Source organism: Miscanthus floridulus, chromosome 15 (assembly GCF_019320115.1).
Source record: "Miscanthus floridulus cultivar M001 chromosome 15, ASM1932011v1, whole genome shotgun sequence".
NCBI classification, from domain to species: Eukaryota; Viridiplantae; Streptophyta; class Magnoliopsida; order Poales; family Poaceae; genus Miscanthus; species Miscanthus floridulus.
Window position 1 is genome coordinate 16,687,456 of NC_089594.1, and position 71,278 is coordinate 16,758,733.

Here is a 71,278-nt window from a genome sequence, read left to right on the forward strand (position 1 = left end):
ACGCCGCAGCCTGGATCCAGTGTGAGCCCCTCCGCATCCAGCATCCCCTTCCTTGCCTCGCAATGTGCAATTGCTCCGTGAATGAAGCAGGGCGCCTGTTCGAGCTTGTATCGCAGTTTAGCGCCACGGAGTGGCGTGAGTCACGGTGCAAAATTCGTGCTTGATTTTTACGGCAACCTGTGTGTGCCATTCTTCGCAGGTTAAGTTCAGCGTGGAGGTGCCTACTTCCATCATTCACGAGTGTTACCAAACCACGCTACAGGAGTACGCCAAGCGTTTTAAGGTATCATTTCTGTGCAAACTGGCTGCAAACACGTAGACGAGTACACCCATATGAAATTTCTAAACACAATGCTTCCTTTCCGACTATGAGGATGATTATGTTGCAAATGTTTCCTGGCACAGCAAGGCATTTTAAGCTTTATTACTTCAAATTTAATGGGTACATGTTTCTGTGATCATGTACCTATGAATGGGTCATGCTCTATGCAGTGCTTAGCACACTGATAGTTTTGTGGGTGTGTGGCCAAGTGTATGTTCAACATTCTCATGAAAATTGGGCCTCATCCTTTTTGTGTATAATAAAGCGCTTTGAAACTGGAGACAATCAGCCGTCCTTGCAAATTCCAGATTCTGTCCACTTCTGCAAAATTCGTATCAATTTATCATAGATACACTAGACATCATTCAAAGAAATCAGAATTCCAAAGTAGGGCAGAGATATACCTATACAATGTTTCTTCAGAGTTCAGAGAAGGATGCTGTCTGTCAGTTGTCACTTACCATGTGATGCTGTATATTCTACAGTCTGTTCTGATGTCCATGCTGTTTCTTCTTGTCAGGTTCCTGGATTTCGGCCTGGAAAGGCCATTCCAGAAAACATTCTTATAAACTATGTAGGACCGCAACATGTACAGGACGCCACAATTGAAGCTATCTTAAAACATACACTTCCTCAAGCACTGTCCTCGGTAATGAACTCTTAGTCCTATTTGGGGAAGCATCTCTGACGTCTATCATGATAACCTGTTGGTTTGAAAGTGCTCATGGAAACCAAAATGTAGTAATGGTAATCTATATTTTTATTATTTCATCAGTCATCGGAGTGATGGTGATGATGATATGATGAATCTGTCAGTTATTATATGATATAGCCATGTCATCATGCTTACTGAACAGACAACTGGCAAGGTGATCTGCAAGCAACACTATCTACTAGCATTTATGTAGAAATTCGATGTGCACCTTTTCTGTACTCCAGATATCTTCAAAATCACTTCAGCAGTCTGAAACTCTGAATATCTTGTTGAACCATGACTTTTCCTCCCTCCCTACCGGCATATATATATATATTTTTGCAAGACTACCGGCATGACATGCACTTACTACTACATCTATCCAGCTAATGTCTTTTTTTTTGGTGTAAGGTAGAGGAGAGGGCATTAGAAGATTCTGTTCGCATTCTGACTCAGTTTGATGATATGAGAAATTCTCTCTCACTCGACGATGTGTTTAGGTAGACAGTTCAGCCATATATATGACCTACTCATTTCATTTAAAAAAAATAAAATTGACAGTTCTCAACAAATAAGTTCAATGCTAATATACTATCATGTCATCTTGAGGTCATATACTTTGTTAATGTCAAATTTTGGTCAGATATGATGTTGCTGTGGATGTTGTCCCTGAAGTCCGATGGTTATCCGAAGACAAATATAAGAACCTCAAAGTTGTTGTTGAAATAGATGAAGCTGTTGATGCAGAAAAGGCGGCAGAAAAAGAGCTTCAGCGACGTCATAAAGCTCTGGGCCTACTTAGAGTTGTGGCTGAGAGAGGCCTCCAGGTAATTCTATAGGTACTCTAGTATGTAACAAACTAATGACACCTTTAGTATCAATTAGTTATTCTTGTAATCTGGCATGTCTATTTTGAAGCAAATCCTGGGCCCACTCATTTTACTTGAAACTAGGCACTTTCAGCAACTATTGCATTATTCCCATATTCTTTGTGTCCCTCTCATAAATTTATATCCCTTATTTCTTATTTTGTCTCTACTCCGTCAAATTGACCTTAAATACTCATAGTACCAACCAGTATAGGCAATACTGTTCAAGACTGGTAGGACCTGTGATTGGCTCACCTTGAAGGGATTGTTGGAATCCTTCTGTCAATCAACTGGGCTCAGGGTTAATTATAAGAAGTCTTGTTTGGTCCTTCTAAATCTCTCCTTTGAGAGAGCCCAACAGCTGGCTGGAGTTTTTGGTTGCAAACTTGAGTCTCTCCCTTTAACCTACCTAGGACTGCCAATGGGTACTACCAAACCCAGGGTTGATCATTTTGGCTTCATCATGAACAAAACAGAAAGAAGGCTTACAGCTACATCAAATCTTCTAACACATGCAGGAAGGATGGAATTGGTTAACTCAGTGCTCTCCTCTCTGCCAACATATGCAATGTGCACACTGCAGGTGCCAATAACAGTTCTTGAGTACATTGATAGAGCTAGAAGGCACTGTTTATGGAGAGGATCAGACAGCAATGCTAAGATGAAGCCTATGGTTGCATGGAAAAAATGTTGTAACCCAAAAGGAAAGGAGGCCTTGGCATCATTAATCTAAGAAGTCAAAACACAGCCCTTCTGCTTAAGCATTTGGATAAATTCTATAACAAGAAGGAGATCCCTTGGGTGAAATTCTATAACACAGCCCTTCATACGTTTATATCCCTTATTTCTTATTTTGTCTCTACTCCGTCGAGTTGACCTTAAATACTCATAGTACCAACCAGTATAGGCAATACTGTTCAAGACTGGTAGAACCTGTGACTGGCTAGCTCTCAGCTGAAGTGATAGGTTGATAGCCCTGGTTGTTCTGCCTCTGAGAAACAGATACTGACCCTTACTGGCAATTTTCGATTGAATTATTTCTATCGACAGTCAAATTTGCTTTGTTACAGTACAGTCCTGATCTGATATTGGCGCCAGTACTTGTTTTATGGCATAAATCCATTTGCTCAACAAATGGTTGTAACATTTATCTGTGCAAGATGCAACTGGAGTCTAGAGTTCTTTGTTCCCTTTCCCCTTCAAATGTTTCCTTGTAATCAACAAGCTTTATTTTTGAAAAGCTACTAGCTTCAATAAAGGTGGAATATTTAATTAAATATATATATATTTTTTGTGAAACTAATTAAATATACTTTGATGGTTACCATCAACCCAATATTGTGTTATCTAACTGCATTCATTTTCTTGGATATATGCAGATTGGTGATCTGGTGGTACTAGATATATTTGCAGAAAGCATTAACAGTGATGGCTCTAAAGGTGAAAAAATTTCATCGGCCGAGAGTACAGGTTTGTCAATTTTTCACGCATCTGACTTACATGTTATTTTCATAACTTCGCCTTTAAAATTTATTATGAGTTATCCCTTATTAGAAAAAAATGGTATTCTAAATTCTAATGCTGTATATAGAAATTATTGTGCCTAAAAGAAATGCTGTCATGCCACACTTGTTATGTTTGATGCATTTATTTCCCTGTAATTTGATGTAGTGATGTGAGCGGCTATTAAATATATTTGTCTGCTGAGTTTTCTTTGTGCACCAGTTAGTATGCTAACTGAGACAACTTCCTTGCATTTCTGTTTTTTTTTTTTTTTGAAATCACAGTGCTATATTATACCTACTATGATTTTCAGGTTTCCACTTGGACACTGAGGAAACTAATAACCTTGTTCCTGGATTTCTTGGTTCATTAATTGGGATTCGTCCTGGTGAAGCTAGATCATTTCCTATTCAGTTCCCTGAGTCGTTTGAGCAAGAAAGTCTACGAGGTGTCCATGCACAATTTACTGTGAGTGTTATTTCTAAAAGAGCACAGTCAAAGATTTGTGTTCATGCTTTTCACTAATCGCTTCACTTTATGCTTTATCACACACACTTTACAAGATCAATTAGTATCAGCAGAAGGTGTACTCCCTTAGTTCTAATTGATAGAGAAAGGCGGAGACGGTCCCGGAGGGCAGCGGCCTGCTGTTCCAGGGCGTCGGCCTGCGCGCGCTCCTTCTCGAGAGCGTCAGCGGCGGCACGAACGCGATCCTGAGCGGCAGCAGCGGACTTGAGGAGATCAGCCTCCGTCTGAAGCTGCTGGCTGCGGTCGGTGTTGGTGGAGTGCAGGGAGGCGGCCTCCTCCTCCAGCTTCTGGGCGGCGGCGAGAGCTTCATCACGAAGCTTGATCGCGGTAGCCACGGTGGAGGCGCCGAAGGTTGAAGTGGCCATGGGCGCGCGGCTGGGCAGCTTCAGGCACGCCGGCGGCAGGGAAAGGTCGCGGGCTGCGGCGGCAAGGAAGGGCGCGCGGGGCGGGAGCAACCCGAGGCGCGCGCGCGCGGGAGAGGAAGGGACGGGCGCGGCACGAGGCGGGCGCCGAAAGGAGCGGAAGCAGAGGAATCTTTAGGCTGATACCATGATAGAGAAAGGCCAAGAGGCTTAGATTACTTGAAGATGAGATTACAAGAGGGTTACATATAGAGAGAGAGAGGCTAAGCTAGAGAGTTAAGAGGGGAGAAGTCCCAGGCAACAAGCTGGGAGTACCTAGGCAGCACACTGGGTAGAAACCCAAGAGGCAGCCGATACAAAGTAATAGCTAGAGGAAATAAATACTCTAACACTAATCACTGCAGCTGGTACTCACAATCCCATTTTCAATGTATTGTGTAGGTTGTGTGTAAAGAGCTCTTCTACAGAGAGTTGCCTGAAATGGGTGACTCACTTGCTGTAAAGCTTCTTCCAGGATGCACTACCATAGACGAGGTTTGTATTCTGTTCCTGTAGTAACGTACTCAATCCCGATAAAAAAAAAGTAACATACTCAACTTTCTTGGACACGTGCCAGTAAACCTGGATTTTTGAAAATTAGTGCCATTTGATCCTAGTGCATCTATTCAAATATTATCTGTGAACTGTGAACAGCATATAGTTGCTGGTTAATTATCTTTTCTGTCTTAGTACTCAGCCCCTCTGACTATTGCAGGTTCGAGAACGTATTTTGGAAAGATGTAAAGAAGTAGAGAAAATGGCCATAGAACAAGCAACCGATAACGCAATCCTTGATCAGCTCGGGAAGGTATTGCTCTTACTTCTGAGACAGCCTATCAATTCTGAAGTCTTGGTGCAGGGTAGATCATTAACATGATATGCTTTCTTCAATTATTCAAATTCTTTTGCACCTTCTCCAAGATCATTTAAATTTTCACTAATCTCTCCTTGGTTTGCTTAGTTGGTTGAGGTTGATGTTCCTCGTGCCTTGTTTCAAGAACAAGGCCAACAACTTTATGGAGCCAAACTTCTGCAGCTTCAGGTACTAAACAGTCTAACAATCAACTAATTTTCAACCGATCCTTTCTGAATAATGTAGATTTATTAATTCCTGCAGGCAGAAAGGAAGCTAGATAAAGACCAGCTAGCATCCTTATCGACCCAGAGGTCAGTTCAGGCGTACCTAGAAGATGAGAAGGAGAATATTACAAGAATCATTAAACAGATGCTGGCTGTTGGTGATGTTTTCAAATCTGAGAATTTACAGGTAACAATAATACCTGGGTTTCGTGTTTTTTTTTTTTTTTGTGTTAGGGTGATGCTAGCAAACCTCCTAGTTTTCGCCTTTAGTTGAAGTATCTTTTATCAGCATTTACTAATAACAACAAATCATCATGCAGTACTCAACTGAACAGCTCATCAAGGAAGTTGAAAACTCCATAGCAGAGTTCAAACAGTACAATCAAGACTATGATGAGGACAACATCAGGCAGCAGGTATTTAATTCCTTGATCTGGGTATTTCTGGTTGTGAGTTCCTTCACTAAACTGCAGCCTGGCTATTTTTTCTGATTTCACTGCAATTTTTCATTTTTTTGATATTATTTTAGTGTCTTTTCATCTCACAGATGTCCACTATCAGTGAATCATAAGTTCTATGCTAAAAGGGATTATCTGCCTAACCTTATCTTTTCCCATGAATGGAAAACCTCACTTGTATTATTTCTATGTGGAATTCAATGGTGCAGGTCCAGGATGTTCTAGAGGCAGCGAAGGTGCTTGAATGGCTCAAGGAGAACTGCACAGTCGAGTATATCAGGCGATGAGTCTCTGATGCTGCTGGGTTAAGGCTCTCTAAACGTGAGAAAGATGGCTGGTGTGGCAGTGGGCACTTTTGTGAGTGACCTTGGTCCTTGCCAACCAACCCATGCAATGAAGAATCTTGGCGCATAGCAGTCCAGTACAGTGATTAAGAATTTGTTTCTTTATAGCATAAGAAAGAAGTATACTATATTTTGTAAGTACAATGCAAGTTCGCAAAAGTTGTACCCAGTTTTTAAGAGGTTGTAATCCACATTGCAACAGATCAGTCTTACAAATATAAAAATCAAGTGAATCAAGAGTTCTACATCGGTTCCGTTGTGCCATCCCCTTTTTGAGTTCTCTAGTTTGGATGTGATGTGTTGGACTATGTGCACGATGGCTTTCTTTTGTCTCCATGAAAATGTGGAATTGGATGCATGCTTGGCAGGTTGCTACTGCTTCCCCGTGGCTTGCAATGTATGCGGATGAGCAGCAACTCAGTTACCATTTTCAGTTACCATTTTATGGTATTTCAGAAGCTATTTTGCATAAAAGTTATATGGCTCAAATATCTATGGGGAAACACACACGCGCATGCGTGGCGTGTGCGCGCACACACAAGCACGCACCCAAGCCACACACCCACGCACGCGCGTATACGCACGCGTGAACACACACAAGAGCCACACACCGACACACACATGCGCGCATGCATATTTAGTTCAACCGGTGTGGTGTGTTTTCACTTGCTAGAATTCAATAGTTAAACAAGGCGAAGATGGGGGAGAAGGGTTGCAAACTAAAGATGGCAATGGGCCCGATCCCCGATTCTTTGTCGAGAATTCCCCTATTAGGGGATAGGGATGGGGCCATTTGATCCCCCATGGGGATCGGACGATGATCAGGGACTCCTCGTAGTGGAACCAGGTCTGTTGCTTCGCGATGAACGCCTCGACCGCTTGTCGGAACGCCTCTCCATCGTCCATTCCCAGCTCGACCGGCGCCACCCCTGCCGCTGCCGCCGACCGTCGTTACCGCCGCCTGCCGTACTCCGACTTGGCTCGCTGCAGGTCCGGCGAAGCCACCCTCGTTGTGCTCGTACGGCCTGCTACGCCGCCGTAGGTCTTCTCCGACATGGTTTGCCGCAGGCGGTTGGGCGTGCACCATCTTCACGTGCACTACCTCCTTGTCCTCGAACACCTCTTCCGGCGGCACCTTCTCCTCCCCGGAGGGCTCAGCCCTGGTCCCCATCCCCAATCCTCGCTTCCCCGCCCACAACAACTCAGTTACCATTTTATGGTACTTTAGAAGCTATTTTGCATAAAAGTTACATGGCTCAAATATCTAATGGGAAACACACGCAGTCGCGCACACACAAGCCACACGCGCAAGCACACACACAAGCCACACACCCACGTACGCGCGCATACGCACACGCACGGCCACACACCGACACACACGCACGCGCACACATCTTTAATTCAACCAGTGTAGTGTGTTTTCACTTGCTAGAATTCAATAGTTAAACAAGGCGAAGATGAGGGAGAAGGGGTGCAAACTAAAGATGGCAATGGGCCCGATCCCCAATTCCCTGCGGGGAATTTCCCTATTAGAGTATGGGACCATTTGATCCCCCATGGGGATCAGGCGATGATCAGGGACTCCTCGCGGTGAAACCAGGTTTGTTGCTTCGCGATGAACGCCTCGATTGCCTGTCGGAATGCCTCTCCATCGTCCATCCCCAGCTCCACTGATGCCGCAACAGTCGCTGCCACTGCCACCGACTGCCATTGCCGCCGCTTGCCGTTTTCCAACTTAGTCGCCGCAGCTCTGGCAACACCGCCCTCATCGTGCTCATATGGCCTGCTGCGCCGCGGCGGGTATTCTCCGACATGGTCCGCCACGGGCGCTGGGCGTACACCGTCTTCACATGCATCGCCTCATTGTCTTCGAACACCTCCTCCGGCAGCGCCACCTCCTCCCCGGAGGGCTCCACCCTGGTCCCCATCCCCAATCCTCGCTTCCTCGCTTTGTAACAATGTAGTTACCATTTTATGATACTTCAGAAGCTATTTTGCATAAAAGTTATATAGCTCAAATATCTATTGGGAAACATACACGCACACGTGTGGCGTGTGCGCGCGTAGGCAAGCACGCCCACAAGCCACACACCCACGCACACACATATGCACATGCACAGGCCACGTGCGCGCACACAAGAGCCACACACTGACACACACGCATGCGCACACGCGCTCGCACACATCTTTAATTCAACCGGTGTAGTGTGTTTTCACTTGCTAGAATTCAATAGTTAAACAAGGCGAAGATGGGGGAGAAGGGGTGCAAACTAAACATGGCAATGGGCCCGATCCCCGATTCCCTGCGGGGAATACCCCTATTAGGGGATAGGGACGGGGCCATTTGATCCCCCATGGGGAGTAGGCGATGATCAGGCACTCCTCGTAGTGGAACCAGGTCTGCTGCTTCGCGATGAAAGCCTCGACCTCCTGCCGGAACGCCTCTCCGTCGTCCATCCCCAGCTCCATTGGCGCCGCCGTTGCTGCTGCCGCAGACCGCCGTTGCCGCCGCCAGCCTTTCTCTGACTTGGCTCGCCGTAGCTTCGGTGAAGCCACCCTCATTGTTCTCGTATGGCCTGTTGTGCCGCCGCAAGTCTTCTCCAACATGGTCCGCCAGGGGGGCTGGGCGGGCACCGTCTTCACGTGCACTACCTCATCCTCGAACTCCTCTTTCGGTGGCGCCGCCTCCTCCCCGGAGGGCTCAGCCCCAATCCCCATCCCCAATCCTGAATTTTTTATTTTTCAGCCCTTTTTTTAAAAAAAAATTCACAAATAGACCCATGGTGGTTTGATTTTCGTTTATGGACCATGACCTCGGCGCCATGGCTTTTGGAGCCGAGGAAACACGTCTCGGCGCCATGGCCAATGGCGCCGAGGTCTTGGCGAGGTGTTGGATGTGGCGGTCACCTGGCGCCGACGTGGACAAGGCATCGGCGCCGTAGATCTTGGCGCCGAGCTGTTACCTTATAGATCTTGGCGTTTGAAATAAAACAAGTATAATTGTTCCTAAGAACATGCAACAACACTGTTGTGGTTCAGCTGGTTAGAACGCATGCGACTTAGCTTAAAGGCCTAGGTTCAGACCCTAGCGCTAAATCTTTTTTTTGCTACATTTTTATAAGCCACGGCAAACAGAAAGATCCGATCACTATACAGGGAGAAGACACAGATCTGACAGAGGATTTAAGCTGTTTAGGAATGGTTCACTTTTTTCATTCGACGCGACTTCGACTTCGATTCAGAGTTGCAGGAGAAAAGCTAACTGCACAAGGCAAAACACATGTACCAAGAACTAGAACAGACTAGGAGAATACTGACATTATTGTTTAACTCTATTAAACGACTAGCGAACGGATATGGTTCTGAAAACCCTGAGCAGGACTCTGTAGGTGTCTCAAACTGTTTAAAAGACGAAAAGCTGGCTGGTTCTGTCGAAAATCAAACCCTGACTGAGACTGGAAACACCAGTTCTTGTAAACTTTCCCTTAGCTACATTGTTCTTTTTCTTTTTTGGCGGTAGGTTGAGCCGTCTTGTTGTCCCAGATCATGGCATCACGCCATGGAACCCAGCGGATTGCAGGAGCACGGACTTGATCTCTTCTGGCAGAAGCCCAGGGCCTTCGTTGCATAGCTGCAGTGAGGAAAACAATAAGGGTCCATGTCAGTTTATTTTCATGTGGCAACAAATAACAAATAACAAATTTCAAGCCGTTAGAACATGACAGCTTGTTCATGATCTTCACCGTCCTTTTGGATAGCTATGTAAGTGTCAGATTCTGACAGTGAGAATGACAAGAAAAATATGTGCAATTGTATTGTACATTACCTCAGCCTTGAAGATGTCCAAGGAAAATCCATTGAAGCAACTGATAACAGCTTGCTGGACATGGAGACCCAGGCCTTCGATCGCCCTCATAGCAGAAAGCAGAAGACCAGGCCTGCGAACGCAGAGCATGTGGATGTTTCGCGTCGAATGAAAAAAGTGAACCATTCCTAAACAGCTTAAATCCTCTGTCAGATCTGTGTCTTCTCCCTGTATGGTGATCGGATCTTTCTGTTTGCCGTGGCTTATAAAAATACTTATAAAAAAGTAGCAAAAAAAGATTCAACACATGGGTTCGAACCCAGGCCTTTGAGCTAAGTCGCGCACGTCCTAACTAGTTGAACTGCAATGGTGTTGTTGCACAATACTCGGAATAATTATACTTGTTTCATTTCAAATGCCAAGATCTATAGGGTAACAGCTCGGCGCCAAGATCTACGGCGCCGAGCTCGACACCAAGATCTACGGCGCCAAGATCTATGGCGCCGAGGCCTTGTCCACGTCGGCGCCAGGTCACCGCCACGTCCGACGCCTCGCCAAGACCTCGGCGCCATTGGCCATGGCGCCGAGATGTGTTTCCTCGGCGCCAAAAGCCATGGCGCCGAGGTCAGGGTCAATAAACGAAAATCAAACCACCAGGGCTCTATTTGTGAATATTTTTCAAAAATAAAATTTGGTCCCCAATCCTCGCTTCCCTGCCCCGCAACAACTCAGTTACTATTTTATGGTACTTCAGAAGCTATTTTGCAAAAAAAAACTTATATGGCTCAAATATCTAATGGGAAACGGCGTGTGTGCGCGCACACAAAAGCCACACGCGCAAGCACACCCACGCGCGCGCATACGCACAAGCACATGACACGCGCCCCCCGCACACACTAGAGCCATACACCGACACTCGCACATGCACATGGGTGCACACACATCTTTAATTCAACCGGTGTGGTGTGTTTTCACTTGCTAGAATTCAATAGTTAATTAAACGATGGGGGAGAAGAGGTGCAAACTAAAGATGGCAATGGGGCCGATCCCCGATTATTCCACGTGGGGAATACCCCTATTAGGGGATGGGGCAATTTGATCCCCCATTTGGATCGGGCGATGATCAGGGACTCCTCGAGGTGGAACCAGGTCTGCTGCTTCGTGATGAATGCCTTAACCGCCTGCCGGAACGCCTCTCTGTCGTCCATCTCCAGCTCCACTAACGCTACTGCTGCCGCTGCCGCTAACCGCCATTGCCGTTCTCCGACTTGAGTCGCCGCAGCTCTGGCGACGCCGCCCTCGTCGTGCTCGTACAACCTGTTGTGCTGCCACAGGTCTTCTCCGACATGGTTCGTCGCGGGGGGCTAGACGTGCACCGTGTTCACGTGCACCGCCTCCTTTTCCTCGAACACGTCCTCTGGCTGCGCCGCCTCCTCCCCGGAGGGCTCCACTCTGGTCCCCATCCCCAATCCTCACTTCCCCGCCCCGTTACGATGTGTACGAGAGTCGAGAGATGAACCAGAGAGCATACCACCAGACGTCCATAGCTCCAGGCCCATCTAAAGGCTTGATCTCGATTGCGGGCACCCTTGCGTTGATGTATTCTTCCTTTGCAGGTCCAGTCGGTTAGGTTTGTGGCGGAGGTCCTCTCCCTAACGCCTTTCTTTCTATTCTGTTGTCATTTATGTTCCTAACCCCTTCCTCTGTGGTTCTGTAACCGACACTATGGGTTGTCCCGTAGCTGCATTGTGTAAGTCATTCTTTCGGCTCTTCTTCTTAATGAAATACGTGTGAAGTCGTGTTCCCTAAAAAAAACACTAGTATCCTAAGTATTGGCAGGCCCCAAGAGGATTCAAGACCAAGTGGGTCATGCACGAATTCTGCCTCGAGAGAAAATGTAGACACAACAACGCCAGCCTATGCTTCAATCCATGGTATGACACTCAGTCTACTTGAGGAACGTTACTTATATAGATATGATATGTATACTTGTGCTGAAAAATATTTTACAATTTAGTTTGTGTCAATAAACTTTAATGTGTGATTTTTTTTGTTTTATATATGTTCTGGATGAATGGTTGTGTGCAAGGTACAGAACAAGCAAGCCTTCGATTAGTAGTTGATCTACTAGAATGCTCGTCATCAGCTCCATCGAGGTCAGTGCAGTCAATGAGTTCCTTGATTATTCCAGCTACTTCAGCTCTGACGGATCAGGGCAATCAGCGAGTCACAGCGTAGTTGGGGTCAAAAAGGGAGGCGTGATTTGTTTGACACAACATGGCTCAGGTGGCGTCAATTGGCGATATGTCTCGGTGCTAGGCTTCTACTATACCTTCTTGAGTTTTGGATTTTTGGGCTATATCCACATGCTAGTACTACATAATATATACCTAGTGAGGGCCTTTCCTTTTGGAGCCTGGAGCAGCCACCCCTTTGCCCCACCCCCAGGACGACGGGTCCTACAAACAACCATAGCAGCTACACCTCCTCGTTGAATATGCTTCGTGAAGACCATCAAGCCCTAGGAAGAAGCTACAAGTTGCACCACTAGGCAATTGTGGCGAATGCCCTAGGAGGGGCCATTTCCTTACATTTGGCCGTAGCCTTCGTGTCATGATCATTGATGAAGAATTTTAAAGCATATATAATAATTCTCAAGCTATTCCGCCACAAAAGCTCTAGTTATTTCGTGACAGTTTTGTTGGTTGCTAACTCATTAATAAGTAGCTCGTATATTGAGAGATCATACAGTGTGTGAAACGGACATTGATTTTATACTGCAAATTAAAAAGGACTGTTATGTGTGATACACACACATGCATGCACACACACTTCTTTTTCACTTAACAAAAAATATAATGGAAGGATACACAACGTATTTCTTACTCCCTCCGTCCAAAAAAACTTATGTTCTAGGATTTTAGGACAGATTATGTTACTACTGTACCTACTACCATAGTCGAGGAGGAACACTCAGGGAGAGGCACAACAGCAGCACAAAGCACATGACTGACTGTAGATAACTAAACACTGACTAAGAATCAATATCACTCACTTGTCACCGGCACTGCTTACCACTCCAAATGCAGGACACCTTGTCTAAAATCTCCTTCACCAATGGAAAGCTTGCAATGAGATGATTGAATCCATCGGTTTCCATGATTGGGCCAAGCATGTTCGGCGAGGCCATGAGCCCAATGCAAGCTCGTCGCAGCTATGAGCAGTTGTGCTGCTCTGCTAATGCTAGCGTCATCACCACTGTTTCCACCTCAATGGCTTCGCTAAGCTTACTTTCACATAACAACCTTAGCCACTCCACTACGTACCTGTCCGCGGCAACCAGCAAGTGTGTGATCGCCAGATTTTGGCCATCACAGCAGCTATCAGGCAGACTATCTATGTAGATGATGTGAAGCAGAGCCTCGAAGATTGCTGGCTCCATGTCATTGATCCTGATGAGATTTTCAGCTTTCTCCTTCATTAGACCAAAGAGCTACGCTCTAAACACCGAAGAGCGGAAAGCCAGGACACATCTATGGGCACGGAACAACTGGCCGTCCACAGTGAATGTGATGTCCGCCCCTTCGCCATCTCTCAGCATCTCCCAAAGTCCTGGTGCAGGCTGGACAGCGGGACGACGACAGAGTTCATCTCGTTCAACATGGTGCGGGACTCGATCACGACCGTCAGCATGCTCCTAATCGTGAGGCAGTCCCTGTCGAGCTACGACAAGCCCTGCTCTTCCATAGCAAAAGCTCTAGTTATTTCATGGCAGTTTTGTTGGTTGCTAACTCAATAAGTAGCTCGTACATTGAGAGACCATACTGTTTGTGTTGTGAAATGGACATTGATTTTATATTTCAAAAGGGACTGTTACGTGTGATACACATACATGCATGCACACACGCACAGTGTGTGCACGCGCGCGCACACTTCTTTTTCACTTAACAAAAACAATAATGGAAGGATACACAACATATTTCTTACTCCCTCTGTCGGTGTTTCGTACAAGCACCGGCAAGTAAATTTATAGTAATGCGCGTTAGGCTCGGATGGTGCGCTAAAGGACACAGGATTTATACTGGTTCGGGCGGAACGTCCCTACGTCTAGTTTGTTGCTGCTTGTGTTATTAGCACCGTAACGATCTGTAGTAAGGGATACAAACTGCCGAGAGAGGGACTGATCCCAAGTCTCTGATCGAAGGATTGAAAGGTGGTCAAGAGCTTCGTAGCTGCTTGAATGTGTGTGAGTGCGTTCTATTGTTCGGTCCTCTTTTTTCCCGTCGTTTTGATGGAGGATGCGCCTCCCCTTTTATAGATGAAGGGGCTGGCTTTACAAGGGTGAGGGCTCCAGGATGCGTACTCTACTTAGCCTTGTGGCTCATGTCTACCTGGTCAGGTCCCCATTCTGATGAGTGCGAAGGAAGATAAGTGCTTACGATGTTGTCGATATCTCTGTAGGATGTCAGATTAGTCACAGCATGCTGCCACCAGGGTATGGGTTGTAGTACAGTGGTTTTGACTTAGGAGCCTCCCCCCAACCTTGCTCCACACGCCTTCTGGTTCCCATGTTTCTTGTTGGGAGAATTCAGGGTCAGGGTCCGGTGTAGCGCCGTGGCCAAGGCTCTCTGACTGGGAGGACCTGAGGGGTCGGGAAGAGGGCCCCCCGCTCCCTCGGGTCCACAGCGCGGTGACGGAGTATCCGTCGTTCGTGGAGATAGCAAATCCGTTCTTGGAGCGTAGCGGTTGTCGTATATCTTCGTTGGGTTCTGTGTCCCAGAGCTGAAGGCGGCGCCTACAACTCTACAGAGTGAGGTGCACGCACCTGTAATACCTTTTGGGCTCTGCGGCGCCCGGAAGGGTCTAAAGCATCAGTCCTGTCGTTCCCTGGCAGTTCTTTTCCTGTTAGGGCGCAGGGTATGGTCGTTGGAGCCATGGTTGACCCGAACGTCTTGTCTCGTCCTGTACCCATCGTTATGAGGGATAGATATCGATCAGGGCGAGGCTCGTTCTGGGCCGTCGGGTGGAGGCCAATCCCTATCTCTTGGGCGAGACTAACCCTATCCCTCCGGGGTCGGGCGAGGCGGAATCTATCCCTTAGCCTTCGGGCGGGACCGAGCCCGCCCTATAGGCGTCGGGCGAGACGGAGATTAGCCTTGAGCCTTTAGGGCGAGGCAGGGTTATCCCACAAAGGCGTCGGGTGAGGCTGATCCCACCCCTCCGGGATCGGGCGAGTCGGAACTCATCCCTCAGCCCTCGGGCGAGACCGAGCCCGTCCTCAAGGCGTCGGGCGAGACGGAGTTTATCCCTCGGCCCTCGGGCGAGACCGAGCCTGTCTCAAAGGTGTTGGGCGAGGCGAAACCGAACCCCTGTCACTCGAACAAGGGATGACATGGCGCCCTTATGCGTCCAGGAGTTTTTTTCCATTTGGTGGTTATCGGTTCCACCTCCTGGGGTACCCTGGTATTAGGTCCCCGACAGTAGCCCCCGAGACTCTAGGTGATTCGGGTAGAACCGCCTGGAGGGTGTTTTTTGATTTCGTTGAAGCTAATTTGCCGGAGGGTGCGCGCGAGCGCACCCGATGGGTGTAGCCCCCGAGCCCCCGGGTGACTCCAGTAGAGTCGCCCGGGGGTTTGTATCGGCCCCTTCGCGGGTAAGGCTGAAGGACTTAGTTTTACATCAACTGGGTGTCTCTGCCCTTGATGGCGGATCGTTCGCGGATTCCTTCTTAGTTGGGCCGGCCGGCGAGTTCCTGGGCCCTAGGTGGGCCAAAGAGAAAAGAATAGGCCTTTGTGGCTTGCGCTTCCCCGGTGGGTAGGGAGTCCGGATTTGTTCGGGGAAGACGAACCGTCCGCCGAGATTTTTGGGGTGAGAGGATAGGGACTGCGGGCGCGTGTCCCGCGATGTGACGCGGTGGCGCGCGTGGCAGGCCTGGAGATCGAGGCGGACGGTTGCCCTTCTCGTGTCCGTCGCCCCCTATAAAACCACGGGGTTCGCCCCCAGGGTTCCATATTTCGCTCCCCTTCCTTTGCATTCTGAGACGTCCGCCGCCAATCTTCCCAGCCCCTCACGCCCGCACCGCCACCGTCGACCGGCCTGCGTTCGTGTTCCAGCCGCCGTTAAGCTCGTGCCTGCCCTTCCTCCCCACTGCTTCAATGGAGTTATGGGGCAGATCAAGCATCTCTTCCCGGCGTCTGGAGGGCCTCGTCCGCCGTGGCCTTCTCCGCCCACAATCCGCCATCCAGGAGTGGTTGCTTCCTGGCGACGAGGGTGAGCTGGTGCCGCCTGAAGGGTATGTCGTCTCTTTTGCCCTCTTCCATGAGCGGGGATTTGGGGTACCCGCGCATAGATTCCTTCGGGGGCTATTAGATTACTATGAGGTAGAGCTGCAGCATCTAACTCCCAATGGGATACAGCATATGGCAGCGTTTGTTGCCCTGTGCGAGGGTTTCCTGGGGATCGATCCCCATTTTGATCTGTGGCGGTATTTCTTTAGCGTTAGTCTGTCGAGGAGGAAGATTGGGGGGAAAGAAGTAGACGCGCCGATGGGGTGTGCCAGCATTCACCTGCGCCATACCCGGTCGAAGGGTTACCCGTACATGCGTCTGGCTACATCCAACAAGGGATGGCATTCGCAGTGGTTTTATGTTAGGGATGATGTGAGTGCCACCCTACCGAAGTACACCGGATGTCTTATTGTGGATGCTCCGGCGTCGTGGGGCTGGGGCGTCCAGACCAAAGACAAGAAGCACATCTCCGACCTTCTCTCCGCCCTCCATGCCCTGAAGGGTCGGGGTGTAAAGGGGTCGGGGATTATCGGCGCCTACCACACGAGGAGGGTGGCGCCACTGATGGCGCGTGTGCTTCCCCTGCATCGGATGATGCTAGGGATATCGTTCGAGGGGACGGTGCTCATTGACGAGGCGCTCCCTTATTCGGAAGTGGCGCAGCGTGTCAAGGAGGCGATGGAGCTGACGAAGGATTCTGCCAGCATGGTCCTCGACATCGTGTATCCGGTGCCCGGGCATCCTCCAATGCGGCCAGAGCCTGGGTTCTTCGAATTCGTAAGCCCTCTTCCCCTGCACTCTTTTCTTTCTCCTGAATCTCCCCTTTTTAATACTGGCTTTTGTGATGTTGGGGCTAGCCGAGGGGGCTAGTCTTCAAGGATAGTCCGGCTCCACTGCCGAAGGACAGGGCTGTGGCGGCGGCGAATCGACTCGCGGCCGAGCGGGACAAGAAGGCAAAGGAGGAGATGAAGAAGGCGAAACGACTGAAGCAGGAGGCACGGGATCGGGGAGAGGACGTGAGCAGTGAGGATGACGATGATGATGATGATGATGACGATGACGACGAGGTAGCCATCGATGTGGATTGGGGCGTCTTGGAGGATGAGGAGACGCTGACAAGTGGCCACCCACCCGTGCAGGGGCCCTTCGCTTTTCACGCGGAGGGAAGTGAATCGATGAGGTCAGTGGAGGCCGGCGAGTCCGCCTCTTCGCACGGCGTGCCGGCCGAGGACCGGTGGATGGGGGAGGGCGAACCTGTCGCCGCCATCCCCGAGGCGACGATGGAGGGGAGCAGCTCCGGTGCTGCACCCCGTGAGACGATGGAGGGGGACGGCTCCGGTGCCGCGCCCGACGAGACGATGGAGAGGAGCGACTCCAGGGCCGCACCCGACGAGATGAACCCCCCTACCCCAGAGCAGGGGATAGGCATGAAACGGTCCCGCCCAGATGAGTCAGGGCAGGGGTCTGGGGATCCATCCCCAAAACGCTTCCGCCGGCCGAGGACGTCAACGTAAGCCGTTGATTCCTCTGTTTTCATCCTTTTTTCATTTTTATTTTGACTTAATGGTTATTACCTTTGTGCAGGTTCTTGCGGACGGGTCACCCCCTGGGGCTGGCGCCCAAGAAGAGTCTCGCCCTTCAAGTGGGACAGACGGCGTCGCCTGGAGCCACCCCTGTTTCGGGCAGGAGTGGTGCCGATGTCGGGGCCGCGTTGGCCGAACCGACGGCGTCCAAGGTGGCTCCCACACCCGCGGAGGTTACTGAGCGAGCGGTCTCTTCCGTGGCGGGCGTGGAACAGCCGGCCGTGGACCGCATACCGCCGGTGACGGTGGTCGTGACTGCGCCAAGCCAGGATCAGCCGGACGCGGTCGTGGTGGCACCCGAGGGCGTGGTGCAATCCGCGTCGCCAGGCGCCCATGTGGATCCTCCCGTGGCGCTCGAAGCGGCCCAAACGGAGGAGGGTCCAGCCGGAGGGTCCTCGAGTGTGGCGGTGGTGCCGCACAGGGTCAGGAAGGAGCCGCCACCGGCCCCTTTGTCGAGAGGAAACCGCTCCCCTGCGCGGGAAGAGCCGCCGCTCCAGTGGATGGATGCTCAGGACCCGACGTCGGCTCTTTTCTCGCTCGATGATCATTCCGAGAGCATGGAGCGGGAGGGTCTTGACATCGGGATCTCGACCATGCTGAACGCCCTGGACCAGGCCAGAGGAGCCCTCCGTGAGATCGTTATCCCTACCGCTCGGGTATTTTCTGGACTTTCTTCTTTCTTCATGTGTTTTTGTGTTCTCGTATTCCTGATATCAGTCTTCTTCCTCCTCAGATTCTTGTTGCTCGTAGCCGGGATAAATCCCAATTCCTCCGCGAACAGAAGGCGGAGAGGGATCGCCTTTCCGAGGAGGCCCGGCTGCGAGCAGACTTGGCCGCCCAGCTTGCTACTGTCCGAGAGCGGGAGGCCCAGGCGCGTCAGGATGCGGAGGAGGCGCACGGAATGTTTGAGGACCTGTCGGCGAGGTCTAGGCTGGATGGAGAGGAGATTGCCAGACTCAAAAAAGAGCGAGACGAGCTGCTGCAGAGGAATGCCGTGGCCAATGAGAAGGCCGGCGAAGTCCTGAAGGAGCTGGAGATGGAGCGGGACCTCCGGCGGAAGGCCGAGAGTAGGGCCACAGCCCTCCAGCAGAAGGTGGACGAGGACGTCGAGGTGGTCCGCTCTCTCCGGGTGGAGCTTGATGACGCGGTGAAAGGAAAGTCGAGTGTTGAGAACGCCGCCACCAAGATGGAGAAAGAGGCTGCCTATACGCGCAGAGCCCTTCAGGCTGAGAGCGATGAGCACGATCTTCTACAAGCTATGGTCGGGGTGGTCCTTAACGCCCTGAATGTGATGGAGCCGGTGGAGACCAGCCCGCTCACGGCTCGTGTCGGAGGTATCACGGCTCGGGTGGGCCAGCTTGAGGAGAGTGCCTTTCACGCCGGGATTACCCAGGCCTTCACCGTCGCCCACGCCCACTATGAGAAGGAAATAAACCTGAAAGTGATGAGCGAAGGCTTTCCGTCCACCTACGAGGATGAAGAGCTGGAGGAAATGGAGCAGATGGTCGCTCCCCTTGCGAAGAACCTGGCAGACAGTCTGAAAGAAATGGTTCTCCCTTCGCGGGAGTAATTAATCGAACAATTTTGAGAACAGCTTATATGTAATATGTGAACAAGTGTCGGTACTTTTCGAGTCTGGACGCCTTTCGTGCTTTTGCGTCTTAATTTCGTTTTGTTTGATTTTTGCGATTTCATTTTTTACGGTCTTACCAATATGTTCCCCTGAATTATGCCGCTGATTATAATGCGAGGAGATTGTTCCGAAAGAAGGAAAGGAGGTGGCCGTACCTTAACAGCCCCCGAGTAAGGTCCGACCCCCGCACCTGCTGGGGTCGGGTGTTACTGGAGACCGGAATCGTGGTTCTGGTGATAATGGATGCCATCGCAATAATCCCCGCCCTGTCTTCCAACAGAAATCCCAACTGGGAACTCTATGGGCTCGGCAAGGTGGGGCCTTTGTCCCTGCATTGTTTGGCCTGAGCCCCCGAGCCTTGTCAGGGTCTGATAGGGGTCGGCCGTTATTTGCGTGTTACCCCGTCCTCGGTTTTCGCAATCGGAGGGGCTGAGTGAACGACACTTGCCTCGACGGCTTGAGTACCGCGCTCAACGAGCTCGCTAACGGGTACGTTCGTGCGGAATCCGGGTCCATCATTTGCTGATGGGGTCGGCAGAGCCCTCTGGTGGCACTCCACAACTTCTTAACCCGCCTCCCGGCAGATGCCTGAGTCGTTCGATAAGCTCAGGGGGCCCGATGGCCTCTCCTCGATGGAGATTCTGTGGGTTTGGCTCGAGGTTAGAATCGAACGAGAGAAGGTCGAGACGTCCCGGTTCGCTTCTGAGCGGGGTCGGGCAGGGCCGCTGGGGCTCGTCTCGGTTATCTCTCCCTGGCTCTGTTCGGCGTGAGGCGGCCTCGAGCCCTTCGCGGGCCGACCTTCGAACCTCAGCCTGTGGTTGCCTATATCGGATAAGGCGACAGTCGTTTCGTGGTGCGACACGAATCATTGGGATGCAATTTTTTGCATATGAAATGTTTTGAATGCAAGATTTAATTGAAAATAAAGGTGGTGACGTTACCTTGGTGGTATGAGTGGCGGAAAAGCTCCTACCAGATGGGTTCGGGTCCTGACGTTTGTGACGAGGTTGGAAAAACCTGCGTAAGAATTGCCATTCTTTGTTTTGTGTCTCGGTGACGATCCGAGCTGTTCGATTAACTTGGGCAACCTGACAGCTGTAGGCGGACCCCTTCGATCCCTTCTTTGAGAAAGGCGGACGTCGAAACTAGAGACGCGAGAGGCGTTTGAGCATGATTTTTCTGGTGAATAGAAACATTGTAGCTATCGGGGCGTAGGGTTTGCTAGTTCGTCCAGTTTTACTCAAAGCTTTGTGCCTGTATGTCGCGCCCTTAGTTTCAAGCGTACGGAGGGGTCGGGTGAAGAGGATGTCTGGATTGGTAGTCATCCTCGACAGCCCCCGAGTGATGTTCGCGTCCCTGCTATTCGACGGGGTCGGAATCTTGCGAACAAATTCTAACGCATAAAATGTGAAAGATGAGAGGCTTATCTTTCTTTGGTCGTTCGTTCGTCGTGTCTTCTGGGCCGAACGGTCGACCCAGGAGAACTGAAGGGTCCCGTCATCGGGTCGTCCGTGGTCCTGCATGGGAAGGCGAAAAATTTGTCTGCCTATGCGGGTGCCTTAATCGCCGCGTCCGGAGCGGGTCAGTGGCGGGCCATACCCAGGCAGTGTTCAGTTTGACCAAAGAGGGACGCTTCGTAGACCGGGGTTCGTCCCGTCACCTTCTGGTGCGTCCCCTCAGATATCAATCAGCATTGATTGCGTATTTAAAAAGGGGAAGGGAGAGGGTTTTTCGTCCGACCTTTCGCCTTTCCTTAGTTACTGCGCCTCCTCTTTAAATAGGGAGGGGGAGAGGAGTTCTCAGCCCACCTCCCCTTCTGCCTCCGAGCCGCTATCTCTCCTTCTTCTTCCTTTCCGCCAAACGCGTCCGTGCGTCGCAGTGGTTCCTGAGTGAGGCAGAGTAATGCCAGAGAGAGATAGAGAACTTACAAACTTGCTCGTGATTCTGGTGCGTGATGTCGAGCCGGAGGTTATCCAACGTAGATGAGATGGTGCGCGCGGCCCTTGCTGAGGAGTCGCTGCTGCCGAAGGAAAGGAGGCATTGGTGGGCGTCGTACGTCGTTGACTGCGCCGTCGTTCGCTGCGCCCCTCCCTTGGCGGGAGGCGTTTCCTGCCCATATGCCATTATCAGGGTTATGGCTGGGGATGATGGCGTAGTCTCCAGACGTCATGGCGGTGGCGTCGCTGCCGGGGTCGCGGCTGACGACGATGGCGTAGTCCCCGGACGTTCCGGCGGAGGCGTCGTTGCCGGGGTCGCGGCTGACGACGATGGCGTAGTCCCCGGACGTTCCGGCGGAGTCGTCGTAGATGGTGGCGCCTTCGAGGATCCAGCGAAGATGTCGCCGATGGAGAGCGTGGCACGGCGACCGTAGTAGACGAGCTGGCCCGTGTACACGCCCCGGATGTCGCCGATGGAGAGCGTGGCACGGTGACCGCAGTAGACGAACTGGCCCGTGTACACGCCCCGGACGTCGCCGATGGAGAGCGTGGCGCGGCGACCGCAGTAACACTTGTGGTAGAGCTGAGCCGAGACTGTAATGAAATAACGTTGTGGGGAAGCCCCCGGGTAAACAGTCCTCGGAGTATATTGTTCCTTTTTTGTAATGACATCGCTTTGTAAGTGGTGAATTTGTGCAAAAAATGAACAAAATTGCATCCTTTGCTTATGGCAAGTCATTTTAACGCTTTCCAACTCTTCTCATGGTCTAAGTCATAGGAAACTAGGAACGTGGGCGAACTAATTCTGATTGAACTGGTGAGCAAAGAGGTTGCAGCCGCTGGGGCGTGGGTGCCTTGCAGTCCTACCAGTTGTATTCAGAATTGGTTCCCAAGATCTTAGCCCTCGAAACTCGTTTACGAGGCGAATGGAAAACTTAGAAAATGTTTGCAAGTATAACAGAGGGATTTTTTACAAGCGTAATACTTGTATTACACATGACATATGTTACGATCACATGCCAGCCCCCGAGTGAGGTCTGACCCCTCGTGATTTGCAGGGGTCGGTAGTCACTAAGGATCGGGGTTCTGTTAAGACAAAAACTGATAAGGAAAAGTGTAAGCTTATTTTAAGGATAGAAACGACGTAGCTGCTCAATGTTCCAGGTGTTGGTGAAGACCTCGCCTTTGATGGTTTTCAACCGGTAGGCGCCTGGGCGAAGTATTTCCGCGACGATGTAGGGCCCTTCCCAGGGCGGGGAGAGTTTGTGGCGATCCTTGTTGCTCTGCACAAGGCGGAGGACGAGGTCTCCGACGTTGAAGGCTCGACCCCGCACCCGTCGGCTGTGGTACCGCCGTAACGCTTGCTGGTACTTGGCTGAACGGAGGAGGGCGATGTCGCGGGCCTCATCCAGCTGGTCCATGGCGTCTTGGTGAGATGCCTCGGCTCCCTGTTCGTCATATGCTCTGATTCTTGGCGCTCCATAGTCGAGGTCCGTCGGGAGAACGGCCTCGGAGCCGTAGATCATGAAAAAGGGTGTGTAGCCGGTGGCCCGGCTAGGAGTCGTCCTTAGGCTCCAGAGCACAGCCGGGAGCTCAGCGAGCCAACGCGCGCCGAACTTGTTCAACCGGTTGAAAATTCTGGGTTTGAGGCCTTGAAGGAGCATGCCGTTTGCGCGCTCGACCTGTCCGTTCGTCCGGGGGTGCGCGACGGCTGCCCAATCGATTCGGATGTGTTGTTCATCACAGAAACGAACGAATTTCCTACCGGTGAACTGCGTGCCGTTGTCTGTGATGATGGAGTTCGGTACTCCAAAGCGATGGATGATGTCGAGAAAGAACAAAACAGCTTGCTCGGATTTGATTGTGGATATTGGCCGAGCTTCAATCCATTTTGTGAACTTGTCTATGGCGACAAGCAGGTGGGTAAAGCCTCCGGGCGCTTTTTTAAGTGGCCCAACCAGGTCAAGCCCCCAGACCGCGAAGGGCCACGTGATGGGGATCATCTGGAGAGCCTGGGCCGGGAGGTGCGTTTGCCGAGCGTAGTATTGGCACCCTTCGCAGGTGCGTACAATTTGCTCGGCATCGGCTACTGCGGTGGGCCAATAGAAACCCTGTCGGAATGCCTTCCCAACCAAGGTTCTTGGTGCGGCATGGTGTCCGCATGCCCCTCCGTGGATGTCGCTCAATAGGAGTTTTCCCTGTTCGTCAGGGATACAAAGTTGCAGAATTCCGATGTGACTTCGTTTGTAGAGTTCGCCCTCTACAAGAACGAAGGATTTGGCGCGTCGCGCGAGCCGTCGGGCTTCTGTCTTGTCGGTTGGTAGTACGTCGTGGAGGAGATAGTCGATGTAAAGTGTTCTCCAGTCATTGGGAGGATCGGACTCCATTGCTGGGTCTTCTTCAAGCTCCATGACCTCGGGGTCGGGAGGAACAGTTGGCGGATCGGCCTTGGGGGTTGGACTAGAAGGGCCATCGTCGGCTTGTTCTGACCCCGCGTAGCGTACCGAGGGTTTGTGTTGGTCACTGGCGAAGACGCCTGTTGGAACTGGCTCTCGGCTGGATGCTGCTTTTGCGAGTGTATCGGCCGCTTCGTTGAGGCGCCTGGGGATATGATTGAGTTCGAGGCCGTCGAATTTGTCCTCTAGGCGTCGGACCTCTTGACAGTATGCCTCCATCTTGGTATCGTGGCAGCCCGACTCTTTCATGACCTAGTTGACGACCAGCTGAGAGTCGCCCCTGACGTCAAGGCGTCGGATGCCCAGCTCGATGGCGATTCGTAGGCCGTTGATGAGCGCTTCGTATTCTGCAGTATTGTTTGATGAGGGAAAATGAAGCCGAACCATGTACCTCATGTGGACCCCGAGGGGGGATACAAAGACTAGTCCTGCTCCGGCGCCCTTCTTCATCAGCGATCCGTCGAAGTACATTATCCAGTACTCTTGATCGACGGCTGCTGGTGGCATCTGGACCTCGGTCCACTCCGCGATGAAGTCAGCCAGTGCCTGAGATTTGATCGCCGTTCGGGGGACATAAGAAATGCCCTGATCCATCAGCTCGAGTGCCCACTTTGCGGTTCTTCCCGTAGCAGTCATGGCTACGAACGACCTCGCCGAGGGGGAACGACGTCACTACTATCACGGGGTGTGACTCGAAGTAGTGGCGTAGCTTCCTTTTGGTGATGAGGACGGTGTAGAGGAGTTTCTGGATCTGGGAGTAGCGGGTTTTGGAGTCGGATAACACCTCGCTGATGAAATATACAGGGCGCTGCACCTTGAAGGCGTGCCCCTCTTCTTCTCACTCTACTATTAAGGCAGAGCTAACCACTTGGGTGGTGGCCGATATATATAGTAGGAGAGATTCTCCATCGCATGGAGGAACTAGGACCGGCGGCTTAGTTAAAAATCGTTTAACCATGTCAAGTGCTTCCTGAGCCTCGGCTGTCCACTCGAAGCGGTCAGTTTTCTTTAGGAGTCGATAAAGGGGGAGTCCTCGTTCGCCGAGGCGTGAAATGAATCGACTGAGAGCGGCAAGGCACCCGGTGATCCGCTGAACCCCCTTTATGTTTTGGATCGGGCCCATCCTCGTGATGGCTGATATCTTCTCTGGGTTGGCTTCGATGCCACGTTCGGAGACGATAAAGCCGAGCAGCATGCCCCTCGGGACCCCGAAAACACATTTTTCGGGATTGAGCTTGATGCCGTTCGCCCGGAGTTTCGCAAAGGTACGTTCAAGGTCGGCGACAAGGTGGTCAGCCCACTTGGATTTGACTACGATGTCGTCGACATAGGCCTCAACGGTTCGCCCGATGAGATCTCCGAAGCAACTAAGCATACAGCGCTGGTACGTTGCCCCAGCGTTCTTCAAACCAAACGGCATTGAAACGTAGCAAAATGATCCGAAGGGCGTGATAAAAGATGTCGCGAGCTGGTCGGACTCTTTCATCGCGATCTGATGGTAGCCTGAGTATGCGTCCAGGAAACAGAGGGTTTCGCACCCCGAGGTGGAATCGACTATTTGGTCTAATTCGTGGCAAAGGAAATGGATCCTTTGGACACGCTTTGTTGAGGCCAGTATAATCAACACACATTCTCCATTTCCCGCTCTTTTTCCGAACAAGAACAGGATTTGCTAACCACTCTGGGTGGTACACTTCCTTAATGAATCCTGCGGCCAGTAGTTTGGCTATCTCCTCGCCGATGGCCCTGCGTTTCTCCTCGTCGAAGCGGCGCAGGCGTTGTTTCACCGGCTTGGAGCCAGGAAGGATTTGGAGAGTATGCTCGACGACCTCCCTCGGGATGCCCGGCATATCCGAGGGTTTCCACGCAAAGATGTCCTTGTTGGCGCGGAGGAAGTCGACGAGCGCGCTTTCCTATGCGGAGGAGAGTGCGGTCCCGATTCGGACTTTTTTGCCCTCGGAGGTACTGGGATCCAAGAGGATGTCCCTAGAACCCTCTGCCGATTCAAACGATCCGGACGACTTCTTTGCGTCGGGTATCCCCTCACTGACCTCCTCCCTGAGGGTGACGAGCTCTTCGGATGCGATGACCGTGGATGCGTGTCCGCAGCATTCGACCTCGCACTCGTAAGCGCGCTGGAAGGAGGTGCCGATGGTGATGATCCCACGGGGGCCCGGCATCTTCAGCTTCAGATATGTGTAATTGGGTACGGCCATGAACTTCGCATAACATGGTCGCCCCAGAATGGCGTGGAAAGTCCCTGGGAACCCCACTACATCGAAGGTGAGGGTCTCGGTCCGGTAATTGGATCGATCCCCAAAAGTGACGGGCAGGTCAATCTGCCCCAGTGGCACGGCTTGCCTTCCTGGTACGACGCCAAGGAAAGGTGCTCGGATGGGGCGGAGGCGCGTTCGGTCGACGCCCATCTCGTCGAGCGTCTTGGCGTACATGATGTTGAGGCCACTGCCCCCATCCATCAGTACCTTGGTGAGCCGCTTTGGACCGACGATCGGGTCGATGACAAGCGGATACCTTCCCGGGTGTGGGATGGCATCTGGATGGTCGGTCCGGTCGAAGGTTATGGCGGATTCCGACCACCGGAGATAGGCTGGCATAGCCGGTCCAGCGGTATAGACCTCTCGACGTGCGACCTTCTGGCGGTGCCTGGAGTCGTAGGCCGTTGATCCTCCGAAGATCATGAGGGCACCGGTTGGAGTTGGGAAGGTGTCGTCCTTCTCCTCCGTGTCGTTAGTGGTGGGAACAGGCTCCTTCCCCTGCTCCTCCTTGTTAAGGCCCCCAGCCAAGTATTTGCGCATAAGGCCGCATTCCTTGTATAGGTGCTTGGCCGGGAAGGCGTGGTTTGGGCATGGCCCCTCGAGCATTTTCTCGAAGTGGTTCGGAGTGCCCTTCGCGGGCTTCCGGCCACCTTTGCGGTCGGCAGCGGCCGCGAGTGAGTTGTCGCGCCGTTGCTTCTTATTTTTCCCTTTGGCGGGACGGTTGGAGGCGCCTTCGCTGGCATCCTCGTCCCGCCTTGTCTTTCCGTCGGAGCGATCAAAGATGGCTCCGACCGCCTCCTCTCCAGAGGCGTGACTGGTGGCGATGTCCAGGAGTTCCTTGGTAGTTCGCGGGCCCCTGCGTCCCAGCTTGTGGACCAGGGATTCGCAGGTCGTCCCGGACAGAAAGGCTCCTATTACGTCAGCGTCGGCGACGTTCGGGAGCTCATTGCACTGTCGGGAAAAGCGCCGGATGTACCTGCGGAGGGTTTCATCGGCCTTCTGACGGCAGTTCTTGAGGTCCCATGGGTTTCCAGGGTGTTTGTACGTGCCCTGAAATTACCCACGAAGATCTCAGTCAGATCCGCCCAGCTCTGAATAGCATTGGACGGTAGGTGCTCCAAGCCATGCTCGTGCCGAGTCGGCCAAGAACAGCGGGAGATTGCGAATAATGAAGTCATCATCACTCGCACCACCGGCCTGACATGCAAGCCGATAGTCTTCGAGCCAAAGCCCGGGATTTGTTTCACCGGAATATTTAGGAATGTTTGTAGGTGGTCGATACCTTAGAGGGAACGCAGCGTTGAGGATGTGCCGGCCAAAGGCCTGAGGGCCTGGCAGGATGGGGCTCGGGCTTCGGTCCTCGTTGCTGTCGTAGCGACCGCCACGTCGGGGATGATAGCCGCGACGCGCTGCTTCTCCCTCGTCGCCGTGGGCACGTCTCCGGGCATTGATGATGCTGCGTACGTCGCGGCCACGACCGAGGCGTTGATGTACGGGGACGACGGAGGGCTGCCCGCTGGCTGGTGGTGTTTGGTGTACGGATGCGTCCTTGGTGGGACGCACTGAGGGTGCGCGCTGGCTGGTGTCGGGTTCGCGTCGTCGAGACAACGAACTTTCCGCCTGCTGCGCGGCTGCACGTTCGAGCAACGTGCGAATCTCCCGATAAGTGCGTCGATCCTCGGACGTCGCGGCCTCCGGGAGGCCATGCAGCAAGGCGGTTGCTGCGGCGATGTTCTGGCTGGCTCGAACAAAGTGAGGAAAGGCCCCATCGTCGGTGAGGATCCTTTGATGTACGGTGCGGGCTGTGGCACGCGCGCGCCCCCCGTCTTTGCGGCGTTCAATCTCGCGATTGATGTCCGCGTATTCCCGTGCGAGCCCTTGCCTGGCCTCATCGATCTCTTGCTGACGAGCCCTTAGCTGCTCCATCCTCAGGCGAGATGGGGCTGTCCCTTCTTCCTCGGATCTGCTGTCAGGATTGTTTGTAGGGGTGGCCTCTTCCTTGGAGACGCTTTCGACGTGACCCTCGGGAGTCTGCGTCACGTAGCATTCCCGGGAAGGGTGGTGGCTCCCCCTGCTGGAATCCGAGCTGGAGAGCGATACAGGCTCCTCGTTGAGGAGCTCGTAGAGGGTCTCCGTATCCCGCTCAATCGCCCCCACGAACTCGATGTCCGTGGGTGGTTGAACCACACGTAGCGCCAGAAGACGGCCAGCGGTTGCCGCAATGTTGCGGAGACCGAACGGAAACGCTGTCGGGGCGCTCCATACGGACCCTTCCGGACACATGGTGGCATTGTGAGAGGCCTCTTTGGGTGACGGGACTCCCCGGGAGTTGCCCGGTGGACCCTCAAGCCTGAGACGGCTGAGGTTGATGGAAGGGGGAGATGGGGCGGCTGAGTGAGTCAGTGCCAGCTCTCCTTCTAGTGTGATGATGAAATCCAGGTCGCCGAAACGCACGTGTGCGCCCGGGGCCCAGGTGATTGCGTGGGTGGTCATCCGAGACCTGATTTGGAACGCGCAAAGCCCCTACCTGGCGCGCCAACTGTCGGTGTTTCGTACAAGCACCGGCAAGTAAATTTATAGTAATGCGCGTTAGGCTCGGATGGTGCGCTAAAGGACACAGGATTTATACTGGTTCGGGCGGAACGTCCCTACGTCCAGTTTGTTGCTGCTTGTGTTATTAGCACCGTAACGATCTGTAGTAAGGGATACAAACTGCCGAGAGAGGGACTGATCCCAAGTCTCTGATCGAAGGATTGAAAGGTGGTCAAGAGCTTCGTAGCTGCTTGAATGTGTGTGAGTGCGTTCTATTGTTCGGTCCTCTTTTTTCCCGTCCGTTTTGATGGAGGATGCGCCTCCCCTTTTATAGATGAAGGGGCTGGCTTTACAAGGGTGAGGGCTCCAGGATGCGTACTCTACTTAGCCTTGTGGCTCATGTCTACCTGGTCAGGTCCCCATTCTGATGAGTGCGAAGGAAGATAAGTGCTTACGATGTTGTCGATATCTCTGTAGGATGTCAGATTAGTCACAGCATGCTGCCACCAGGGTATGGGTTGTAGTACAGTGGTTTTGACTTAGGAGCCTCCCCCCAACCTTGCTCCACACGCCTTCTGGTTCCCATGTTTCTTGTTGGGAGAATTCAGGGTCGGGGTCCGGTGTAGCGCCGTGGCCAAGGCTCTCTGACTGGGAGGACCTGAGGGGTCGGGAAGAGGGCCCCCCGCTCCCTCGGGTCCACAGCGCGGTGACGGAGTATCCGTCATTCGTGGAGATAGCAAATCCGTTCTTGGAGCGTAGCGGTTGTCGTATATCTTCGTTGGGTTCCGTGTCCTAGAGCTGAAGGCGGCGCCTACAACTCTACAGAGTGAGGTGCACGCACCTGTAATACCTTTTGGGCTCTGCGGTGCCCGGAAGGGTCTAAAGCATCAGTCATGTCATTCCCTGGCAGTTCTTTTCCTGTCAGGGCGCAGGGTATGGTCGTTGGAGCCATGGTTGACCCGAACGTCTTGTCTTGTCCTGTACCCATCGTTATGAGGGATAGATATCGATCAGGGCGAGGCTCGTTCTGGGCCATCGGGTGGAGGCCAATCCCTATCTCTTGGGCGAGACTAACCCTATCCCTCCGGGGTCGGGCGAGGCGGAATCTATCCCTTAGCCTTCGAGCGGGACCGAGCCCGCCCTATAGGCGTTGGGCGAGACGGAGATTAGCCTTGAGCCTTTGGGGCGAGGCAGGGTTATCCCACAAAGGCGTCGGGTGAGGCTGATCCCACCCCTCCGGGATCGGGCGAGTCGGAACTCATCCCTCAGCCCTCGGGCGAGACCGAGCCCGTCCTCAAGGCGTCGGGCGAGACGGAGTTTATCCCTCGGCCCTCGGGCGAGACCGAGCCTGTCTCAAAGGTGTTGGGCGAGGCGGAACCGAACCCCTGTCACTCGAACAAGGGATGACATGGCGCCCTTATGCGTCCAGGAGTTTTTTCCATTTGGTGGTTATCGGTTCCACCTTCTGGGGTACCCTGGTATTAGGTCCCCGACACCCTCCGTCCAAAAAAACTTATGTTTTAGGATTTTAAGATAGATTATGTTACTATAGCACCTACTACGATAGCCATATCTCTTCTAGAATGTGATACTAAAAAATCCACATGATAGACAATGTTCAATGTCTACCAATCCTTATAAATAGGTCTCAATGTCCTCTTCGAATACCATCCACCATGGCTCGCAATAGTTACCCAACCAAGGATATGAGATTTAGGCAGAGTGACAATGAAAATTTCCCTTTGCACGAAGCGCTAAGGGGTAAAACAACCATGCCATCTCTTTCTAGCAGTGCACCTAATGACCATGATCACTCCTTCGAGAGCTACGACAGTAATTGTGAAGCAATACCACACCAACTACACTCAGTTTCTACTCCCGTACCACCAAATAGGATCATTTCATCAACAGGGCTAGAGCAAAGCTCAGAGAATGAGCATGGGCTTATGCACATGTTTCTAACAACTCTGGTAAGTGAGGACGCACAAAAGAAGGCTTTGTCCATGGAGCCCCAGTCAATAGAATATTTGCTCCAAGGAGACCCTATGGCTATTCTCCAAGCCCACCTTGACATTGCTGGAGTTTCTGATCGTGGTCCAATCTTCCATGACGAGCCTGCCTTGCATGTTCCCGAGGTTTTGTCCCTATCATTTTCGACCTTTTATCATTGTACTTAAATTATGGAACCCTACAATCTCTCACATCAATCTACATGTAGGAGGGGATGCACAAAACTCTTGGATCTTCATCCTCATCCCATGATGACCTTTATGGGAAAATACCATATGTCATACCAACTTTCTTTAATCAACCCCCATGTCCTCACTTGTCCAAAGAGAGCAGCATGTGCAAAGTGGTTTTCCTAGCGGCAATTCTTATGACGCCATCAAAGAGTTATGTGTCACGACCCGGTCTTGACACACTTGAAATCATCAGCATCATGATCATCATTGCAATTGAAATCCAAATTCTAGAAACTAGACTACACTAGAATCTACATTCAGTCTGCTCACTGTTGATTTGACGGACAGTCCGCCAGCACCACCGGACTATCCGCCACTTCATCTACACTGTCAGTTAAACTTCGACACTACCTATTGGACGGTCCGACAGAATAGCGGACTATCCGGTATACCAAACCATGCAGCAGATGTGAGGTGTCACTTATGTTTTAGGATTTTAGGATAGATTATGTTACTACAACACCTACAACCACAGTCGAGGAGGAACACTCGGGGAAGGCACAACAGCAGCATAAGCACCAAGCGAGCCGCGCAGGCCAAAAACTAAGAATATCCATATAGTTGGCCCAAAATGGGTCTAGACTATGTAATAGAAGCTGATAGCAGGCCTAGAATGAGCTCCTACTCCATCGATCAATCAAACACTAGATCTGATTGGCCTAACACGATCCCATCGGTCAGGTGCCGCCTGGATCTGCGATTCCGTAATTCCCTTCCCGCCTACTCGATTTGTGGAGAGTTCATAAATTCTTAAGCAAATTCAACCCACCCACACTACATCTTCCTGCCACGCTGCTTGGGAGCTAGACATTGATCTTAACACAAAATCATCCATGGGGAGATTCAAAAGTGTTTATCCAAGAATGACCTCAAGTGGGACGCACACTTCCAAGACTTCGAGCACCACCACGGCTCCTGCGTCATCGCACTTGAAGTCGCTGCCAAGGTGTTCGACAAATGGCGCCCCAGATTGAGGCCTCCACTATGCAGTTGCAAAGAAATACTCTCCTCTTTGTTCATATTGTCGTGCTAGAGGACTATGTGACTATTGCTGAGAAATGGTCACATTGGGCACAAATGTTCCACCACTATGCAGTTGCATACCATGGAAGAGGTGTTGGATCTATTCAGTTTGCTCCCTGCAGATTCTGCTATAGAGCACTCAAATGTTCCTATCATTCATAGAGTTTTTTATGCCCAATTCTTCTTGGCTATTTCAAATGGCTCCTTTGCTGCCATTAATGGGTTTCTACCAATGGCCAGTGAGCATCTCATGGTTCAGGTTTGCGCCCTCTCAACTAACATTGTTCTAGAAGCACCTGCCCCGGCCTTGCCTCTAGAAATTTAAGCTATACTTCTGGAGTTTGCTTCTGTATTGGCACCGGTTAGTGGATTGCCATCCATCCATCATTATGATCATGCTATCCCACTGAATTCTGGTCCTTAACCTATCAACATAAGACCTATCGGTACACTCCAGATCTCAAAGATGAAATCAAAATTCAAGTTCATGACATGCTCACCAAGAAGCTTATCTAGTCCACCACCAACCCATTCTCATCACCAATGCTTCTGGTCAAGAAGAAGGATGGTTTTTGGCGGCCGTGTGTCGATTATAGACACCTAAATGCCATCATTGTCCACGACAAGTTCCATCTACCAATTTTGGATAAGCTAATGGATATGAACTGTCATGAGCTAGTTGCTTTTCCTCCTTGGATCTCAACTCCTGATTCCATCAAATCCGCCTCAAGGCTGGTGAAGAATTAAAAACTACTTTTTAAACACACTTTGGTCACTTCGAGTTCAAGGTCATGCCATTTGGCTTGTGTGGCGCTCTAGGGACATTTTAGGGTGCTATGAACTCTACATTACTACCATTTCTTCACAAAGTGTGTTCTTGTATTTTTGGACGACATATTGTTTTATAGCCGCACCTATGATGACCTTGTTGGCCACTTGCACGCTGTTTTTCAGTTGTTGGCTCAGGATCAGTGGCAAGTCAGGCGTAGCAACTGCTCCTTTGCACAACACCAATTGTCCTACTTGGGACACATCATTAGTGTGGTAGGAGTTTCTAGTGACCCTAATAAGATTCATGCCATTACTTTTTGGCCCTAGCCAACAAATGTCAAGGACCTCCGTGGCTTCCTTAGACTTGCTAGCTATTACTGGAGATTCATCCACCAATTTGCAGTCTTAGCTAAATCGTTGACAGAGCTTCTTAATTAAGAATCGCACTCTGTTCATTTGGACCAGCGTCTATGTGTAGGCTTTGGACTCTCTGAAGACAGTGCTCAGTTTCGCCATAGTTCTGGCCATGTCTGACTTCACTAATACTTTCTGTGTTGAAACTAATGCTTGTGATCATGGACTCTGCGCGTCCTATACGGCAGGGTCACCCCCTGGCATACATCATCAAGCAATTGGGTCCTAAGATGGCAGATCTCTCCACTTATAGAAACAAGTATTTGACCACAACCACTCTTTTCTGGTTATCCCCATGATCCTAACACTCAAGCAATCTTGTCCAAGCTTGCTATGTCCCCAGATTTAGTGACCAACTTCTCCCTGTCAGATGGCATCCTATGCTATAAGTCTTAGAATCTGGTTGGGAAACAACACTTCACTGTAGCAGTCCATCTTGGCAGCATTGCATGATGCACCCTGTTGGTGGCCATTCTGGATTCCTATTCACCTATTGCCATGTCAAGGAACTCTTTGCCTAGAAACGGTTGAAAACGTCAAGCCAACAAACACCAAACTAAATGTGTGTTCGATGTGTGTGTGTGTGTGGGGGGGGGGGGGGGGGACTCTGTGTTGCTCAAGATACAGCCTATGTGCAGTTCTCTGTGGCTCCTAGTGCCAATCACAAGCAAACTTTAAAGTTCTTTGGACCTTTCTAGGTGAGCAAGAAAATGGGTCTAGTGGCTTACAAGCTTACAAGCTTGATCTCTCGGCTTCATCGACTGTCCCCCTGGTGTTTCATGTCTCTTGGTTGAAGCATGTTGCTCCGTCATCAGCCTAGGTGTCACCCTCTCCTCCTAATCCTAACAATTTAGTTTCCTAAACACGTGGTAGCCCAGCGCGTCATTCACGGCCTAGGGGATAATTGCGTCGGGGTGTGCGGGCATTCGGCCCTGCGGGCGCACGCCAAAAAAGTAGCATTTGCCATATATAATAGGTTTTGTAGCTAAGTAGAAGCTTAATACTTAGTTATTTACTTGCTGCTTACCCCATTGTATCCAGCTGGATGTAACCTGTTGTCGTAACATTTGTATATCATCTACAACTTGGTATTATTGTCTCATTGACTTTGTTATCCAAATTTCTATCTAGAAAAAATATCTGAACCATGCAATGTGATGGATGTGACTTGGTAAGTGGTGTAGCTTATTGATCCTTTTTGTTTTGCAAAAAATGTTTCTTTTTAATTCTGTAGGCATATATCATGCATGCTAGCTATTAACTAATCGCATTTTAGCATGAACATAAACTTCCTATTTTTATATAGATTTACTCAAACATAGGCGCCTGATATTTTGTTTACCTGTTTGTTGACGCGCCCACGCGCCTGCGCCCCGCCGAACAGGAAGAAGACGGCAGCGAGGATGGAGACGGAGACCTCGCTGGCGTTAGGGTTCCGGCATCTCCCGCTCCCATGCTTTCCCTCTCTTCTTCTCCATCTCCGGCGAGCAAAGAAGGGGATTTGGGGGAGGAAGGCCGTCCAGGAGGTGGGGACAACGGCAGAGCGGTTTAGGGGACCCGACTATGGTGGAAGCGGCCGGGCCAGGTCGGGACGGGGGAGCTCCATGGCCGCAGCTCGCCACGGAAGAAGGAGGGGGGAGGGGAAGAAGACGGCCGCCGCGGGTGCGCTAGGGTTTCGCCGGAGCTCCGCGGACACCCCGACGAAACCCTAGCGTGCCACAGCGGGGTGGTGGGCAGCGGCGGGGGCAAGGATGAGGAGGAGGGCGCGGTTGCCGTTGAGGCAAGCGGGAGTGGGGTGCGAGGATAAGTACGATGAGTAGGCGCGAGGGCGAGGAGGCGGCGGGGGCAAGGAGGAAGGACACCGTTTTTTATAACTTTTCTTGATTTTTTTGGAAGTTTTGTGACATTCCGAGACAGTGGCTGGGGGATGGGAATTTCTACCCAAGGAAATAAATGCCTCTAAAATCCCTCCGGAGCTTCCCTTTCCACTAGGTTTATTACCCACCACCACCACCACCATCCAAACTAGCCCTTTTGCTTTCACTTTCTCCTCCCCTATCTTCCCCTTAGTTTTAATGGACATAAAGATACCGTTGCCCTTCCGCTAGATCTTCCACAAGCAGCATGGGAAGATCGATCTATTTGCATGTTCTACATGAGTATATTCTAGATACGTGTTACATAGATAATAATGCAAATTGTAGCACTGGTAAAGAGGAATTGAGGATCCATTTTGGCCAACAAATAAACCTAAAATGTACACTGAGAGGCCTCTCAATTTAGGCTTAAATTGAAACCCCATTAGAATTGAGAACAAATCATGTTGCTTCATTAGACTAACACACGATCCTGAAACATGTTAATCAGCCGTAAGGACCAAGGATCTCATCAATTAGCCAATGTGTTTCACATCCAGAGGATCAATGTATTGCAGTCTGTCACAGACTGTACATCTTGGCAACAGAGACAGCAACAATTTACAGTTTCAATTGGGACACAAGATGTAAATAGGCGTGAGCACGTGACAGATGTTTAAGTACAGTAACAAGATTTCATTTTGTTGATGCACAGTGTCATGTTATTTGTTACCTGAATTGCAGGTTATTCACAGAAAACACCGGGAGCCATGCTAGATCTGTTACAACACAAGCTTTATGCAAATGCGTGCAAAAGCTCAGCTAGATCTTCGTAGGGGTATGTAATGTAAAATACACAAGGCACTTTGAATAGGAAGATAACTATATTCACAGCACAGACCAACAAATATTGGCATTCAGAATCCTTTTGCCTCATCAAGCTATCAGTCTGATCTGCATTGAAATGAATCAAGATTCCTGTGGAGCTTCAAACCTTGATGGAGTATCAATTCCCATCATACACATGAGTCCTGATATCAAGATGATAAGAAGCACTATTCCCTGAACATAGTAGACAGGTGTGAGACAATATTCCTCGCAAAAAAAAAGGTGTGAGACAATATAGCAAGCATACAAGGTATATTGATTTGTGAAGTATCGATTCATAACCACGAATGAAACAGAGTACAGGTAACAACTTACAACAAAAGTTCCCTCCAGAAGAGTTGATTTGACTAGGCACTCTCCATCACATTTGCCCAGGCCAGCCTTAGTAGTATTGTTCTTCTCTTCAAGATACCTGCCTAATGGCAGGTTGGAAGGGCTTTCCAGTAAACCAGATGGTTGAGAGGCATAAATAATGCTATATTTAGCTCCAGACTTTTTCAGCATGGCAATCAGGTCAGAAAGCAACTCTCCTGCAGTGACATCAGTACGAAATTAACTTTCAGCTGTATAGTTGAAAGTGGAAGAACAATGTAAGAAGTCCTATCCTAACCTTCTGTTTTTGCAGGGTGTAAATCCTTGAAACCACCACTGCAGAAGACAATTAGATCGCTCTGTCCACTTGGGTTGTTTCTCATCCGTGGCGTCACCTAGTCCTTGAATGTAAATGCTGTCAATATACGAAACAGATATAGCATAGAAGAACTGAAAAATTATATAATAACTTACATGGATAGAATCCATGACATGATGTTTATTCAGATCTTGACCAGTTACAGTGTACGTGTCTGTGTAGGAGATACGAGTTCTTTCAAAGCCATTGTTACAATTCTCAGCAAAGCTGGACAGCAATGAATTTTCCAATTTCTCATCATCTGATGTGGAAACATAGCGGTATGCGATGGAAAACTCTGAGCTTTTGAAGGAGACCTGATGGGCACAACGATTATAAGCAATTAGAAATTCGATGCTTCAGTTAAACAATAACTGAGGGAAATAAGAGTTCCAACGGTTAACTTCAGTGTGTCTGCTAAGGCTGGATCAACTTGTGTATCTTTAGATATGTCTGACGAATGCTAAGAGGGAAAAACTGTTGGCCCACAGGATCACCGGCTCAGGTGAGTGAACCACTCACCAGTCTTACCGAGCACCCGCTAGTGTTGCCGAGCACCCACTAGCCGTGCCGACCATGAACAAGCGTTGTCCGTTCCCACACACTATTGTTAGAGCTAGAAGGAGAAGGAAGAACAGAACATGCACACACAGTACAAGACACCAGCGTTGGCCGAAGTGAACTCTCTTTACTAAGTTGTCGTGATAGTTTATTTATACAACTCTATCCATCTATTCCCAGTACAGCTGCCCTGCTGCAACAGTGACTAGATAACATACATGGCTGACTCTGCGTCGGCCTCTGCATGTGCCTACAGTGCTGCAGGTGAGCCGTGCGGCGCCTGCACCTGCAGCGGCTACAGTATCACAGCCGGGGGCCTTTTCGGCGCCGCTTCCCTTACTGTGTTCACACAAGGTAGTAGTAGATTATCTAACAATATTCCCCTAATCCTGCTGCTAACCCTTGTACCCCCTCCATGCCGATCATCTCCTTCAGCTCCGTGAGTCGAAGATGTCCGAGCGGCTTGGTGAGGACGTTCGCGAGTTGCCGACCAGTTTCGACAAACTCGATGACGATCTGCCCTCCATCGACACAGTTCCTGAGGAAGTGGAACTTCACGTCGATGTATTTACTCCGGTTGTGCAGAACCGGATTCTTCGCGAGGGCGATGGCGGGCTGGTTGTCCACCATCAGTGCTGGTGGGTGAGCTTCCACGCCGGTCAGCTCGCCCAGCAGCTGGCATAGCCACACAACTTGGCACGCCGCTATGGCCGCCGCTACGTACTCTGCCTCGCACATAGATAGCGCCACCACCTTCTATTTCAGCGACAACCATGAAATTGGGGCCGACCCGAGGAAGACGAGCACGCCATAGGTGCTCCGTCGTCCGTCGATGTCCCCCGCCATGTCTGCATCGCTGAACACAATGAGCTGCAGCCTACTCCCGTCGGTCTTGGGAAAGATGATCCCCTGATCCACCGTCCCTTTGACGTAGCGTAGTAGCCGCTTTACCGTAGCCCAGTGATCCTCTCTAGGATCCTTCATGAAGCGACTGACGTAGCCCACGGCGAACACAATGTCCGGCCTTGTGTGGACTAGGTAGCGCCGACCGTCGACGATGCTCCGGTAGAGTGTTGCATCCACCTTCGCCGCGGTGCTGCCCTTTGTCAGCTTTAGCCGCTCCTCCATCAGAGTCATGCATGGCTTGCACTCAGCCATGCCGCTCCTCTCCAACAGCTTGGAGGCATACGCGCTCTGACCGAGTGTGAGTTCCTCCTTCCCCTGTCTCACCTCGATGCCGAGGTAATAGGAGAGTGCGCCGAGATCGCTCATTCGAAAACAAGCCGCCATCTCGCGCTTGAAGCTATTGATGTCCTCCGTGCGTGCGCCGGTGACGATTAAGTCATCCACATACACGCCGACGATGAGCTCCTCCTTCCCCCGTCGCCGCGTGTAGAGTGCGTGCTCAGTTGCACACCTCTGAAACCCAAGCTCACCCAGCATGGCGTCAAGCTTGGCGTTCCATGCTTGGGGGGGCCTGCCGCAGCCCGTAGAGCGCCTTGCGCAGTCAGAGCACCCTGTGCTCCTTTCCCTTGACAGCGAAACCTGGAGGTTGCCTGATGAAGACTGTCTCCTCTAGCTCGCTATTGAGGAAGGCTGATTTAACGTCCAAGTGATGGACGCGCCAGTCCTTTGCTGCTGCCAAAGCAAGTAGCAAACGGACCGACTCCATGCGTGCTACTAGCGTAAAGAACTCCTTGAAGTCTATGCCCTCGCGTTGAACAAAGCCTCGGGCGACAAGGCGTGCCTTGTGCTTGACAATGGCGCCGAGCTCATCCTGTTTGACCTTGTACACCCACTTCAGGCTAATCAAACGGCATCCTAGGGGTGGATCGACGAGCTGCCAAGTCTCGTTTTCCTCGATCGCCTTCATTTCCTCCAGCATCGCCCGTCGCCAGTTTTCATTCCGCTCGACCAGCGCAAACGTGGGTGGTTCCTCTGCACTGACCAGTAGCAGCTCTGCGTCATTGAGCAGATGACTAGCCAGTCCTGAGGGTCCTGTGCCACCGACGATGTCGTCCAGCCTACGGAACTGCACCTCCTCACCTTCGTGGTAGGCGTCCACAAACTCAGTGATGCCACTTGGAGGTGAGGTGAACTCGATCGGCATCGATGGAGTTCCCTGTTCCACCGGAATGCTTGGCATAGCACCTTGAGTGCTCGGCACCCTGGTTGCAGTGCTCGGCACTACTTCTGGACTTCTCGTCATAACTCCTACAGTGTTCGGCCACACTGTAGGAGTGCCCAGCCTCAGTCTTGGAGTGGTTGGCACCACTGTAAGACGTCTTGGATCCTCCACGGGAGTGCTCAGCACCTGTTCTGGAGTGGTCGCCACCACTGTAGAACCTCCTGGCACCACTCCTAGCGTGCTCGGCACTCCTCTCGGAGTGCTTGGCATCCCTCCCGAAGTGCTCGGCACTACCCCAGGAGTGCTCGGCTCTACCGCCAGAGTGCTCGGCACCTCTTCCCTAGCGTCACCACCACCATGGATGACCAAGTGCTCGACGACGAAGGTGCTGGTGAAGCCGCCAGCTTCCCCCGTGCTCGGACTGCTCTAGTCCTAAGCTGCCTCCTCGTCAAACACGACGTCGCGCGAGACAAGCACCTTGTCTCCGCGTGGGTCATAGAGCCGATACGCCTTGGTACCCTCCACGTAGCCCAGGAACACCATCGGTGTGCTCCTGTCCTCCAGCTTGGTGAGGTTTAGCTTCGTCTTCTTGAGGTGGCTGATGCAGCCGAATGTCTGGAGGAAGGACACGCTTGGCTTTCGCCCATACCAAGCTTTGAACGGCGTCTTGCCCATCAGGGCCTTCGTCGGAGCATGGTTGAGGATGAACACCGCCATGGTCACCGCCTCTCCCCATAACCTTGCCGGCATGCCTTTGGCCTTCATCATGGATCGGGCCATGCCGACCACCATCTGGTTCCGCCTCTCCACCATGCCATTCTGTTGTGGCGAGTATGACGTGATGTGATGTTGCCCCACACCCTGATCCACGCAGTACGCAGCGAACTCCACCGAAGTGAATTCGCTGCCGCGATCAGTCCTTAGCACACGGAGCTTCTTGCCGCTCTCGGCCTCCGTGCGCATCTTGAACTTCTTGATTGCCGCCGCCGCTTCGTCCTTGCTCATTAGGAGTTGCAGCCACATGTAGCGACTGTAATCATCCATGAGCAGGAGGAAGTACCGCCGACCACCATTTGTAGCAGGCGTGATCGGCCCGCAGAGGTCACCGTGGACAAGCTCAAGAGCGTCCTTCGCATGAAACTTGGCCGCCTTCGGGAAAGGTAGCCTCCTCTGCTTCCCGGCCAGGCAGTTGTCACACAGCTCGCCTCCGTGCTTGATGTGGGGTAGCCCTCAGACCATCTTTTCCAACCGACCAAGAGCGTCGAAGCTGAGATGTCTGAACTGAGCATGCCACATCCATGGTTCCTCGGAGTGCCTTGTCGCTAGGCACACCGGCTGCTCTACCTTCAGGTCGAGCAGGTACAACCGGTTCAGGGACCTCTTCACCTTGGCAAGAAGTCGCTGCTCCCGGTCCTTGATTCTAAGGACTCCGTCCTTGATCAGTACCTCGCTACTATGCTCATCCAGTTGACCAATGCTAATGATGCTGGAACACAGCTGTAGGATGTAATATACATCCGTTAGCGTGCGGTGCTCCCCGTTCTGGCACCTGAAGATGATGGTGTCGCGCCCTTGGATAGCCACCCTTGAGCCGTCACCAAACTTCACCATACCGGTAACATCGTCGTCGAGCTCGGAGAAGGATGCCTTGAAGCCCGTCATGTGGTTGCTAGCACGAGAGTCCAGATACTACTACTGCTCCTGGTCGACGCCCACATGTCCGAGGTGGACTTGGGCGCATGGTTCGTTGAGGTTGACAGTCTTCAAGGCCTTCCCAGGTCCTTCCACTGTCATCGCCTCTTCCCTCTCCTCGGCCTCGACGTTGTGCAGTGCACAGAACATTGCCATTAGGATAGTGGCCTCATCCTCATCATCGGCTTGCGCTAGGTGAGCCTGAGCCTTCTTCTCCTGCTTGCGATTTGGGCACTCCCGTGCCCAATGGCCCATCTTCCCGCAACACCGGCAGGTGTTGGGGTCGACCTGCTTCTTCTCTGAAGAAGCCTTGCCGCGACGCTTGCCATCGCCACCGCGGTTGGAGGAGGCTGCCTTCCTAGAGTTCCTCCGAGCATCCCACTCCTCTTCCATCAACCGGAGTTTCCCGCTGTCCTTCGTTGCTATCGCCTGCTCCAGGCGCTCGTCCACCGCCCGCAGACAGCCTGTCACATCCTCAATGGTGAGGGTGGACAAGTCCAGCATCGTCTCTATGGAGAGAGCGATCTGGATGTACTTTGCCGGCACGGAGTGGAGGTACTTGGAGACCGCCTCCTCTTCATCGACGGTGATGCCATGGCTCTTTAGCTTGCTAATGAGCGTCTACAGGCGGAGGGAGAAGTCCTCCACCGTTTCACCATCCTTGAACTTGAGGTTGGCGTACTCCTGCTTCAGAAGTTGGGCCGTCGCCTTCTTTGCGCGGTCAGAACCGACGCGCATTGTCGCAATAGCCTCCCATGCCTCCTTAGCGGAGCTCTTCACCCCCAACGGCTCCCTGTACTCTGCCGGTACAGCAGCGAGGATAGCCTCCAGCGCTGACATGTCATCCTCCTCATTGTCGGTGCCCTTGTCAACAGCATTCCAGAGCCGTCGGGCTCTGAGCTTGACCTTCATGGTCACCGACCAGTCTCCATAGTGGTGCGAGTCAGCGTCGGCCAACTGGTGTCGCTAACCTCCCGCACCATGTGAACAACGACCTCCGGTCGTGGCTGGGCAGCCACAACAGTGCCACTGCTGTCGCCTATCTCTGAACCACCCGTCATCGCCAGCGGTTAGTCTGGCGACGGCGCTTGTACGGCTCTGATACCACTTGTTGGCCTATAGGATCACCGGCTCAGGTGAGTGAACAACTCACCAGTCTTGTCGAGCACCTATTAGTATTGCCGAGCACCCACTAGCCGTGCCGACCACGAACAAGCGTTGTCCGTCCCCACACACTATGGCTAGAGCTAGAAGAAGAAGGAAGAACAGAGCATGTACACATAGTACAAGACACCAGCGTTGGCCGAAGCCCTGTCTGGGATATGGTAAATCTAAACTCTTTTTACTGAGTTACCGTGGTAGTCTATTTATACAACTATATCAATGTAGTCCTAGTACAGCTGCCCTGCTGCAACAGTGACTAGATAACATACATGACTGACTCTGCACCGGCCTCTGCATGTGCCTACAGTGCTGCAGGTGAGCCGTGCGGCGCCTGCACCTGCAGCGGCTACAGTATCACAGCAGGGTGTCTTTTCGGCGTCGCCTTCCCTTGCTGTGTTCACACAAGGTAGGTGTAGATTATCTAACAAAAACAAGTCAATGGTCAGTGAAAACGGAAGCCATGACTGTCTTATTAAAGGGTGGACAATTTGTTAGTTTTATGGCTTCGTGGAATCAACAGACAATATTTATCAGAAATATCGACTTGAATTTTTTGAATCTATGCACAGGCACTGCTTCAGTTCAAAAAAAAATATTTAATTCAACTTTATTTGCACTAGTTTCAAGTCAGTAAAATATAGATAGGTATAAAATAAGTACCTTTGAGCCAAGAAAAACAATTGCAACATCAACATTCTTCTGAGCATCCTCCCCTGAACACTAATAATAAAATCACGACATCAGGATTCAGGGAACTGATTTAACATGCAGATAATTTAGAAGAAGTTGCGTGAGGGCTTAAGTTTCACCTGTGGGGATAATTACCATCAAGTTTGACCAGCCACCTTCCTCAAGAATAGATTTAGCTAAACCCTTTAACGACACTGTCTGATAGTGGACCAGTTCTTTAGTGTCCTCAGAATGGAATATGGATGATAAAGGTCAATGGAAGGTAAATTCTAGAGTAGTGAGCTAACATGTGCTTGCTATAATAATAATTTGAAGGTACAAGAAATCTTTTTAGATGAGCTAGCAAATTTGGTTCAAGTAGAAGTCAAGTGAACTGATGACACATCAAAGTTGAGCAAGGTAACACGGTATATGCAGTAAGCAAGTAACTAACAGATCATTGAGAAAGGCTGATTATGGACATCACAGTATAAGAACAGTATTGCACCCATCATATGCATTAGAAACTAGGCATGCGTGACATGAACCTAGGCACTGTGTTGACGCAAAATTCTCTGATAAAAGAAACCTGGAACTGCTTAGAACTAAACACTGTTTTGTTAAATTGAACTCATGGCTTCAATCCCCATTGCAAAATAAGGGCACAAAGGTGGCCCATATAAAGAAGTAAGAGCCAAAACTAGCACCAGTTCATGCTTCAGTACCAAAATAAGGGCACAAAGTATTTTTAGGCACAAGATATAGCATCCCCAATGTGTACTGTGCAACATAAAAAAATATAGGCTTGTCAGTTAATCATTCATTTTTTGAAAAAGGACATCGAATCTATGTATTCCCTAGGCATAAAGTCTCAATCTTGACTTTTCAATGATTGTATTTGGTGAACTTAACTTTCCAAAATTATAGGTAAAAATCAGCTAATGCAATGTGATCTTGCACAAATCAATCTGTACTAAACAGTTGCTTGCTCCCAATAAGGTGGACTTTAACAAATGATGAGTTAATTATTCCACTGATTGGAGGCAGTTTTCTACTTAGTAAACAGGAGCGATCATGAACAAAGTTTAGATAAAGAAAGTGTTCCTCGAACGAGAAGGAAAATGTGTGCGTTTCATGAGTCATGGCAATGCTTTGTATACCGATTCATTATAGTTTATACTTTCCGGGTTATAAGCAGAGCAGCCAAAACACCTCAATAGTAATTTCACGAATCTTATCTATAGCTCAAGCTCTCTAAATCAAGATAGTGACACAAAAGATAAGCACAAGTGCGCAACAAACCCACCCATAGTTTTTGGGAGCCCAGAGGAACGCTGGCGCCACCACCGACCGTGGCCGACGCCACCTGCGCCCCTGCCAGCATCACCGTCACGCACGCCCGCGGAAACGCCACACCCGCCCCTCCTTCCTCCTTACCCCCTCCTCTCCTCTCCGTGAGTTTGGACGCCACGCCTCCTCCCCGAACCCGTCGCCGCCCCTGCGCGCTCCTTCCCCTTGAACCCCCTCCTCTGTCCGCATGGGCAGAACCCAGGAGCAGGGATGACGACGACTGGATGAGCGCGCCCCGTCTGCACAACCCTAGGTGCACCGCACACTGACCGCCAGCCCTAGCATGCCCTATCCGCTGGCCCCATCTCGTCGTGCCCCATCCCCCGGCGTCTGGCCGTGACCCATGACTCTCTACCTCTGAAATATGAAACACTTGGATGCACACTTACGTCTGAAGCAGATGAAAATATTTGGAACATACGCTTAAAACATGTGTGTGAAACATATGCAACATCTAAATAAAACACTTGCAACTTGCAACATGAAAACACTTATTGCAACATAAGACTGAAACGGCTGAAACATTTTGAGCATACTCTTGCGACATATATGTGTGAAATATATGCAACGCTTGCAATATACGTCTAAAACAGAAGAAACATTTTGAGCAAACGCTTGCAACATGCCTTTGAAACACTTGCAACATATGCAACATCCTGGTCCACTTTTGCAACATCCGCATAAAATACTTGTAACATACCTCTGAAATATCTAAAACACTTGCAACATACGCTTCCTCCCAATGGAGGATCGTCGACGCGTGGAGTTCAACGGTGTAGAGCTCGCCGCTCCGGTGGAGAAGGCCATGGCAGGTCCATTGGAGAAGGCCACGGAGAGCGAGCTGCGTGGTGGATTGGGAGGAAGATGGGCTGCTGTGCTCTGGCATGGTGGAGGTGCCGCTTGGCGGAGCGGAGGCGCGGTGGAGAGCACGACCACTGCGCCAAGGTGGCGCGGTGGATCGCGGTTGTGGTCTCGCGGAGACCTGTCACGGCGCTGCGGTGAGGTGAGTTTTTTTTTTGAGAATGGTTGGAGGCGAGTGGATGAGCACATAAAGGGGTGGTCCTTGAGCTGGCGTAGGTGGCCGACCATCTAGAGCGTCCAGCGCGGACGGACGCCCTATACGAAGAATTACCGATAATGCATGCATGTATACACTTGTGATTACATCAGATACGAAATTCCGAATACAAATAGCCAAATAGCTCAGGTTAGGGGTTCGGGTCCTCAATTTTGCGCAGCATCTTTTATCAGCATCTAGTAATAACAGCAAATCATGCATTCATGCAGTACTCAACTGAACAGCTCATCAAGGAAGTTGAAAACTCCATAGCAGAGGTCAAACAGTACAATCAAGACTATGATGAGGACAACATCAGGCAGCAGGTGTTCAATTCCTTGATTTGGGTATTTTTGGTTGTGAGTTCCTTCACTAAACTGCAGCCTGGCTATTTTTTTCTGATTTAACTGCAATTTTCATTTTTTTGATATTATTTTTAGTGTCTTTTCTTCTCACAGATGTCAACTATCTATGCTAAAAGGGATTATCTGCCTAACCTTTTCTTTTCCCATGAATGGAAAACCTCATTTGTATGTATTTCTATGTGGAATTCAATGATGCAGGTCCAGGATGTTCTAGAGGCAGCAAAGGTGCTTGAATGGCTCAAGGAGAACTGCACAGTCGAGTATATCGGGCGATGAGTCTAATGCTGCTGGGTCAAGGCTCTCTGAAGGTGAGAAAGATGGCGGGTGTGGCAGTGGGTAATTTTGTGAGTGACCTTGGTCCTTGCCATCCAACCCATCCAATGAAGAATCTTGCGCATAGCAGAATCTGTTTCTATATAGCATAAGAAAGAAGTGTACTATATTTTGTATGTAGAATGCGAGTTTGCAAATGTTGTACCCATTCTTTAAGAGGTTGTAATCCATATTGCAACAGATCAGTCTTATAAATATAAAAATCAGGTGAATCAAGAGTTCTATATAGGCTCTGTTGAGCCGTCCCCCTTTTTCAGTTCTTCAGTTTGGATGTGACATGTTGGACTATGTGCACGATGGCTTTCTTTTGTCAGCATGAAAATGTGGAATTGGATGCATGCTTGGCTGGATTCTACTGCTTCCCCGTGGCTTGCAATGTATGCGGATGAGCAACAACTCAGTTACCATTTTATGGTATTTCAAAAGCTTTACATAAAAGTTATATGGCTCACATATCTATTGGGAAACACACACGAGCACGCGTGTCATGTGCGCGCGCACACACAAGCCACACACCCACGCACGCGTGCATACACACGCACAGGCCACGCACGCGCACACAAGAGCCACACACTGACACATACGCATGCGCGCACGCAGTGCACGCATCTTCAATTCAACCAGTGTGGTGTGTTTTTATGTGCTAGAATTCAATAGTTAAATAAGGCGAAGATGGGGGAGAAGGGGTGCAAACTAAAGATGGCAATGGGCCCAATCTCTGATTCCCTGCGGGGAATTCCCTTATTAGGGGATAGGGATAGGGCCATTTGATCCCCATGGGGATCGGGCGATGATCAGGGACTCCTCGTAGTGGAACCAGGTCTGCTGCTTCACGATGAACGCCTCGACCGCCTGCCAGAACGCCTCTCCGTCGTCCATCCCCAGCTCCACCGGTGCCGACCCTGTCGCTGCCCCGGACCACCATTGTCGCCGCCTACCATTCTCACGATGAACGCCTCGTTGTGCTCGTACGGCCTGCAGCGTTGTCGATGTTTGACCACCGATAGCTTGCCATGGGGGTACCCGGGGCAGTATGTTCGGGCTTCAACGTATGCAGAACTCAATGGTAACGCAAGAGACAGACGATTTATCCTGGTTCGGACCCTCGATCTTTGATCGAGTAATAGCCCTACGTCCAGTCGGCGTTAGCCTTTGCGTTGGATTGATCGTAAAGAGTTGTGTTGTACAATTGTTGTTCTGAACTCCCGACCTAAGGAGCCCTGCCCTCCTTTATATAGTCAGGAGGCCAGAGTCCTAGTCGGTTTACAATGAGAGTTCCTAGTAGGATTACCGAGTAATACTACTACTAAGATTACAGGAGAAGAATCCTAATTAGACTAGGTCTTCTCTCTTCCTTGTGGGGTATCCCATGGGTCCCGCATCGACAAGCCCCCAGCACTTCATGGTTGAGTTCTGGAAGCCTCGTCTTGTTCCTTCAAGTCTCGTCGAGTAGGAACAAGCGTCATCCGAGTGCTTTCTTGAGTGAAACCGTGTAGCGCTTCATGAGATCTTTGCGTGGTGTGTACCTTTTTAAAGAAAAAAGTACTCCCATTTGTATGTAGCCCCGAGCCTCTTGCTGTTTGGCACAAGGAGCTTTGAGGGTCTTTTCTTGAAATCTCTCTGACTCTTCGTCGAAAGGTTCCCGAGCATATACCCGTTTTCTTTGTTGAGAAGAGTTCGGATTTAGCTATGTCCGGGTTCTTTTGTCGAAACGAGCTCGGATATAGCTATGTCCGGGTTCTTTTTATCTTGTGGCCTTGAAGTCGTCTGTCCTGAAGAAGTCTTCTAAGTGACGTGTGTTTTTTTTGAAAAAAGTGCACTCACTGAGTGTAGCCCCCGAGCCTCTTGCTATTTGGAACAAAAAGTTGGAGGGTCTTGAATCTGAGTTGTCCAAAAAAATTGTATACCTTTCCTTTTGCAGCCCCCGAGTGTATATCCGGGTTGTTTTGTTTAGGAAGAACTCTGATGCAGAGTCTTGGCGTATTCTCATGTAGTCTGCTGTTGTCAGATGTAGTTGTATGGTGGTGGTTGAGTTTAAATGCCTTTTGTTCACGGGTTGTACTATGTTGGTATATTCTTCTGAATATGCTCGTCTTCGAGTACTGTTCCCTCTCGCCTGAGTCTTCCATTATTAGGTCTTGTCTTTTCACTGTGTCCTTTGTTAGGCTTATTTAGTTGGTACTCCTAGTCCATATGCACCACTCCTTTGATCTATAAATACCCTCCCGGAGTGCTTGTTTTTATCCATTGAACATTCTGTTGAGACCTTCGTGGTCATGAACATGATAGTTTGTGAAGTAGAGCAGCCCCCGGGCGTGTTTTGTAGTTCCTGTGTGTCTTGTCGTAGCTGGAGGAAGTCTTGTGATAGGGATTAGAGGTAGGCTAATCCCGCAGCAGCAATGTACCAGGATGTACGTGGTGGTAGTTGGAGGAAATCTTATGATGTGGGCTTCGTTCCTTCATCTGGCAGTTCTGGGTTGATCCTCGTGGCCTGTCCTGAGACTGTTCGGTGTAGATCAATGCCATATCCAGTATCACATCGGTCTTGGGTAGACAGATGCCTGCTGGCCTTCTCTGCTCCATGTTGTCCTACCGTTCTACTGATTTCCGCCTTGGATGCACTGTGTCCATCCTTTGAAGAAAATAGTGTAGCTGATGGCGGTTTGTCCTTCCGAGTAGCAATTTGGGACACGTAGTCGTTCTAGAGCCTAGCCGTGTCTGGGTTCCTCTTTGCTACTTTGCTTTTTGTGGTACCGAGTTCGTTGGGTCTTGTAAGATTTGTAATCTTCTATTTTTGAAGTTGCTTGTAATGGAGAAAATCTTGTCTTCTGAGTTGTCATTTATTTTTCTGCTGTGGTCCTGGTTGTTCATCAGATTCCCGAGTTCTTTCTGTAAGAACCGAGTTCTTATGTTCCTTGTGAGGTAGCCCTTCTTCTCTTCATGGCTGACGGGTTGTTTTTTGCAGCAATCTGATAACTCCATCGTAGTGCTGGATGGATAAGTCTAAAATCTGCTCGTTGAATTATACCGTTTTTATCACTGTAAAATCTATTTAAAGACCCTTCACCTTCTTTTTCTTTACTGCCCTTCTCTTGCCTTGAAAACCCTAGCTCTCAGAAATCCGCCGTCGCCATTGCCGCTGCCGTCCAAACTTTCTCTTCCCCTAGTTGTTTTTTTGCCTCCGTTAGTACATGGGTAAGAGGAAAACCGTGAGCAAGTCCCAGTCTAACTTCGTGGATGAGGAATCATCACTCTCTTTGATCGAGAACCAAGAGTTTGTGGCCATGAGGGCTGCCCAGAAGGTTTGGCCGGCTCCGACAACAACTGAAGAGCAGCTTCGCGAGCTTGTCAGCGACAGCTTGATCCAGAGCAAGGACTTTGTTGAATGGAGAGCTCTAGGCGAGCATCGGGTCCCTGCTCCCGGTCCTGGTGAGATCATCCTCTTTGTCTCCTTTGTCCGTGCTGGACTCTGCCTTCCCGCTTCTGCCTTCCTCCATCGATTCCTTAATTATTTTGGGGTTACTTTGAACCATCTTACCCCCAATGCTATCCTCCATCTTTCTGTCTTTGTTCATCTTTGCGAAACCTTTCTTGGAATTCCTCCTTCTCTTTCCCTTTTCCGTTTCTTCTTACGTCTGAAACCACAACCCCGCCGTGATGACACTTCTGTTCTTGGTGGGTGTGGGATTCAGTTCCGTTAGGGTCTCAAAATTAAATTTTTTGATTATGACTTAATTGACTCTGTGAAGGATTGGCGTTCTGAGTGGTTTTATTCCGCCAACATGATTCCTCCTCTTTCCGTTCATTCTTCTTCTGGTCCCACGGTTAACGATCGATGGGAGAAGAAACTCTTGACTGATTATGAGAACCAGGCGATCAAGCCACTTGTTGAGAGGATAAGTACTCTAAAACAGCAAGGTTTGACCGGCCTTGGTATTATTTCTAGTTTTCTTCGCCGTCGAGTCTAACCTCGTAAGGAGCGAGAAAACTTTGGTTTTGAGTACTCTGGGGCAGAGGATCCTTCTCGTATGGTCCTTGCCCTTGAGTTGACCGACGAGGAGGTGCTCGAGCGTCTTCGGAAGATGCTAAAAGGGGTGAACGTTGTTCCTTACGCTGTTGTTGAGTATTGCGCTAAGAACCCTCCTCCTGCTGTGAGTTATTTTTCTTTATTCGAGTACTTTTTGAATTTCCTTGTGGTCTCCACCTTTGTTTAATCTTTCTCATCTGGTTGTTTTACTCTTCTTTGTAGGAATTGGGGCGCAACTTTGTTGACCCAATCCCCCTTGATGTCCTCCCTACCGTGGTGAATACTGGGGAGGATCTTGCTGGGGCTTCTGTAATTAGTAAGTTCCAAATCACCACATCGTTTCTTGGAGTTTCTTCCGGAGTTGTTGATGTATATGAAGAATATGTTCCTCGTCCAGTCCCTCGAGGTCCTCATAGTGTCCCGAAGAGGGGGTGAACGGATGGCTCTTCATCTGGTCTACCTGCTTCCAAGAAGTCTCGCAAGCCAAGTGCTCGACCAGGTACTCCAGTTGTAGCTAGCATGCTCTTAGGTGAGCATATTAATACTCTCTGTCCCTTTGTTTTCTTGTTTTTATCTTGAACCGAGTACTTTTGTCCTTTTTTCAGCGGGTGCCCTGGTGGCCTTGGTCGAGATCGAGGAGGAAGAGGATGATGAAGTACCCCTTATCATGTGGCGGTGAGTTGTTTTCATATTCTCCTGCCGTTGAATTCCTCCTCTTTGTTTTGACTTTAGTCTTGATCTTTTTGTAGTAATCGGACGTCGAGTATGGGTTCTTCTGAGGCTCCTGCGCCGGTTTCTTCGGTAGCTCTGGTGTTGAGTTCTTCCGGGGCTCTGGTACCGGCTATACCGCTGCTTCTGCCAAGTGGCAGGGACATTTTTGCCGCCGTGGTCCCCCTGTGAGGTCCTCTTTTTGTTTTGCGAAGAAGAAGATAGCTGGGTGAGTGGATTCTGGTTTCGTCTCTTTGCTTCTGCTTTCCTTTTCTCTCGTTCTCATTGGCGAGTTCTTTTATCAACTTTCAGGCCTTCGTCTTCTCTCGTCCCCCCGTCGACTTCTTCTTAGCCCTCCGTTGTGCCACCGAGTACTGAGCCTCAGGACTCGCAGCACACTGTTGGTGAAGTGGTTGTGGGGGCGACAAGGCTTTCTGGCAGTGATGCCGCTGCTGACTTGGTTGCCCCGAAGGTGACCGTGGCCATTGCGGCGGGTCCTTCTGAGGGATTGGCCTCAACTTCCCGGGAGATTGCTCTGGTTGTGCCTTCTTCGCCTCGGCTGGCTTCTCCTTCTCCTTCTCTTGCCTCCGGTGGTCCGCCTTTTGCTGATGATGTGGTGCAGCAGTTTGATGCCACTCATCGGCTATCGGAGTTAATTGTTGCCTAAGGAAGCTTATCGTCCCTTGCAACTTCTTTTGGAGAAAAGCTCCAGGTATGTTTTTCCACCGTTCCTTCTTTGGATGTTCGCTTTTCTTCTGTCCTTATGCTTTGTTTTTCTTTGTCTCTTTCTGCTCAGTCCTTTTCTCATGATCATACCGGCTTCTTTTTCTCGTCTGAAAATGAGAAAAAGTTGTCTTCCGAAGTGAGCGCCTTGAAAGCTGATCTTGACCTCCTCCAGGCCGAGATGGAGGCTGAGCGTCAAACGCATCAGGATGAGGAAAAATCTCTTCATGCCCGTGTTGTTGAGACCGAAAAGCAGAGGGATGCTGCTTTCCAGGAGGCTCAAAAGAACTCGGAGGCCGTGAAGGAGTGCAACGGTATTGAGGGTTCTTTTTGTTTCCTTCTGCATTCAAATTCTTCTTTCTACTGACTTGTTGTTTGTTGTCTTGTCCAGCTCTCCGGGTTGAAAAGTAGAAGCACTCAGAGGGCATTGAAGAAATGAAGACTCTGGTTTGTACAAGTCACAACAAGGCTGAGGAGGTAATTACTCATGCTGAGGAGGAACTCGCGCTTGCTAAGTTGATTAGGCATGGAGCTAATAGAGATCTTGTGCAGGCCTAAAAAACTATTGAAGACTTGTCTGGCAAGTTGGCGACGGCTACTGAAAACTGGAAAGCTTTGTGGAAATCCTTTCGTTCAGTAGCCGACGTTCTTCGAACTCCAGCGGATGATGGGCAATCTTGGGCTCAGTTGATTCCTCGAATTTCGACTCGTTTCTAAGAGTTTGTGAAGAGGTGCGCTCAACTGTGTACCAAGAATGTCCTAGCCTAGGTCCGGGTTCTTGCTCTAGCGACTCCTTTGTCCAAGATAGAAGAGGAAGCTGATAGTCAAGAATACATCGATGCCGTTGAGAGGATGGAGCCTGAGGTTGAAGACTTAGCTAGTAGAATAGTAGATAATCTTAATATTGTTCTCTCTCCTCCTGATGATGAGGCTTGATGTATTTGACCTTTATGCCCGTGCCTTGTAATATGACATTATGCTTCTTTTGAATGAAGATTTTTGTTGATGTCTTCTCTGCCAGGATTCCTTGTTTATTCCTTGGATGATTTGTCCAATTGGTCAGAGTTACTTGACTTGCTGAGTACTTTGTCTTGCTTTCGTCTTTGCCTTGTAAACAACTCTGCGCGCTATTTTAACAAACTTTCTTGATTTGTCGAGTTCTTTTCTGTCCCATGTAGACAACTCGTTATATATAGATCTTTGTGTTGACAACCTTTCTTGATCTGTCGAGTGCTTGTCTGGCCTTCTTCTGTGCCATGTAAACAACTCGTTATATATATAGATCTTTGTGCTGACAACCTTTCTTGATCTGTCGAGTGCTTGTCTGGCCTTCTTCTGTGCCATGTAAACAACTCGTTATATGTAGGTCTTTGTGTTCTTGGGTATCTCTAGTGTAGCCCCCGAGCCTCTTGCTATTTGGAACAAGTAGCTGGAGGGTCTTGTCTTGAAATTGCTGTAGTCTATGCTCAGGCTTAGTTTTAGTCATTTTGCTTTTTTGTTTTGGGTGTTAGCTTGTTAGCTACCCTCATCGGCGGGCTCAAGCATCTTTTCAGCTATTTTGCTTCGGCTGGGATGCTCAGGCGTATTTTCATCCATTTTGCTTTTTATTTTGGGTGTTAGCTTGTTAGCTACCCTCATCGGCGGGCTCAAGCGTCTTTTCAGCTATTTTGCTCTCGGCCGGGATGCTCAGGCGTATTTTCAGCCATTTTGCATTTTATTTCGGGTGTTAGCTTGTTAGCTACCCTCATCGGCGGGCTCAAGCGTCTTTTCAGCTATTTTGCTCTCGGTCGGGATGCTCATGCGTATTTTCAGCCATTTTGCTTTTTATTTCGGGTGTTAGCTTGTTAGCTACCCTCATCGGCGGGCTCAAGCGTCTTTTCAGCTATTTTGCTCTCGGCCGGAATGCTCAGGCGTATTTTCAGCCATTTTGCTTTTTATTTCGGGTGTTAGCTTGTTAGCTACCCTCATCGGCAGGCTCAAGCGTCTTTTCAACTATTTTGCTCTCGGTCGGGATGCTCAGGCGTATTTTCAGCCATTTTGCATTTTATTTCGGGTGTTAGCTTGTTAGCTACCCTCATCGGCGGGCTCAAGCGTCTTTTCAGCTATTTTGCTCTCGGCCGGGATGCTCAGGCGTCTTTTCAGCCATTTTGCATTTAAGAAACAACTCGGAGAGAGCCATGAGACATATGTTTGTCGAGAGATAATCATCTTTATTGATCATGAATATTGATGTGTTACAATGATACATAGCGCTATCTTTGTTGATTATGAATGTTGATCTCTTGTGTCTTGTATACATATTTTCCCTTGAGTTGTTTTTATGCGTAGAATCTTCGTAGCTGACTGATGTGCCATGTATTGTTGACTTCTTTTCTATCTTTAGTTATGAGCTTGTATGTGCCTGGTCCGATGACTTTTGTGACTATAAAAGGACCTTCCCATGGACTGAGTAGTTTGTGGCGTCCGTCGGTTTTTTGTACTCTTCTTAGTACTAGGTCTCCAACTTGTAATGATCGAGACTGGGTATTCTTATTGTAGTGGCGCCTTAGTCCTTGGAGGCATCTTGCTGATTGCAGGGTAGCGTTTACTCTGACTTCTTCTATACTGTCGAGTTCTAATCTTCGGGTGTGTTCTCCTTCTCCTTCGTCATATTGCTCTATCCTTGGTGACGTCCAGATCAAGTCTGTGGGTAGTACGGCTTCTGATCCGTACACCAGGAAGAAAGGTGAGTATCCGGTGGCTCTGCTTATTTGAGTCCGTAGCCCCCATACAACCTTGGGTAATTCTTCAATCCATTTTGACCCATAGTCTACTAGTTCTTCATATAGTCTTGGTTTTAATCTGGCTAGTATGAGTCCATTAGCCCTTTCTACCTATCCGTTGGCTTCTGGATGTGCGACTGATGCGTAATCTATGCTGAAGCCACAATCCTGTGCCCAACTTTTGAATTCTGTAGCTGTGAAGGGAGAACCCAAATCTGTGATGATTCGATTGGGCATGCCGAAGCGGTGCATAATGTCTTGGATGAACTCGACTGCTTTGGCTGTGCTGTATTTTGTGAGTGGTTTGTACGCGATCCACTTGGTGAACTTGTCAATTGCTATGAAGATGTACTCGAAACCGCCCTTTGCTTTCTTGAGAGGTCCTACTTGATCCAGCCCCCAGCAGGAGAATGGCCAAGCAGGTGGTATGCAGATGAGGTTGTGGGCTGGCACATGAGCCTGTCTTGCGAACATCTGACAACTTTTGCATTTTCTGACGAGTTCTTCTGCGTCTTTCAAAGTGGTTGGCCAATAGAAACTAGTGAGAAATGCTTTGCCGACTAGTGTTCTTGAGGCGGCGTGATTTCCACAGCAACCTGAGTGTATTTTGTCTAGGATTTGTTTGCCTTCTTCAAATGAGACGCATTTTAGGAGTACTCCTGATGATGCGGCTCTTCTGTATAGCTTGTCTCCTACTAGAACGTAATTCTTGCTTCTGCGAACGACTCATGTGGCTTCCTATTTTTCCGCTGGCAACTTATTCTCTTTAATGTAATCAATAAAAACCTAGGTCCATGAATTGGTGATTACCAAGATCTGGGTGCCTTTTGCTGAGATTTGAGGGGTTATTTCTCTGGGTTGTTTGATAGAGGGGGCTGATAACTCCTCTATGAAAACACCGAGTGGTACCTTTGCCCTGTCTGATCCAAGCTTTGCAAGGACATATGCTGCAATGTTGGAATCCCGCAGGACATGTAGAATTTCTAATCCTTGGAAATGTTTTTTGAGTTTTTGGATTTCAGCACAGTAAGCACCCATGTTTTCTTTGGTGCAATCCTAATCTTTGTTTACTTCATTGATGACTACTACCGAGTCACCATATACGAGTAATCGCTTGATTCTAAGGGTAATAGCCACTCTTAGCCTGTGTATGAGAGCTTCGTATTCTGCTTCATTGTTGGTAGCTTGCCATAATATCTGAAGGACATACTTTAGTTGTTTTCCATCTGGAGAGATTAGGAGGACGTCTGCACCGGCTCCGCCTAGCTTGAGTGATCCATCAAAGTACATCTTCCAATGATCAAGGATAACACTTGACATGGGTTGTTGAATTTCTGTCCATTCGGCAACAAAATCAGCAAGGGCTTGAGATTTAATTGCTTTCCGTGGGGTGAAATCGATGTTGAGAGCACCGAGTTCAACCGCCCACTTGGATATGTGTCCTGTTGCGTCTTTGTTGTGTAAGATGTCTCCTAGTGGGAAATCTGTCACCACGGTAATCTTGTGGCTTTCAAAATAGTGACAAAGCTTGCGTGAAGTGATCAATAGGGCGTAGAGTAGTTTTTGCACATGCGGGTACCGGATTTTTGATTCTAACAGCACTTCGTTGATGTAGTATACTAGGCGTTGTACTTTATACACGCGCCCCTCTTCTTCCCTTTCCACTACTATCGCCGTGCTGACTACAGTAGAAGTTGCTGCAATGTATAGCATCATGTCTTCGTCTTTCTTTGGAGGTGTGAGGACTGGTGAGGAAGTGAGGTATGCCTTAAGTTTCTTGAAAGCTTCATTGGCTTCTTCCGTCCACTCGAACTTGTCTGTCTTCTTTAGTAGTTTAAAGAAAGGCAACCCTTTTTCGCCGAGTCTTGATATGAAATGGTTGAGTGCCGCCATGCAGCCTATTAGTTTTTGTACATCTTTGATGCTTCGAGGAGGGCCCATCTCTGTTATGGCTCGAATTTGCTTGGCGCTTGCTTCTATTCCGCGATGACTGACCAAGAATCTGAGTAGTTGTCCTAAAGGAACTCCGAATACACACTTGTTTGGGTTCAATTTCCACCTCCACCTTTTCAGATTCTCAAAGGTTTGTTTTAAGTCTTCAATCAGTGTATCTGGGTTCTTTGTTTTTACAACCACGTCATCCACATATGCTTCTACATTTTTGCCGATCTGATCACCAAGGCATGTTTGGATGGCTCTTTGGTAAGTGGCTCTGGCATTCTTAAGTCCAAACGACATGGTCCTGTAGCAGTAGGCGCCGAACAGAGTGATGAAAGATGTCTTGCTTTGGTCCTATTCTTTTAATGCGATCTGGTGATATCCGGAATAGCAATCAAGAAAGGATAATAGGGCAGATCCTGCTGTCGAATCAACTATCTGATCAATGCGTGGTAGCCCAAATGGATCCTTTGGGCAGTGTTTGTTGAGATCTGTGTAGTCAACACACATGCGCCACTCGTTTGTGTTCTTTTTCTGTATCAGAACTGGATTTGCTAGCCAATCTAGATGGAGAATTTCCCTGATGAATCCTGCTGCCATTAGTTTTGTAATTTCCTTTTTAATTGCTGCCTTCTTGTCGAGAGAGAATCACCGTAGTCGTTGCTTCACAGGCTTGGAGCCTTCATTGACATCAATTCCGTGCTCAGCCAACTCTCTTGGGACCCCTGGCATGTCGGCCGGCTTCCAAGCGAAGATATCCTTGTTGTCCCGAAGAAAGTTGGTGAGCGCGAGTTCCTATTTTGCTGATAGGTGGGCACTGATGGTTGCCGTTTTTGAGGGATCACCGGTGCCTAGGTCGATTTGCTTGACGTCGGCTTCTTTTGGTGGCGCTAGGATGCTTGGTCTTTTAGCCGGTATCTCTAGTTCTTCTTGGCTTATTTCTGCGGCGATAGTGGCTATTTCTTTTCTTCCATCGTTTGTCTGTGCCTTTGCTGCAATTTGGATTGCCTGTACATCATAGTCAAATGCGTGCTTTAAATCACTCCGAAGAAAAAGAACACCGTTAGGCCCTGGCATCTTGAGCAACAGGTATGGATAATGCGGTATTGCCATGAATTTTGCTAGTGCTGGGCGCCCGAGGATTGCGTGATATGATGAATCGAAATCTACGACTTCAAACTTGATGAACTCGGTGCGGTAGTTCGAGGGAGTCCCAAAAGTAACCGGTAGAGTGATTTGTCCGAGTGGCATTGCTGCCTTGCCGGGTACTATGCCATAAAAAGGTATGCTTGTTGGTGTGATCATTCCGGCGAGTTGTAGTCCCATCTTCCTTAGAGTTTCTGAAAAAATGATGTTGAGTCCAGCTCCTCCGTCGATTAGTACTTTTGTAATAGTCATACCGGCAATGGTTGGATCTAGAACCAGTGGGTAATGGCCTGCGTTTCCTACGCTGGTCCATTGGTCTTCTCTTGAAAATTGGATTGGATACTCTGACTAGTTGAGATATCTTGGTGTAGCAGGTTCTGCTGCCATGATGGTTCTTAACGCTAGTTTTTCTTGATGTTTGCTTCTAGAGTCTGGAACCCCGGCAAAAATTACTGCCACTGTCCCTCTGGATTTTTGGAATCCCTTGTCTTCATGGTTGTCTCCTTCTTTTTTCTGATTGTCTTCTTTATTGTTTCCCTTGCTATCTTTTCTAGTGTATCTTTTGTTGAAGGTGTAGCAATTTCTGATGGTGTGCTTTCCGTTGGGGTGCAAGGGGCAACGTATGTTCTCAATGTCGTCATATCTTCTGGGCTTGGTAAATTTCTTTGATTTGTCTGCCATTGCTATTGTGTTGTCTGGACCTCGCTTTCTCTCCTGATGTCTGTTGTTTTGAGGATTTTGCCTGTCTAGGTTGTCTCTGTTGTTTCTATCTGGGAATCTTTCTCGTGTCTTCTCCTCTGCAAAAATCATTTTTTCCACTGTTCTTCTGAATTCTTCATTGTTTCTTGGGTTTTCTTTGCAGAAGTCTTGAAATTGCCACCTAGCCATGATTCCGTGAGAGAAGGCTTCGATTACTTCTCGTTGTGTGATGTCATGTACTTGAGCTCGTAGTTCGCCAAATCGTCGATAGTAATTCCTGAGACTTTCACCTCCTTTCTGCTTGAGTCCTTTTAACTCTACGTGGGTGATTGGATGTGTAATAATTCCTGCAAAATTTTCACAAAAAGCTCTTTGCAAGTCTTCCCAATTTCTGATTAATCCTAGATTCAATTTGTCAAACCATTGGAGTGGCATGGTTTCTAGGGCCATGGGAAAGAACAAGGTTTTGATGTCATCGTCTCCTCCGGCCAATTCAATCGATTGTGAGTAAATCCTGAGCCATTGCTTTGGTTCGGTCTTGCCATCGTACTTGGAGTGGTTGGACGGCTTGAACTTGTGAGGTAGTCGTATTGAAGCAAGTCTGTTCACAAAACAGGAGAATCTATCATGCGTTCTGGCTTCCGTATATTCTGATTTTGCGCCCCCTTCTTGCCAACTGTCGTCTTGGTGAGAGTAGTTTTGTATGGCTGTCCGAGTAGGTGCTTTGCTTTTGGTCTTTCTTGGTTGCTCGACTCGGTTGTTTTGACTGTGATTTCTTCAGCTCTCCCTGTTGTGACTTCCACTTGGTCCAAGTCTTTCGAAAGTGGACTTCCTTTGATTTTGATCTTCCTGCTCATGAGATGTTGCCTTTCCGTCATGCGTTTTAAGGACTGTTGATCAGAGAAAATCTTGGAGTTGTTCTTGTTTTTCATTGGGATATGAGGTCGCCCTGAGTTCTTCTAGTGCTTCTCAGATCTTATCGTAGGGTGTATTCGCTGCTCGTCCTTCTTTGATCTCTCATTCTGATTTCCTTCTATTGTACTCGGCTAGTCCTGATTCATATTTGATCCAAGTGTCCTTTCACTGTTTAGCACGGCGTTGACGTCCTTGTTTCAATTTGTTCTTTCTTTCTCTCGCTTGCCTCTGACTCTCAGTCTCGCCATCGTGCCCCTAGATAAATGGTGATATGTTGGATTTGGACTCATCTGAAGATCTTACATCGGGTGCTTCTGGGGGGATCAATGGTGATCAAGGGCGGCGAATCATGAATACTTCTCTAGCGTGAGTTGTTCTGTCATCGTCGTTGAGATTTCTGTACTGCCAGAGTTGTTGATAACTTCAGTAGAGGTTTCAAAGTCATAGATCGAATCTCCTTCTTGGTAGGGTAGAATTGTTGTTGTCGTATCGTCGACTAGTTGGGTGCCGTCATTCTTAGGAACGGTACTTGGCCAGTGAATGATGCAGTCTTGAGATGTTATGGTTAAAATGAGACCTTCTTGGGCTCCCTTCAGCGGCATTCTAAGCAAGGGATAAGTGGATCCTTCGGGCCATGTCTGATAAGATGTTGCCATGTTGTGGAATCCAAACGGAAGAGGACCCAACTTCTTTGAAGTACTTTCAGTGAACTCTAAGTAGTATTCTTGATATGTTGACATCATGTTCTGGAGCTTTGTCGGAAAAGAACTCGGTTTTCCGAAAGAACTCGGATAAGACTTCGTCTCGGAAGCGGAACCTGAGTTCGAATCGGATGCATGAAGTCGCGGAATCCGAGTTGGATTGGAAATCGCGAGCTGCGCGAATCTTCCAACAAGCTGACCTGTCATTGTTGTCGAACTAAAAGAGTCCTGATGATGATCTGAATCTTCGAAGAGACGGCCTTGGAGCTTGCCATCGTCGCCTGCCTCGCAGATCCATGAACCGAAGATGAAGATTGATCCCTTTGAGAAGATCATGTTGTCGAGGTCCATCGAGCTCTCGGATGCAAAGTCGCCGAAAGCCCCTACCTGGCGCGCCAGCTGTCGATGTTTGACCACCGATAGCCTGCCACGGGGGTACCCGGGGCAGTATGTTCGGGCTTCAGCGTATGCAGAACTCGATGGTAACGCAAGAGACAGTCGATTTATCCTGGTTCGGACCCTCGATCTTTGATCGAGTAATAGCCCTACGTCCAGTCGGCGTTAGCCTTTGCGTTGGATTGATCGTAAAGAGTTGTGTTGTACAATTGTTGTTCTGAACTCCTAACCTAAGGAGCCCTGCCCTCCTTTATATAGTCAAGAGGCTAGAGTCCTAGTCGGTTTACAATGAGAGTTCCTAGTAGGATTACAGAGTAATACTACTACTACTAAGATTACAGGAGAAGAATCCTAATTAGACTAGGTCTTCTCTCTTCCTTGTGGGGTATCCCGTGGGTCCCGCACCAACAAGCGCCTCCATAGGTCTTCTCCGACATGGTCTGCCATGGGGGACTAGGCATGCACCATCTTCACGTGCACTGCCTCCTTATCCTCGAACACCTCTTCCGGTGGTGCCACCTCCTCCCCAGAGGGCTCAGCCCAGGTGCCCATCCCCAATCCTCGCTTCCCCGCTCTACAACAACTCAGTTACCATTTTATGGTACTTCAGAACCTATATTACAAAAAAGTTATATGGCTCAAATATGTAATGGGAAACACATGCGCAAGCACGCACGCAAGCCACACACCCACTCATGATTGCATACGCACACACACAGGCCATGCACACATCCTTAATTCAACCGGTGTGGTGTGTTTTCACTTCCTAGAATTCAATAGTTAAACAAGGCGAAAATGGGGGAGAAAGAGTGTAAACTAAAGATGGCAATGGGCTCGATTCCCAATTCCCCTCGAGGAATTCCCCTGTTAGGGGATGGGGCCATTTGATCCCCCATGGGGATCGGGCGATGATCAGGGACTCCTTGCGGTGGAACCAGGTCTGCTACTTCACGATGAATGACTTGACCGCCTACCAGAACGTCTCCCTGTCATCCATCCCTAGCTCCACCGGTGCCGTCGTAGTCGTTGCGCGACCGTCGACCGCCGCTGTCGTCGCTTGCTGTTCTCCAACTTGGTCGCCGCAGCTCTAGCGACGCCGCCTTTGTTGTGCTCATACGGCCTGGTGCGCCACCGTGGGTCTTCTCCGACAAGGTCCACCGCGGGGCTGGGCGCACACTGTCTTCTCGTGCACTGCCTCCTTGTCCTCGAACACCTTCTCCGGTGGCACCGCCTCCTCCCTGGAGGGCTCCGCTCTGGTCCCCATCCCAAATCCTCGCTTCCCTGCCCCACAACAACTCAGTTACCATTTTATGGTACTTTAGAAGCTATTTTGCATAAAAGTTATATGGCTCAAATATGAAACACACACGCAAGCATGCACACAAGCCACACACCCACGCACGCACGCATACGCACACGCACAGGTCACACGTGCGCAGACAAGAGCCACACACCGACACACACGCACATGCACACACGCGCGCACACATCTTTAATTCAACCAGTGTGGTGTGTTTTAACTTGCTAGAATTCAATAGTTAAACAAGGCGAAGATGGGGGAGAACCGGCGCAAACTAAAGATGGCAATGGGCGTGATCCCCGATACCCGACGACGAATTCCCCTTTTAGGGGATGGAGCCATTTGATCCCCCATGGGGATTGGGCGATGATCAAGGACTCCTCGTGGTGGAACCATGTCTGTTGCTTCGCGATGAATGCCTCGACCGCCAACTAGAACGCCTCTCCATCGTCCATCCCCACCTCCACCGGTGCCGTCGCTACAGCCGACTACCGTTGCCGCTGCTTGTCGTTCTCCAACTTGGTCCGCAGCTCCGGTGATGCCGCCCTCGTCGTGCTTGTATGGCCTACTATGCCGCCACGGGTCTTCTCCGACATGCGCCACGGAGGTTGAGCGCCCACCATCTTCGCATGCACCACCTGCTTGCTATCCTCGAACACCTCCTTCAGTGGCACCACCTCCTCCCCGGAGGGCTTTGCCCTAGTCCCCATCCCCAATCCTCGCTTCCCCGCCCCGCCCCACAACAACTCATTTCCCATTTTATGGTACTTCAAAAGCTATATTGCACACAATTCATATGGCTCAAATATCTAATGGGAAACACACACGCACGCACACACAAGCAAGCACACACACAAGCACACATGCGCACAAGCACAGGCCACACACGAGCACACACACAAGTGCCACACACCAACACATATGCGCACACATCTTTATTTCAACCGGTGTGGTGTGTTTTCACTTGCTAGAATTCAATAGTTAAACAAGGCGAAGATGGGGGAGAAGAAATGCAAACTAAAGATGGCAATGGGCCCGATCCCCGATTTCCCATGGGGAATTCCCCTAATAGGGGGTCGGGCCATTTGATCACCCATGGGGATCGGGCGATGATTAGGGGGACTCCTCACGGTGGAACCATGTCTGCTGCTTTGAGATGAACACCTCGACCGGCTGTCGGAACGCCTCTCCATCATCTATCCCTAGCTCCACCAGTGCCGCCGCAGTCATTGCTGCTGCCGCCAATCTCCGTTGTCGCCGCTTGCCGTTCTCCAACTCGGTTGTCGCAACGCCTCATTGTGCTCGTATGGCTTGTTGTGCCACCACGGGTCTTCTCCGACATGGTCCGCCACGGGGCCTGGGCGCACACAGTCTTCACATACACCGCCACCTTGTCCTCGAACACCTACTCCGGCGGCGCCGCCTCCTCCCCAGAGGGCTTCGACCTGGTCCCATCCCAAGTCCTTGCTTCCCCACCCTACAACAACTTACTTACCATTTTATGGTACTCCATCCATTCTAAATTATAAGTCATTTTGACTTTTAGGTACATCCATTTTACTATACAGATAGATATAATAATATGTCTAGATACATAGCAAAATGAATGAACTAAAAAAGTCAAAGTGACTTATAATTTGGAACGGATGGAGTGCTTCACAAGCTATTTTGCATAAAAGTTATATGGCTCACATATCTAATGGAAAACACACATGCGCACATGGCATGTGTGCGTGCACACACAATCCACACTCAACGAAGCACACGAGCCACACACCCACACACGCACGCACACAGGGCACATGAGCACGCGCACACACACAAGAGCCACACATCGACACACACACGTGCACACGGGCGCACACACATCTTTAATTCAACCGGTGTGGTGTATTTTCACTCACTAGAATTTAATATTTAAACAAGGCAAAGATGGCGGAGAAGGGGTGCAAACAAAAGATGGCAATTGGCCCGATCCCCGATTCCCCGTGGGGAAATCTCCTATTAGGGGATGGGGCCATTTGATCCTCCATGGGGATCGGGCGATGATCAGGGACTCCTCAAGGTGGAACTAGGTCTGCTGCTTCACGATGAACGTCTTGACCGCCTATCAGAACGCCTCTCCGTCGTCCATCCCCAGCTCCACCGGCGCCGCTGCTGCTGTTGCCGCTTCCGCCGATCGTCGTTGCCGCCACCTACCATTCTCCGACTTGGCTCATCACAGCTTCAGCAACACCACTCTCATCGTGCTCATACAGCCTGCTACGTCATCGTGGGTCTTCTCTGACATGGTCCACCGTGGGGGGCTGGTCTTGCACCTATTCACGTGCACCGCTTCCTTGTCCTCGAACACCTCAACTAGCGGCACTGCCTCCTCCCCTGAGGGCCCGCCCTGGTCCCCATCCCCAATCCTCGCTTCCCTTCCCCGGTACAATGTGTACGAGAGTCGAGAGATGAACCATAGAGCAGAGCACCAGACGTCCATAGCTCCAGGCCCATCTAAAGGCTTCATCTCATTTGCTTGCACCCTTGAGTTCATGTATTCTTCCATTGCAGGTCTAGTCGGTTAGGTGTGTGGTGGAGGGCCTCTCCATAATGCCTTTGTTTCTATTCTGCTGTCGTTTAGGTTCCTAACCACTTCCTCTGTGGTTCAGTAACCGACACTATGGTGTTCTCCCGTAGCTACATTGTGTAAGCCATTCTTTCAGCTCTTCTTCTTAATGAAATATGTGTGAAGTCGTGTTCTCTAAAAAAAACACTGGTATCTTAAGTATTGGCACGCCCCAAGGCGATTCAAGACCAAGTGGGTCATGCACAAATTCTGCCTCGAGAGAAAATGTAGACACAACAACGCCAGCCTATGCTTCAATCCATGGTATGACACTCAGTCTACTTGAGGAACGTTACTTATATAGATATGATATGTATACTTGTGCTGGAAAATATTTTACAATTTAGGTTGTGTCAATAAACTTTAATGTGCGATTTTTTGTTTTATATATGTTCTGGATGAATGGTTGTGTGCAAGGTACCCAACAAGCAAGCCTTCGATTAGTAGTCGATCTACTAGAATGCTCGACGTCAGCTCCATCGAGGTCAGTGCAGTGAATGAGTTCCTTGATTATTCCAGGTACTTCAGCTACGACGGATCAAGGCAATCAGTGAGTCATAGCGTAGTTGGGGTCAAAAAGCGAGGCATGATTTGTTTCACACAACATGGCTCAGGTGGCGTCAATTGGCGATATGTCTCAGTGCTAGGCTGCTACCTTCTTGAGTTTTGGATTTTTGGGCTATATGCCACATGCTAGTTCTATGTAATACTCCCTCCATACTTAAAAAAATGAAGTCGTTTTGGACAAGGCTTGGGTCAAACATTGGGAATATAAATCATGAATAACTTTTAAGTTTTTGAGTTTGGAAATGTGAAAACCATATGTATAGATTTGTCTTGAAAAATACTTTCACAAAAATTTACATATATCACCTTTTGATAAATATCTTTATAAAAATAAGTAGTCAAAGTTATGCTTTGGAGACCGTGACGCTATCCAAAACAACTTCATCTTTTAGTATGGAGAGAGTATATACCTAGGGAGGGCCTTTCCTTTTGGGGCCTAGAGCGGCCACCCCTTTGCCCCACCCCTAGGACGACGGGTCCTACAAACAACCATATCAGCTACACCTCCTCGTTGAATATGCTTTGTGAAGACCATCAAGCCCTAGGAAGAAGCTACAAGTTGCACCACTAGGCAATTGTGGCGAATGCCCTAGGAGGGGCCATTTCCTTACATTTGGCCGTAGCCTTCGTGTCATGATCATTGATGAAGAATTTTATAGCATATATAATAATTCTCAAGCTATTCCGTACCAAAAGCTCTAGTTATTTCGTGGCAGTTTTGTTGGTTGCTAACTCATTAATAAGTAGCTCGTATATTGAGCAATCATACTGTGTGTGAAACGGACATTTATTTTATATTGCAAATTAAAAAGGAATGTTATGTGTGATATACACACAAGCATGCACACACGCACAATGTGTGCATGCGCACACACACTTCTTTTTCACTTAACAAAACATATAATGGAAGGATACACAAGTATTTTTTAGTCCCTTCGTCAAAAAAAACTTATGTTTTAGGATTTTAGGACAGATTATGTTACTACTTACCTACTATCATAGTCGAGGAGGAACACTCAGGGAGAGGTACAATAGCAGCACAAGCACATGACTGACTGTAGATAACTGCGTACTGACTAAGAATCAGTATCACTCACTTGTCACCGGCACTGCTTACTAGTCCAAATGCAGGACACCTTGTCTAGAATCTCCTTAATCACCAATGGAAAGCTTGCAATGAGATGATTGAATCCATCAGTTTTCATGATTGGGCCAAGCATGTTCAGCGAGGCCATCAACCCAATGCAGGCTTGTCGTAGCTACGAGCAGTTGTGCTGCTCTACCAAAGCTAGCTTCGTTGCCACTGTTTCCACACAACAACCTTAGCCTCTCCACTCCAAACATGTCTGTGGCAACCAGCAAGTGCGTGATCGCCGGATTCCGGCCATCACTACAGCTATCAGGCAGACGATCTGTGAAGATGAAGTGAAGCAGAGCCTTGAAGATTGTTGGCTCCATGTCATCGATGCTGATGAGATTTTCAGCTTTCTCCTTCATTGGACCATAGAGCTACGCTCTAAACACCGGAGACCGGAAAGCCAGGACACATCTGTGGGCACGGAACAACTGGTTGTCCATAGTGAATGTGACGTCTGCCCCTTTGCCATTGCTCAGCATCTCCCAAAGTCCTGGAGCGGGACGACGACAGAGTTTATCTCGTTCTCCATGGTGCGGGACTCGATCACGACCGTCAACACGCACCTGATCGTAGGTAGTCCCTGTCGAGGTATGGCGAGCCCTGCTCTTTCGTAGCAAAAGCTCTAGTTATTCCATGGCAGTTTTGTTGGTTGCTAACTCAGTAAGTAGCTCATACATTGAGAGACCATACTGTTTGTGTTGTGAAACGGACATTGATTTTATATGTCAAAAGGGACTGTTATGTGTGACACACACACATGCATGCACACACGCACAGTGCATCCACGCGCATACACACTTCTTTTTCACTTAACAAAAAAATATTGGAATTTTCCCCGCGGTGGTGACATAGATAACATATGTCTCCGCTAACGTTGATGGGGACGGGGACGGGGAATTTTTTCCCCGTGGTGGTGACATAGATAACATATGTATCATAGATAACATATGTTTCACTCATGCAATACTTCATTGTTTTTCCTTTACTCACTCAATGATTCTTTCTGGGATGACATCAGTGCATGTAATCACCACCGGAATGTGGTTTAGTTTTGGTGATTCTTAGATTGGAAAAAGTTTGTTATAAGTTATTTGTATTGTATCTGACAAATTTTTCCAAGAAACATGTGTTGACAGATAAATAGAAATTTCCTAATTTAATTTATATCAAGAAACTTTGATGTATGGGCTTTTTTGTATATGTTCAAGACACATGTGTGTATGTGCGCAAACACACAACTGACTGTAGATAACTGAACACTGACTAAGAATCAGTATCACTCACTTGTCACCGACACTGCTTACTACTCCAAATGCAGGACACCTTGTCTGGAATCTCCTTCATCACCAATGGACAGCTTGCAATGAGATGATTGAATCCATCGGTTTCCATGATTGGGCCAAGCATGTTCGGCGAGGCCATGAGCCCAATGCAGCTCGTCGCAGCTGCAAGCAGTTGTGCTGCTCTGCTAAAGTTATCATCATTGCCACTGTTTCCACATCAATGGTTTCGCTGAGCTTACTTTCACACAACCACCTTAGCCTCTCCACTCCATACCTGTCAGCGGCAACCAGCAAGTGCATGATTGCCGGATTCCGGCCATCGCTGCAGCTATCAGGCAGACGATCTATGTAGATGAAGTGAAGCAAAGCCTCCAAGATTGTTGGCTCCATGTCATCGATCCTGATGAGATTTTCAACTTTCTCCTTCATTGGACCAAAGAGCTCCGCTCTAAACACCGGAGAGCGGAAAGCCAGGACACATCTGTGGTACATTGAGAGACCATATTGTTTGTGTTGTGAAACGGACATTGATTTTATATTTCAAAAGGGTTTATGTGTGATACACACACATGCATGCACACATGCACAATGCGTGCACGCGCACACACACTTCTTTTTCACTTAACAAAAAAAGTAATGGAAGGATACACAACGTATTTCTTACTCCCTCCGTCCAAAAAAACTTATGTTTTAGGATTTTAAGATAGATTATGTTACTACATCACCTACTACCATAGTCGAGAGGAACACTCAGGAGCGGCACAACAGCAGCACAAACACCAAGCGAGCTGCGTAGGATCAGAACCAAGAATATCCATATAGCCAGCCCAGAATGGGTCTAGACTATGTAATAGAAGCAATAGGAAGAGAAAAGAGAGTGTGGTCAGCAATGTAATAGAATTCCTAAACTCTTAAGCTTCATTCGTTCTACCTTCCAACTACTGTCGCTGCCTATCTGAATTTTGTGCTAGCTTCTCCTACCTTAACATTCTGGTATCGGATTCACCAATCCCTCCGCTCCAATATTTTGAGCTCCTACTCCATCGATCGATCAAACACCAGATCCGATTGGCCTATAACACGGATCCCATCGGTGAGCTGCTGTCGGGATCTATGATTCCGTAATTCCCTTCCCGCCTGCTCGATTTGTGGAGAGTTCATAGATTCTAAAGCCAATTCCACCCCACCCACACTACATCTTCCTGCAACGCTGCTTGGGAGCCATCGATCCTAACACAAAGTCATCCTCGAAGAGACTCAAAATTGGTTCTCCAAGAACGACCTCAAGTGGGACGCACACTTCCATGACTTCGAGCACCACCACGGCTCCCACGTCGTCGCTCTTGAAGTCGCTGCCAAGGTGTTCGACAAATGGCGCCCCTAGATTGAGGCCTCCATAGACGACACCAAGTAGGAGGTTGGCAAGCTGGCACACCAATGGGATCGCTCTATGCTCGAGCACGCCACCGCTGACCTTGGTCTCATCTTGCAACCTAAGTCAGCGTTCAAGGGCTCAGCTCGCCTGCTTTGAATTCCACCGTCAATTGACCAACTGGGCACCTCATCGAAAATTCTTCCTGGGACACTAGCTAGGTTTGCCATAGTCTTCACCTATGTCTTGGGAAGGGGTGCATTCACTTCTACCTCCCCTGCTCTTGTTAAAATGTCATTTGGTCAGTTTGCTCTAGAACCTCATTTGGATAGATCAGGTTCTTCCATCGGCAATTACAGTAGCCAATTTCCTAAACTCTATTTCTCCCCTTTCGATGGCAAGAATCCCAAGCTCTAGATACGAAGATTATTTTGAAATGTATCACATAGAACATCCAATTTGGATTTGTGTTGTGTCTGCGCACTTCCAAGGACCGGCTGCACGTTTGTGGTAGTTGGTTGAATTCCATCTAAAAACTTTCACCTGGTCTCAATTTGGTAGTGTGGTGCTTGAGCGCTTAGGTTGTGATCGCCTAGAGCTTTGATTTGATAATCTTATCACATTTAAACAATCTGGATCCATGTCTGATTATGCTAAGAAATTCACTAAGTTGGTTGATTAGTTAGTTGCTTATGGTCACAAATCTGATCCCTTGTTTTACACCATGCGCTTTATTGATGGCTTAAGCGATGATATTCGCCTTATTGTTCTTGTTCAACTATTGTCTTCCTTGGATATTGCTTGCACTTGGGCCTTGTTGTAGGAGGAGGCAGTTGTGCCCAAGCGGTGGTTGTGAATCTGTAGGCCCGATATCATGTTTTACCATAAGCAGATGTCTTGGGGGCCATTTCCACTTCCCTCGCCACCACATCAAGATACAATGCCAATGTCATCCACTGAAGGTGCTGATGTTCGTGATGGCACTTCATCTAAGACATCTGCGGCTAAGACATACTCTCCTCTTTGTTCATACTGTGGTGCTAGAGGGCTATGTGACTGTTGCTGAGAAATGGTCACATGGGCACAAATGTTCCACCACTATGCAGTTGCATACCAGGGAAGAGTTGTTGGATCTATTCAGATTGCTGCCTGTAGATTCTACCATAGAGCACTCAGATGTTCCTACCATTCATACGGTTTTTTATACCCAATTCTTCTTGGCTATTTCAAATGGCTCCTTTGCTGTCATTAATGGGTTTCTACCAATGGTCAATGACCATCTCTTGGTTCAGGTTTGTAGCCTCTCAGTGAACACTATTCTAGAAGCACCTGCCCTGGCCTTGACTCTAGAAATTTAAGCTATACTTCTAGAGTTTGCTTATGTATTGGCACCGGTTAGTGGATTGCCACCCATCCATCATTATGATCATGCTATCCCACTGATTCCTAGTCCTCAACCTATCGACATAAGACCATATCGGTAAACTCTGGATCTCAAAGATGAAATCAAAATTCAAGTTCATGACATGCACACCAAGGAGCTTATCCAGTCCACCACCAGCCCATTAAGGATGGTTTATGGCCACCGTGTGTCGATTATAGACACCTAAATACCATCATTGTCCATGACAAGTTCCATCTACCAATTTTGGATGAGCTAATGGATATGATGTGTCATGAGCTAGTTGCTTTTCCTCCTTGGACCTCAACTCCCGATTCCATCAAATCCGCCTCAAGACTGGTGAAGAATTAAAAAATACTTTTTAAACACACTTTGGTCACTTCAAGTTCAAGGTCATGCCATTTGACTTGTGTGGCGCTCTAGGGACATTTTAGGGTGCTATGAACTCTACATTACTACCATTTCTTCACAAAGTGTGTTCTTGTTATTTTGGATGACATATTGTTTTATAGCCGCAACTATGATGACCTTGTTGGCCACTTGCACATTGTTTTTCAGTTGTTAGCTCAGGATCAGTGGCATGTCAGGCATAGCCACTACTCCTTCGCACAACACCAATTGTCCTACTTGGGACACATCATTAGTGAGGTAGGAGATTCTATTGACCCTAATAGGATCTAGGCCATTACTTTTTGGCCCCAACCAACAAATTTCAAGGACTTCTGTGGCTTCCTCAGACTTGCTAGCTATTAAAGGAGATTCATCCACCAATTTGTAGTCTTAGCTAAATCGTTGACAGCGCTTCTTAATTAAGAATCGCACTCTGTTTATTTGGACCAGCGTCTATCAGTAGGCTTGTGACTCTCTGAAGACAACGCTCAGTTCTGCCATAGTCTTGGCCATGTCTGACTTCACTAAGACTTTCTGTGTTGAAACTAATGCTTGTGATCATGGAATCTGCGCGTCCTATACGGTAGGGTCACCCCTAGCATACATCATCAAGCAATTGGGTCCTAAGATGGCAGATCTCTCCACTTATAGAAACAAGTATTTGACCACAACCACTCTTTCTGGTTATTGTTGGTCCCTGGCTACCCTACACAGGTAAGCAACTAGCTTACCAGCACACACACTCACTCACTATGCCTAGAGGTAGAAGAAGAGATTGAGAATAGCACACACACACTCAGCACAAGTACCAGCGTTGGCCGAAGCCCTGCCCTTTGGTTTATGGCAACTGAACTGAATATTCCATGCCCTTTGGATGGAATATATACAACTATAGTTGTACCTCTACCAGGTACATAGTTGTTGGCCAACTACCTACTCCTGAGTACAAGAGTACACCAACTACCTACTCCTAAGGTACAGGGTATACCACTACTCCTAGCAGTACAAAGCTTACCTCAGCCTACTACCAAGACATGGCTGATGTAATAGCTACCAACTAATGTACTAGAGGTGACCTATTGCTATACTACTATAGCTACAGGAACTGGTCGGCCGAGCCGACCAGTCTCCAACAAAGGAGAAATGGGGAGCAGCAGATTATGTCTAACAATTCTTCTCTAATCCTGTTGCTAGCCTGATGCCTTGACCTCATCCATGCCAATCATCTTCCTCAGCTCCATGAACTGCAGGCGTCCGAGTAACTTGGTGAGGATGTCAGCGAGCTGTCTGCCGGTCTCGACAAACTTA

The 71,278-nt window shown here is 49.3% G+C and overlaps 1 protein-coding gene, 1 long non-coding RNA gene and 4 pseudogenes across 2 annotated transcripts in view; 2 read left to right on the top strand and 4 right to left on the bottom strand.

Moving 5' to 3' along the window:
- LOC136508093 (trigger factor-like protein TIG, Chloroplastic) overlaps positions 1–6,448 on the top strand; it is a 7,017-nt gene extending 569 nt beyond the window's left edge. The window contains exons 1-13 of the mRNA XM_066502709.1: positions 1–21; positions 200–283; positions 843–971; positions 1,428–1,516; positions 1,660–1,843; positions 3,265–3,355; positions 3,702–3,856; positions 4,720–4,812; positions 5,033–5,125; positions 5,279–5,359; positions 5,435–5,584; positions 5,718–5,813; positions 6,065–6,448. The exon at positions 1–21 is cut by the window's left edge and continues 569 nt beyond it. Coding sequence (XP_066358806.1) covers positions 1–21; positions 200–283; positions 843–971; positions 1,428–1,516; positions 1,660–1,843; positions 3,265–3,355; positions 3,702–3,856; positions 4,720–4,812; positions 5,033–5,125; positions 5,279–5,359; positions 5,435–5,584; positions 5,718–5,813; positions 6,065–6,142 — 1,344 coding nt within the window. The 3' untranslated portion in view covers positions 6,143–6,448. The remainder of the gene's footprint in view (positions 22–199; positions 284–842; positions 972–1,427; positions 1,517–1,659; positions 1,844–3,264; positions 3,356–3,701; positions 3,857–4,719; positions 4,813–5,032; positions 5,126–5,278; positions 5,360–5,434; positions 5,585–5,717; positions 5,814–6,064) is intronic.
- Positions 6,449–9,390: 2,942 nt separating this feature from the next.
- Positions 9,391–10,082, bottom strand: LOC136506724 (uncharacterized). Its single transcript, XR_010771705.1, has 2 exons — positions 10,026–10,082; positions 9,391–9,830 (listed from the first exon to the last, which is right to left on the bottom strand). It is a non-coding gene; the product is annotated as an uncharacterized lncRNA (long non-coding RNA).
- A 2,980-nt stretch (positions 10,083–13,062) lies between these two features.
- Positions 13,063–30,386, bottom strand: LOC136507093 (BTB/POZ and MATH domain-containing protein 2-like; annotated as a pseudogene).
- A 94-nt stretch (positions 30,387–30,480) lies between these two features.
- Positions 30,481–31,126, top strand: LOC136507094 (uncharacterized; annotated as a pseudogene).
- Positions 31,127–35,887: 4,761 nt separating this feature from the next.
- Positions 35,888–44,171, bottom strand: LOC136506475 (uncharacterized; annotated as a pseudogene).
- A 21,314-nt stretch (positions 44,172–65,485) lies between these two features.
- Positions 65,486–67,235, bottom strand: LOC136507095 (BTB/POZ and MATH domain-containing protein 2-like; annotated as a pseudogene).
- Between the last annotated feature and the right edge of the window lie 4,043 nt (positions 67,236–71,278).